Raw genomic sequence first — 67,484 nt, 5'->3', positions numbered from 1 at the left:
ATATAGTAACATTACTTTCCAATAAGCATTTGCAAGCAACAATATATTTGATTTTACTTTATTTAAAAAAAAAAATCTCTTCCCCTCCGCTCCTGCCTTTTGATACACTCAAAAAGTGTAAATACTTTTCAAGTCAAACTTCCCAAGTTTTTTTTTTTTTGCAATATACCACCGTAACTATAATAGTTATTATAATTAGGCCGGCTTAGCAGAATGAACACTATTATCTAAATATTATGAAATCTTTCAAAGTAAAAAATGTACAGAAATTCAGTTTTAGCTTCAGTAGTTGTCAAAAATTATAACTTAACATCGTCTAAAAAAAAAACATTTATTTTTTCAGAATGAACTGGGTAATGCGCAAATAACACAATATTCTTCCTGCCAAGCAAGTAAAAGCAATCCTACATTTTCCTGCTCCATATAATAAACAGAAAACAAGCCCAACTCCCAACAAAAAATTTGCAACTACTATTATTTAAAAATTTTCATGCCAATGCCAGTATCTCATATAGACAAACTATACAGAATGTTCCACATCTTAGTCAAGAGCGACATTATTTTTAAAACGATCTGCAGACACAAAAGATAGTTTTAATGTTATAATTTTGTGGTGGGGTTTTAAAAATAATGTCGCTCTTGACTAAGATGTGGAACATTCTGTATAGTTTGTCTATATGAGATACTGGCATTGGCATGAAAATTTTTAAATAATAGTAGTTGCAAATTTTTTGTTGGGAGCTGGGCTTGTTTTCTGTTTATTGTATGGAGCAGGAAAATGTAGGATTGCTTTTACTTGCTTGGCAGGAAGAATATTGTGTTATTTGCGCATTACCCAGTTCATTCTGAAAAAATAAATGTTTTTTTTTTAGACGATGTTAAGTTATAATTTTTGACAACTACTGAAGCTAAAACTGAATTTCTGTACATTTTTTACTTTGAAAGATTTCATAATATTTAGATAATAGTGTTCATTTTGCTAAGCCGGCCTAATTATAATAACTATTATAGTTACGGTGGTATATTGCAAAAAAAAAAAAAAAAAAAAAAAAACTTGGGAAGTTTGACTTGAAAAGTATTTACACTTTTTGAGTGTATCAAAAGGCAGGAGCGGAGGGGAAGAGATGTTTTTTTTTTTAAATAAAGTAAAATCAAATATATTGTTGCTTGCAAATGCTTATTGGAAAGTAATGTTACTATATACTCCTTTAGGCGCTAAGAAGAAAGGAAGGTCTTGAAAATTGACGAGGAGGCTTGTTAGCATTGCATTTGAAAAAACATTATTTGTTGTGCTGTCCCTCAGAAATTTGAGGTAGTTTACACCGAAATGCTACCTGAATCATTAAGTAAATATTAGAGCAGGGAAAGAACAGAGTTTTACTTATATGAAAGATACGGAAACACGTATTTAAACGGTGTTAAGGCCATTTTGACGGGTCAAAGAAAGACTGTTTATATTTGGAAATTAATTCATTTTTGTGACTAATAGGACTCGATTTTTTTTTAAAATGAAAGAAATGAGAAATTAGGATAAGACCTAATCTAATGATTATTAGATTTATGCGCTCTTCTAGGGAAGATGCATGGCAAACCTTTGAAATGTGGGTGTGGAGAATACCGAGAATACGGGTGAAAGGTTTTAATTAGCAGTAGTCATGCACTTGCCTTGCTTTTCTGAACGTTGTCTGCGCCTGATTCTTTATTAAAGAATTCTTTCATTATATAGAGAATAAAACCACATATACTTATTTTGATTGCACTTGCTTTGCTGATTTTAGACTATTTTACACTTTTGGTAACTAAACTAAACTCCAGTAATACGTTATTATTATTATTCTAAGTATCCTTAGTATAAAGTAACAATAGGGCGAGAAAAATATGGAAGCGGGTAATTATGTATCTATAGAACGCAAAACGGTGTAAACAAATGTGTCAATGATTCCATTTGTGCTGCATTGACTTGTACGAAATGTGAGTATGGAGAAAATAGAATACTTTGATTATAAGGAAACGTTACGAAATGTTGGATTCTTGTTTTACTATATCAACCGAACGAAAATTTGCTTATAAGGTAATGTTACTGCACACTCAAGTTAATCGTACTATCATAGCGTGAAACGAAGAAGCATAACAACAGAAATATTTTTGTAATACCGATAATACGTAAAGAGATGAAGGTGACTTACATTAATTTCAATAAGCTTATTGATACTACAAATTTTGGATTTTGCTTAAGGAACAAATTTCCCTTGACATGATATCCAAGCGTTGTTCTTTATGAATTTGATTTTTTTTATTGGTATTACATAATGTGTTTGTCTGACTTTAACTTTGGCATTACTATTCTTTGGCTTCTAACTAAACTTAATCTAAAGTATGACCTGATTCGATGTGCATGTTTATTGCCCTTCCAACTTTACTTTTTAACTTTTCTTAATTAGTACTGTAGGTTTAAATGATTTCTTAATTTAACATAACCTATCATTACTGATAAAGTAATATAGCTATCATTTATTGTCTTCTTCCTATGAACTGAAATTTTCCTTATGTGATTTCTTACCTTCAAGTCTTCATTTTCTGTTACCCACTAATGTTTTCTGATTTTATTTCCTAATGTGAACTAAAACTTAATTTATTGTATTTGCGATTTGCCTTGGTTCCCCAACTGAAACTTTGCTTGAAGGGAATAATTTACATTTTCTAAGATCCTAATGTAAATGACTTAACACACGACCTACTTTCTTTCTTGTAATGTATATCTTTGCCTAACCAAAATTTCTCTATCTCTTCAATTACTTAGCTAGTTCTGTGTACTTATCTTTCTTTCATTTCTCTCTTCAGCTACTTAGTTAGATCTATGTGGTTACCTATCTTTCATTTTTTTCTCTTCAGCTACTTAGCTATATCTTGGTAGTTATGTATCTATATTTTTTCTGTTTGTCTTCTTTCTTTGCTCTTTGTGGTATACTATTAAAATTCTATTTCACCTTTTGCTATTTTAAAATATTTATTTTCAGTTTTTTGCATGCATTTCTTTCTATAGTTCACTTACATAATAATATCTTCTCTTGCTTGAGTTTGACGATCGTATGGAACCTAATGCTACTACAACTTAATTTACCTTAGCTTTGACAGCGTGCCTTCTAAGTAACTTTGTTTATATTTTGTATCTTTCAGTTAACTTATTTCTGCTTTTCTTTTTATTAGTACTATGTCTTTTTCAAAATTGATTTCAAGATGCTCTAACTTATTTCTGTGGTCTCCTCATTCGTAGTTCTTGGTAGATCTTTTCTGCTTGCTTTCCTTACTGATGTCGTGTTGCGACACATATTTGATGGCTTTTAGTATGATCTTGCCTAGATGATCTGAGTAATTTATTTTGAATTAATTTAAGTTTTCACTTCATTGATATTCCTGTCTTTGATTGTACGTTTCATTCTTCTTAATGTAACTTATTATTTTTAGTTCTGCGTACTACCTAATTTTTTCTTGTAAATACTACTAAGTAAAAGTTTCTAGGTTTTGTTATTTGTTAATTAATCAGTATGAAGTTATTAATAAGCTCATACATGATTTTCTTTCTCGGGATGTTCCTATCCTTTTCAAAACTTGTACTTAGTAAAAAAAACTGACCACAAATTGGTCTCTAGTTGTCGCTTATAATCAATAAAATTGTATTTACTTAAATACCGCAGCTAAGTCAAATCGAAATTTCCTATACTAAACATCACAGTCTGTGAGTAGCATTATATAGCGCACTGTAACTTTCGTTAGTTAATAATACAAATAATAAGTTTAAAATTGCAGACAGTAACAAGCAAAATAAATATGCAAACATACATACCAACAACTCGTGACACATACAAACAAAAAAAAGTCTTAAGTCATACATAAACATGGAAAACTTTAATCGTTCCCAGATCCATACAAATATCTACATAAAATTCCTTGTCATCAGACATTTAACTTTCAATATTTAGAGCAAAAAAAAAATACAATTTTGATATTAAAAGATAATAAAGTTGCGGTTAATACTAACCAAAATCCTTCATTATGTGTATAAAATCACCAATAAATTTTTTAAAAAAATGATTTCAGACAATTATTTATTTTAAAAAGCTAGTACAAAAAAGTTAAAGAAATAGTTGTCTTCAAACATAGATGTATTTTATAACCGACTTAATGCTAATTAGCAGTAGCGGATCGTAGTCTGTACAAGCACCGGTTGCAATGTTGCAATATCAAAGGTATGTAGGTACGCGCAAGTGTCCCCCCCCCCCAGCATTCTTGAGTCTTATCCAAAAAATATTCAGGAAATATGAAGAGGAAAGTCTTTTAAGCTCTATTTGTATGTTATTGATTAAATTATTTCTCTAATATTGATTTAATATATAAGCTATTTCCTTTTTTCAAACAACCACTATCAATGTACGTTTATATACTATTTATATACAAAACCTCTACACTCATGTTATTGAACACGAGATAAATCGAATATATAGTATGTGCTGTAAGCCATGAATGATGGCGTTAATCCGAAAAGAAGAAAAAAAGCAAGAAAATTGCATGCACGTAGTTAAACAAAATTATTAAATTATATAAACTATGCATTATTTTAGAATGGAAGGTCTTTCTTCCATCTTTTGGGCTTCAAATTTTTCTATGACTTTATTGAAATCTGAAATGCTGCTCGCCAAGTTTCTCTGAATAGAAAGCATCGCTACCGCAAATATTTTCCGCTTTATTTTCTTTAGGGTCCAGAAAAACCTCTCTCCTCCGACAATATGCATTTTGTTAGCATTTCTTTGTATAAATATACGGTACAAAAAGTCCATTTTCAGAAACCACGTATTTTCTCTGTAAAGAAGCATGAAATCTAAGATGTTTTCCTTCGAAAATGAAAAAAAAAAAAAGTAGTTTAACATTCCAGCAAATTAGGCTAAAGAAGACAGATGAGTATTGGAAGTGAATGATTTGATATTAATTTATGCTCTCCGCCGGAAATCGAACACAGAATCATGTGCACGAAAGACACAGAGCTAGGAATTAGACCAGTAGTAAGACATTTTCTTCTTCGAGACTCGATCGATCCCCCCAGAATAGGATTTTTAAAAAAATAAATCTTATCCCAAGAATTTTCACCTTTGTATTATAAATGTTAAATAAAATCTATTGACTTCGAACGACCGCCCCCCCCCCAAACTTTCAGCCTGGATCCGTCCCTGCTACCACCAGACTTATACGTATTTGTTCTTTGCGAGTTTATGTTTTGTGAATAACTTCTTTCTTCCAAGCGTCTGTATCTCGCTCACCCTGCTAGCGCTGCTAAGCGGAGGAATTCGTAACTATTACAGAAGCTGACCAGTTGCGGAAGAAAGGCAACCGCATGAGTCCAATACGGGAAGATAGAAGCGATGCAAGAATAAATCCACTTCCCCATGTTAAGAGATAGGAGCTCGCTGCCATATGCTCAATGTTACTGCTTCCAGTGGCAACGTTCGCTGCCACTGGAAATGTAAATCTCTCTCTTTCTTTCCGTTTTTTTGATTGACTTTTTTCAGAAATGCATCAATACTGTTTTGCGCTCAAGAGCAGAGGTTTATTTTTTACTAATACACTACTTTAATACTTAAAAATAATTTTAGTATTAAAAAAATATCCAGTTGCACAACCATGCAACATATAGTACCAGCCGTCACTGCTAATTAGAATAAAATGTAAACAAGATACATAAAATCAGTTTCATTATTTGCAACAAAAAAAGTAGTAGTACAAAATCAAATCATCGTACTTTCTGTTCATAAACAAGAAAACAGTAGCAATAGTTATTAAGTCTGTATTTCTCTTCTGTCATCATTTTATAAGTCCTCTCACACATCGGGATATTAAAAATAATCCTGCGTACCAAAATTTAACGAAAATATCAATAAAGTTTGTGTAAATCGTGTAAAATTTTACTATTCCACAAATATCCAAAAAAAAAAAATGAAAACGTAAAATTCTGATGGGTCAAATATATGTTAATTTAGAAGCATTTCAAAGTCATCATATTCGTAGGTTTTCTCGGAATTCTTCCATTTCCTTCCACTTTCTTTAATCCGTAATTATTATTTTTCGTAACAATTATCGTCTTTCCTATCTTCGGTGCCTAGTTGTGGAACGTTAAAGACAAAAGCTTTTAAGTTTTTTTCAAACAGAAAACACATTATATAGTATTCTTAGAAAATTGAATTCCAAAACTAGTTATATTGTTTAAAATATCTTTAAGTCAATTCCGTGGTAAAGTTCAATTTTTAAAAAAGTCTTGTTCACAAACTTTTGTGTCCAAAGTAACCTAAAACATGAAAATGCATTTTCAAAATATTATTCAAGTTTGATCTGCCGTATTCTATAAGGAAATCAAAGACAGAATCTAGAGCTGTATCATATTCACCAGGTTATGGCATATGCTGATGATATAAATCTAATAGGAAAACAATAGAAACAAATACAACAGTCTTATTGTACGCTTGCAGTAATATAAATATTAAACTAATTGCCAAAAAAGCTAAATACATAAAAGTACGCTACGCTGCATTCGTAATACTGCAAAATATCAATACACTAAAATATCCAGTAATAGTCTCGTCAAAGTAAATAGTTTCAAATATCTAAAATCAATAATAACAAATCATACCAAATAAATGGTAATTGAAACGCAATAATATATTTTTGGGGCACAAATTCAATCAAAGAATGCAAAAGCTTAAATATAAACAATACCTATGGCTTCTGTAATATATAAATAAAAAACATATTCGGTTACTCTCAAAAAAATACACTAAAGTTATTGAAACGAAATTCAAAGCCATACATTCAAATCCTAAAACGGTAATAAAAATAAACAAACTTCACAGCAGACACCTAAATAATGTATTACGTTTACCAAAACAATAATAAAGCCAAGTGTGTACGTGGCTAAGATATTCAAGTCATATATCCAAAATGGCAAAGAGTAAAACGCTTTTCAAAGGCAAAATTGAAAAATCAAATCGAAAAACAACCGTTAACAAGACCTATATGTAATTCATTGAACAATGTTAAAATAATTCTCCTACAAATAAAAATACAAAGTAAAAATAATCAAATACAATTGATAGCTGCAACCATAGTCAGTAAAAAATATTTGTAAACCTGTAAAATCCATATGGCTTTACGCTAGTTAATTAGTAAATATTTCCAAAGCTATAATAAGCAATCTGTACGATAGTTCTATTAGTAAAGATTGCTTCATTCATCAATAAAGGTTCAATACCATGCTAATTACAAATCAAAGTATTGTACAAATATTCTGCAACAATCATATAACGTAAATAAATCTTTTCAAGTGTATCCCTAAAACTGCAAAGAAAAAAAAAATGAAAATAACTAATGTTCAGTACTTCTGTAACTCAAAATTTTAATAATCGTTTCCATATATGGCAAGTCGTAACTTCTCAATCCTTCCACAACATAACATCAACATATTAATTACTACTATCAACATACGTCAAACGTATCATCACAAAAAAAAAATCAACCCTAACACCAAAGACATGCATGCCACATGTTCAAAAGACTACAATAAAATATATATACGTTGTAATATTCCAAATTTTAACTGGGAAATCCAAAGGTTGTGTTGAGTTAATTTTGGGGTTAACGTCCCGTTCAACAGCAAGGCTATATGAAACGTGCACCTACTAATTAATCCAAAATTCAAACCATATAAGTTCCCACCAAAAAGTCAAATCCATAGGGATTATATAGATATCTGTATTATATCTCTCATCAAAATTCCATTTTCAAACGTAAAGCAAATCAAATTTACAGTAAATTTCTTTCAGATCTACATAAAGTAATACCTAAAATAAAAAAATTAGTCAGTCATAGATATTACAGTCCTAAGTAAATCATCATTGAATACTACCCAAAGCGCGTTTCAGCAACTACACAATCAAGTTTCGTCATTTAATAACATCGTTAAACCATATATTCATAACTTTCTTCATTCTTCTGCTTATCTGTTTCCTTCTTTAAATATAATAAATATTATAAAATACTGCTGTTCAATACTTAAAGATATAAATAATAAAAGCTAACCAAAAAAAAAATCACGTTAGAACATAACATTTTAAAAGCTAGTCGTTACGTATCTACCAATATTTTTCAATCAAATCATTCCCTACTCCTCAATTCTAAAGCAAACTGGCTTAGTTCACAGAAGCTTTCAACTTACAATATACAACAATACACATGCAAATTTCAAGAAATTCTTCCATTTCCTCCCACATCCACAATAATTAAAACCTATCATACAAAGTCTACAAAATATATTTCCATAACAACCCATTTACAGTAAACAAAATTATAAATTTTATACAAAATTGATTACAAAAGTGTCCTTTTCCTCAGCTAATCTCACTTTATTTAAATATGTTAAATTATAATTTCCAATGCCTATAGTTCACGTGTATGTTCACTAATTAAAAAAATATAATTTCATAATCAAATTTGATTCTTGTTTTCCAAAACGCATAGCCTTATTTTACATGGAAATAATAATAATCTCAAATTAGTATTTCTACATCTTTATGTCATGTATTATGTTTTTTTTTTCTACCACCAAATGGCAATGTAAGTATCTTTATTTCCCAAGCAATAATACTGTTTTATGCTGCAGCTCATAAAGTAAATCAAAAAGAAAATCCTTACAACTGCAAAATTTTAAACGGCTAAGTTTTGTTCCTGCTATATGCCAAAATCAAATCCTACAAATATACGCACATAATTTCATTTCTATATGTTTTCTGTATTGTCGCTCTGCAACCAGTTATAGCTAGTCCTCACCACAAATACCATCATACAAATCCAAAACAAAACATAACAAACAAAATCTGTAACACTAAAGTACCAAATACTTCATTCAATAAAAATCACGGCACCAAACGCTATGCTCTGGTCTCTGTTCTGCTCAATTCCAAACATAAAACTAAAATATTTCAACTTCCTACATATATTCCTAAATAAATGTACTCTAAAATATTAGTCACTATATCAGATTTTCAAATCCCCTAACATTCCCTTCATTAGTTTCAAATATTTCACAATACACGCTACATCCTTCATCCATAATTTCTACAAATCTTATATATTTATAGTAAAAATAAAGGTTCCTCTCCTCACATTCTAAACAAATACATAAAATTATAATCACGTACGTTCACAAATCAAATTTGTTCCCCCACATAACATTGTCGCAAACGCTCTCGCCTTCATTACAAATGGTTCCGTATTCATTGCCGTTCAAAAAGTCAAACAGTCAGCCTAAGTAATTTTTTCCTGCGGTTTCCTCATTCACACCAAGTAAATGCCTAAATAATAGTTAGTATACAAATTCCAAGTCAGTTCCTTCGTTCTCCTATCCTTTTCTTTTCCCTTCCCTTTCATCAAATAATCTGCTCGCCAAAGGGCGTCATCTTTCATACGCTACAAGTTATCCAAACAAATACATAAAATTATAATCACATACATTCGCAAATAAAATTTGTGTCCCCACATAGCATTGTCACAAACTTTCTCACCTTCAGTACAAATGGTCCCATGTTCGATACCATTCAAAAAATTATAGCAGCTATTCTGCATAAAAATTTTCCTGAATTCTCCTCATTCACATCAAATAAATGCCGGAATAATACCTAGTATGCAGCTTCCAGGTCACTTCGATATTTCACCTAAGCATTTCCTTCCTTTCATCAAATAATTTGTTCGCCAAGGCATGTCATCCCTCATACGTTACAAGCTAACATTGTCATAAATGCCCCCAACACAAAATATATTCCTAACAAATCAAATTAAATTATTAATCATAGGATCTATTTCATTCCATTAAAAAAAATAATAAATGTAAATCCTCGCACGTAAAAATAGGACGCAATTTTCTTTCAAAAATTACAGCAAGATTTCTAAGATGTAGTTATAAAAAGTAAACTATAAAAAATATATTTCAATAGCGTAGCAATCAAATCAAAAAATGTTATTCCTATATTATTATTCAATGCCGTCAATAAAAACAACTGTGTCTAATGCCTAGCATTCAGTAACTCACTGTATCATACAGAGTGATAGCTAATTCAAAAGGTCAGTAATATAACGTACTTTCTTAAATGTGAGTAATATCGTATTTCTAAATGCAATATTATTCCTAAAATACTAAGTTTAATCAAATATATAGCGTTCAGTACGTTCTGTTCAAAACATAAAATGCAAATTCCATGAGCAATTCTGTCATCACACTCTATCTTAAAAAAAAAAAAAAAAAAAAAATCTTACTCCATATTTCGTTTCCAATATGTGTTAACACTGTATATTCCTGCAAGGCTAAATCCAACTTTAAAAAAATATGTCCAAATAAGAAATGTTTTCCGTAATATTTTGCAATAATAAAAAAATAACAACCCATTTACTGTGAAATATACATGTCCTGAATCGAATCTTGTTTTCGCAATAATGCAGTTACAATAAGCATTAATTCTCATAAGTAACTTAATCTGCACTGTGTATTTCTCTTGCAATCCAAAAAGTTTAAAAAAAAGCATATAAATGTATGTCTATACGTAAATAATGTTTCCTTTCTTCTACTCGCTAAATTGCAAATATCACTCTCCTCAATCCAGTATTAAATAACATCAGTGTTTAAAAATAACAAAATAAGTAATACCACAGTTACACCTGCCATTCTATATCATTCAACAATCAAACATAAAAAAATGGTTATTATATCTCCTGCACAATTTTTAATCAATAAGGCTTAACAAAACTGTAAATATATCTCTTCATTCTCTTTCATAGTTCATTTCATTCCAATCATATCAAATCTCGCTCACTTCATATACACATTCTCTTATACTCCTAAAAAACTGTAAAAATGTACAGCAGATGGCAGCACCAATCAGTAGTATTCTGCACAAATTAACTCAAGTACTTTAACAATTCTATATAATTTTCTGTTATCCATAAGCATATAATAATAATACAATTACAAGTGTCAAAGGATATGTATAAAGCATATATAATTTACACAAAAACAAACATTAAATTCAATTTCTCACAATTCTTATATTTGCCTATAGGATAGTAATACAAGCCTCAAAATTCATTAATCCACCAATACCGACTTTCCCGTAGAATCGACCCCCGTCACTATTGATAAACTTCTAGCTTTTACAACTCTAGCATTACAAAACATTCATCCATTTATCCGTCCACATATCTTACAACAAATTACTCATGCTGCCCGCATCATCTTCCACGCCTCCTTCAATGCGACCTATTCAAACACTGATGTCTATTTTCATACCACAAATCTTTCGTCCAACCAATAACTATTTCCACATACTACCTCTTATCATGGGTATTGTCTTTCTGTTCCTGAACATTCGATCATTATCCAAACACAAACTGCTCTTTGACACGCTCCTGTTGGAAGAAAATGTGAATGCCTTCCTTCTCAATGAAACTTTTTTAAAACCTACTGATACCATCCGCTTTCCCCGTTACAACATCCTTCGCTGTGATAGCCAGATTCTTGCTCAACGAGCTAACGGCGGAGCAGCCATTGGCTTCTACCATACTTTGCCCTTTCGGCGCCATACCTGTCCGCTTCCCAACCTTCCAGAACATGTTATCACAACTTTGTATTTCCCAAATATCGCAATCACTCTCATCACAGTTTATATCCGACCTGGACATCAGATCCCTCTTGCTTTTTTTCAACACATCTCAAATACTTATAAACATTATCTCATCATGGCAGACATTAATTTCCATAGTCGCACAGATAATGAACGTACTATGTTCTTACAGTTTCTTACATCACATACAACAGGAACTTTTCATGATCTACAAAAACCGTCTCGTCCTGTCTCTCAGACAACGCCTGACGTGGTCATTTCTTCAAACTCTATAACTTCCCACTGCACAGTCGAAGTTCTCGATCTAATTGGAAGCGATCACGCACCTCTCAAACTTACTTATCAAAACACGCACGCCCCTCAAATTGCCAACACACCACTTCCTCGATTAACACTTCGTTATGACAAAGCCGACTGGAACAAATATCGTGATCATATTTCCCAATCTCTTGCTAATCAAAACCCACCAGCTACGGAAGAGCAGTTGTACGAGAGCATTACTACAATCAGTTCTACCATTTCTCATGCATCAGAACTCTATATTCCCTGTTCAGCTTCTATTCCATACAAACCACAACTACCACCGCAATACTTAACTATGATTCGCCGCTCTCGGCAGCTCTATCGCGAATATGTTCGTACTCGTAACCCAGAAACCCTTCATCACCATCATCAACTGCAACGCACTGTTCGAAATTATCTCAAGGCATATAAACTGAGAAACTGGGTGAAAACTTGTAACAACCTCAATGACACTAGTCACCCTTCCAAATTCTGGAAACGCTTTAACGCTCTGTGCGGTAAATACACTAAACCTCACTATCCTCTACTCCATAATGACACACCAGTTCAGAGTGATCAGGAAAAAGCCAACGCTTTTGCAGACTACTTGCAGGAAATTTTCACACCCACACCACTTTCCGACATCCCCGCTCAGCATCCTGTTTCCCACCTACCTCTGAACTCTCCTCAGTTACAGCCCAATATATCACATACGCTTCCAAATCATCCACTTACAACACCCATTTCCACAGCTGAAATCATTACTGTTGTTAATCGCAAACGAAACTCTGCTCCAGGTTTTGACAATATAACGTACCGACACATTAAGGAAAGTCCTCCTATACTCCTGACACTTCTTGCCCTCATTTATACTTTCATTCTCCGTACCGGATTCTTTCCAATGGACTGGAAAACCTCTAAAACACTCATGTTCTTGAAGCCAAACAAGCCACCCACTGCCACATCTTCGTATAGACCTATTCAACTGACATCTACTTTTAGCAAAATTCTAGAACGCATCATCGTTAAAAGATTGCACCCGTATTTAGAATCAAAAAATATCCTTCCTATTCACCAAGCAGGTTTTCGCCCATCTTACTCTATCAATGATCAACTCCTTCGCCTCACCAGTCTCATCACAAATCATTATAACTCCGTTAAACCATCCTGCCTACTTCTGTTCGACCTTGAAAAAGCCTTTGATAAAGTCTGGCATCTGGCACTTCTTCACAAGCTTCTACATTTCAAGTTTCCCATTACATATATTCGCTTCATCTATCACTTTCTTGTATGTCGTCTTTCCTACGTCAGCATCAATAATCAACTTTCTCATCCTATCTTCCTTCTGTCAGGAGTACCCCAAGGTTCTGCTCTTTCACCGTTGTTATATATTATCTTTGTGGCCGATTTCCCCGTACTTCCTCCTGATGTATATTTATTTCAATATGCAGATGACACTGCTTTTTTGGCCTTAGGAAATACTATCCACCAGATCAATCACGCTCTCCAGGAAGCCATTAATCGGTTCACTAGTTGGTGTCGGAAGTGGAGTCTTACAATAAATGCCGCAAAAACACAGGCCATTACTTTCATACCACCCCGAAAACGCTCTAGGGTTCACCGCAACCCGTCACTGCTCTTCCTCACAGTTAATGACACTCGAATTGTTCCAACTCGAACCGTTACCTATTTGGGCATTCTTTACGATTCACACCTCACATGGAAACCTCACCTGAAGAAAGTAGCCGCCAAAGCTTATCAGCGCCTGAACCTCCTAAAGCGCCTAACTGGCACTACCTGGGGCCTACAAGCTAAAACAGTTCTTAACACATACAAAGCCTTCATGCGCCCAGTCCTTACCTACGGGTTTACCGCCTGGGTTTCCGCTCTTCCTACATACTACGAAAAGTTACGTGTCCTTGAGCGTCACGCATTCCGCATCGCACACCGTATCCAGTTACCCAGTCCAACCCGCGACTTATATAATCTCATCACATTCCCCGACATCACGTTTCATCTCGAATCCCTTCGTCAGAAGTTCATCACAGTCCGATATATTTCTCACCAGCCATTACTCCTCGATACAATGCACTATCATGCTCTTCATCCTGTTCGTCCTCGCTATGCCTACTCCCCACTCAGTCTGCTATTCACTCTCTACTGCTATACACTGCCACCTGCACACCCAGATTTACTGTTACTCGACGACTATCAAATTCATGCCCATCTACCTCACTTATTTCCCTCATTTTCAGCACAGTAAGTCCTTCTGTCTCTAACAGGGCTCCTTTTGTCCTCATCAGCCTAGAGCAGCCCCTAGGCAGAAGATAACTTCATCTGTCTTGCTAACATCTCCTGTGTTGTCCTGTGTATCGCACCTCACTCCATCACTCACCTTCATTATATTCTAAACCATAGCTGAACATATACTAATCCCTACACCATCAATATTTTATATTTATATTTCGAAGTTTGTTTTATGTGTATGCAAATATCTATATTTCTCCATATTACTTTCGATATATTTATATTTCTTTATTTTTCTATTTTTGTGATTACTTTCTTCATATTTTCATCTCTTTATTTAGGTTCCTTTCATTCTTAACATAACAACTCATCATTTACTTAATGTATAAATGTTTACCTTACCACAATTTTATGATTATGATCGCAAAGATCATAATGTCCAGGTTTGTGATAATAAATAAATAAATAATAATAAATATACCAAAATCACTTAGCCCATCAACCTGCTAATCCTTAAGCCCTATCCCATAAACTCCCCAACCTAGAAGAGGGTGTAGCCCTCTAAGAGGATGCTAGCCTCTGGCTAGCAAAAAAAAAAAAAAAAAAAAAATCATTAATCATACTTTCCCAGAGCTGTGCTCTGAAGCGTTGCTAGTTATATGGTAACGATTTTTGGAAAAACCTTCCTCTTCCTTATCCTGGGCCTCACTTTCTGTCTCTTTCTTACGAACCGTCTGTCAGACTTATCTAGCCAAGGGCAGCCGGATCCACAGATCGAGCCAGGGGAGTTGCCCCACCTGGACAACTATCCAAACGGGTTGTCCCACCTTACTCATACTTCACATCACATTTCACTACTTCATTGTTTCGGCTCACGGCTCTCCATTATGGCTGATCCTCCTGGTACTACTGGATCCTCGGTGGATGGACGTCATCACGGTCTTCCTCCTGTGTTTGCCATTCCCTCTGCTTCGGCTTCGAAAGTTGCCAAGCGGAAGGATTTGAGCAACAGACAGCGTACACAGTCAGGCAGTTCTACTGCGTCTACAACTTCTAACGTCTCCACGAGATCCAGATCACCACATAGTCAACAGCTCTATGCTGATTCCGTTAAACAGTCTCGACACCCAGCAAAGAAACAACATAGAGATAATGTCGCCGATACTTCTGACATGGAAGCCCAGCCGACAGACATTAGTCGTTTATCTGATCTTTCTTCATCCTCACCACCTCATCCGATACTTCACTCATTTTTGCTACAAAATTTTGATTCAAAGTATACTAACGAGAAATTCGTAACTATCAAACTCCGCAAGTATCTGCCGAGTGCTCCTTTGTCTCAAGTCATCAAAACACGTAACGGCATGATACTCAAATCACCGGATCCTAATTTCGCCATACTCATTCGAAATAAGGCCTCATTTGAGATCTTTGGCAAGCAGGCTACGATTACCTCCCTCAACTCCACCAAACGTAAACAAGCACCACCACCAAAGCGATCTCCACTTCTTTCAGTTGTTATTCGTGGAGTCGACCCCTCTTACACCGATGAGGAGGTTCAAGAAGAGCTTCAGTATGAAGGGCATACTATCCAAAAGGCTGTCCGAATTAGAAGCAATGCTGGTGCCACCTATATGGTGCGTATTCTTACATCCTCCCAAGACACTATTGACAATTTGCTCACCCATGGAGCATATATTTATAAACGGAAACATCGTGTTGAGCCCTCTAGGTCTTCTACACCTTTGCCGCTACGATGTGAAAAATGTCAGCAATATAATTCACATCATACATCAGCCTGTCCAAATCCGACCGTTTGCGGCTTTTGCTCTGGACCTCATCAGACTAGAGTTTGTCCTAATATGGCACAGCCTCCGAAATGTCCAACTTGCACTGATCAACACCCAGCTTATAGCTATAAGTGTAAAGGCAAACCTCCCGCTCAGGAGTCCCGCCCTGAACTCGTTGTTCCTCTGAAAACTGTCGAGTCATCTACTTCCACTGACAACTCAGTTAACGATCCCGTCACGGTTAGCAAACTTCTTGAATTTCTAGCCCTAACTCTACAAAATATTCATCCTTTTCAACGTCAGCACGTCCTTCAACAAATCATAGCTGCTGCGAAATCTACGTTTCATGTCTCATTATACGCCACTTATTCAAATAACTACGTTCACTTCCACACAACTCGACTCGAAACATCTGTGTAATCGTATTCATCATGGATATCGTTATTCTGTTTCTCAACATTCGCTCTCTTTTTAAGCACAAAGTGGTATTCGAAACACTCTTGCTAGAAGAAAACGTCACAGCTTTTCTCCTTAACGAAACCTTTCTTAAACCCACTTCATCTTGTTCTATTTCTCGGTACACTTTACTCCGCCACGACAGTCATATACCAGCCCTCAGAGCCAATGGTGGAGCTGCAATAGGTTTTCGACACACCCTCCCTTTTCGATCACACAAATGTCCTATCTTGCATCTTCCAGAATATGTAATCACCACATTATATTTTCGTAATATCGCTCTCACTCTTGCTACCATCTATGTGCGCCCCGGCCTCCCTATACCTCATGACTTCTTCTCACACATATCAAATACTTATAAACACTTCATTATTCTGGCCGATGTCAATTTTCATAGTCGTTCACACGCTGACCAAACTTCCTTTACTGACTTTATCACAGTCCATACTGCAGGCACTATTCTCAATCTTCCTCACTGTACTCGCCCTATCAGCAATACCACTCCCGATATAGCAATTGTTTCAAATACCATCATTAATCGTTGCACTATAGACGTTCTGGACTTAATCGGCAGTGATCATGCACCCATCAAGCTTATATATCATTCTGGTCTTACTCCTGCTCAATCCTTACCTTCATCACGCCTATCATTCCGTTATGACAAAGCAGACTGGCCTCAATATCGTTCCTATCTTGAAAATACCTTGATCGATTCCGAACCCCCTACCTCACCAGACGAACTTACACAACAGGTAGCTCTCATAACCACTTCAATTCAACAGGCATCTGCACTTTATATCCCTCAATCTGAATCTATCCCATATCGTCCAAAACTACCACCACAATATCTAGCCTTAGTCCGTCGATCACGTCAGTCTTACCGCGAATTTCTTCGCACCAGAAATCCAGAAGCTCTCAGACTTCATCACCAACTTCAACGCACGGTCCGCAACTATGTTTCTGCCTACAAATTGCGCCAGTGGGTTAAAACTTGTAATCACCTATCCGATACAACTCATCCTACTCGCTACTGGAAACGGTTCAATGCCCTCTGTGGCAAACACTCGAAAACTCCATATCCGATTCTTTTAAACAATACGCCATTGCATTCTGACACCGAAAAAGCCAATGCCTTTGCGGACTATCTCCAAACTATTTTCACACCCTCCGAATCAGATACCATAGGCACCAATCATCCAGTAGATCAAGTTGATCTTAACTGTCCTTCACTTCAACCTCATGTCTCACACACACTTCCCAATCATGTTCTTACCACTCCCATCACAGTATCAGAAATCACCTCTGTCATCCAGCACAAACGCAATACCTCACCAGGCTTCGACTCCATCACTTATCGGCATATTAAGGAATGCCCCGCTACACTACTCACTCTTCTGGCATTCATTTATACGTTCATATTACGCACAGGTTATTTCCCTACAGACTGGAAAGTATCCAAGACCCTCATGTTTCCCAAACCAGCTAAACCACCATCCGATGTTTCTTCTTACCGACCTATTCAGTTAACATCTACTTTCAGCAAAATATTCGAGCGCATTCTTGTGAAACGCCTACACCCATATTTCCTAGACCGTCAACTGCTACCGACTCATCAAGCTGGTTTCCGTCCCTCTTTCTCTATTAACGATCAGTTACTTCGTCTCACAACCCTCATAACAAATCATTACAACTCTATTCAACCATCTTGTCTTGTCCTTTTCGATCTTGAAAAAGCTTTCGACAAGGTTTGGCATATAGCGTTAATTTATAAACTCATTAAATTTCAAATTCCGATGGCATACATTCGCATCATTTATCATTTTCTCGTCTGCCGCATCTCTTACATTGCCATTAACGAACAGCTATCTCATCCAATTTTCCTTATGTGCGGTGTTCCTCAAGGTTCTGCTCTTTCCCCATTATTGTACATCCTGTTTGTTGCCGACCTTCCACATCTTCCTACCGACGTCCATCTGTTTCAATATGCAGATGATACAGCCTTTCTTGCTCTTGGGAAAACTATTCAGCATATCAACCTCTCACTCCAAATAGCCATCGATCGTTTCACCCACTGGTGTTCTAAATGGAGACTCAAAATTAACGCCACAAAAACTCAAGCTATTGTATTCATACCACCCCGTAAACGCACTAGAGTCCACCGGAATCCATCTCTTCTGTCACTTCATGTGCATAATACGCCCATCATTCCCACACGCACCGTTACATACTTAGGCATCATTTTCGACCATCATTTAACTTGGAAGCCTCATCTTACTCATGTTAAAACTAAAGCCTATAACCGCCTAAACCTCCTCAAACGACTCACCGGTACAACCTGGGGACTCAAAGCACACGTTATTCTCAACACGTACAAAGCTTTCCTTCGACCCATTCTCACGTATGGTTTTCCGGCATGGATCTTCGCTCCTTCCTCATACTACCAGAAACTATCCATTTTAGAAAGACATGCATTCCGCATTGCCTTCCGCATTTCTCTCCCCAGCCCTACCCGTGATTTATATTCCTTAATATCATTTCCTATACTCAGCTACCATCTTGAAAGTCTCCGCTTAAAATTCATCACTCAACGCTACACTCATCACCATCCTCTTCTGTTTGAAACTATGCACCATCTTGCACTTCACTCATCACCTGCACGCTACCACCATACTCCACTTCATCTTCTCTTTACACTATATTGTTACACAGTCCCACCAGACCATCTCGATCTCCAGATCCTCGAAGACTATCGTTTGCATGTCCATCTTCCTCATCTTTTTCCATCCTATGCACAGTGATTCCATTTCACTAACAGGGTTCACCACGTCTCCATTAGCCTAGAGCTACCCCTAGGCAGAAGATAACCTCATTCGTCTTTCTAACAAACTTATGTTGTGTTGTGGCGTCAAGTGCAATTCACCTCATCTCTCATTTTCATCGAGCCTTATTTTTCTCTTCCTTTGCTTTTGTCTCTTGTATTAAATTTCTCACACTCATTATATAGTATTTTCTACTCTAACTGATTATGAATATGTTTTCTATCCTGTCAATGTGTATGTGATTGTGATTATATATGAATGTGTTTTTACATCTATTTCTATATTATAAACCCTGTTGTATTTTTGCTCATGTTTATACCTTGTTTCTGTTCCAGAAAAACCGCAAATATGTTTATGATCGTAAAGATCATAAAGACCTTTCCAACAGTATGATGAAGATAATAATAAAGCTTAATAAATAAATAACACAGCCCATAGCCCAACAACCTATCCTTCACTACCTTAGTGATCCTCTCAACTCCCTTCCCTAAAAGAGGGTGTAGCCCTCTTAAAGGTTTGCTAGCCCATGGCTAGCCTTAAAAAAAAAAAAAATTCATTAATCCCGAAGAAAGGGCATAACCCTTTGACCGGCTTAACCCTTAAAAAAAAAAAAATTCATTAATGCATACTTAACCAAGAAGCCTAGCCTCTCTTGTGTCTCTTACGGTGTCAGCGAGGACCAAGTATTGCAACACGTACTTGCGAGCATAACACAATTAGAACACTTAGAGGATTGACGAAAGTTTTCACTTTCGGAGGGCGCTTGCTTTTTGAATCTCATCTATCATCATCCTTCTTTTCGTTTGCATCTTCATTTGCGCTTCGGCCCCAGGCTTCCTGCCTATTATGGCGGATCTTAGCAATGCTTCCGGCTCATCGCATCTCGGTCAACAAACTCCAGCTAATATAGGGCCAAACGGTCGGCAGAAGACTCAACCCCGGATTGTTACCGGAACGGTGCGGTCAGGACTTACTACCACTGTTTCTGCTACTTACGCTGACTGCATTACTAAAGGGCAGCGCATTCGCTCTCGATCTCTCTCGGATGGGGAGCAATCCATAGATCCGAAGAAACAGCGAGTTACATCTCTTATTGATCCAAGTATGAGCAATAACATGGATTGGGCATCATCTAATTCCGTCAATAACTCACACTCACATCACCAACCAGAACCAATATATAACTTCCTGCTGACAGATTATGACCAAAAGTATAACACCGTTAGAGCAGTTTTTCAGCAGTTGATTAAATATGTGCCTCGTCCTGAGATACGCGAAATCGTTAAAACTCGCAGAGGCATTATACTAAAATCTACCAACTCAAATTTTGTAACGCATGTGCGAAACAAAGCCACATTTGAGATCTTTGGACCAAAGGCTAAAATCTCCGCACTAACTCCAAGTGCACGTAAAACTCCTCCTCCTCCTAGGCGATTGCCAATGCTATCCGTTGTTATACGAGGAGTTGAACCAGATCTCACCGATGAGGAAATCTATGAGGAATTACATCAGGAAGGTTTTCCTGTAAAGCGGTGTATCCGGATAAAGAACGCTAACGGTGCAACATATCTTGTACGGGTTCTCACCGATCAGCCACAGTTGATAGACCAGCTTTTGTCCACTGGAGCTTACATTTACCGAAGACGTTACAAAGTAGAACCTTCTCGCACACCTCCTCCTCTTCCGTTAAGATGCGAGAGATGTCAACTGTATAATGCACATCCCACATCCGAGTGTACTAATGATAATAAGTGTGGCTATTGTTCATTACAACATGCTACGAAGGATTGCCCCAATCAAAAGGCGCCACCACAGTGTAGTGCGTGTCCTGAAAAGCATCCAACATATAGTTACAGATGTAAAGCTAAGCCACAACCGGAACCATCTAAACCAGAACTTGTTGCACCCATAAGGTCTGCTGACCGTCCCACTCCACCTGCAAACTCTTTACTTCATCCTGTTACTGTTGAAGATCTGCTCCGATTCCTCACGATTAGTCTACAGAACATTCATCCGTTTCTTCGCACTCACATTCTCAACCAAATCATCCATGCAGCTAAACTTCTGTTTAACCTTCAGCTCCATGCAACCTATTCTGGACCAACTGTTCATTTTCAAATCCAACCTCTCGAAGTTTACGTTTAATATGGCAGGTTCCATTTGCAATATTTTTTGTATTTTTGTAATGGCGTATAGCTTCTTATTTATGAACATACGCTCACTATTGACACATCAAGTACTATTCACGCAGTTATTACAGGAAGAACACATCTCAGCCTTCGCACTCAACGAAACTTACCTGGCTCCTTATCTACAGTGTTACATACCAAAATATAACTTACTACGTCATGATGCTCCGTCCGGACCCCGTCTATACGGCGGTACAGCTATCGGCATTAGCACTCGTCTACCATACCGAACTGTTACCATGCCTCAAACTTTTAATCTGCCTGAATACAATGTAACTACTCTCTACCTACGGGGTCACACAGTCACATTTGCCACAATCTATGTTCGGCCAGGAAAGATTATAAACTATGATTTCTTTCGTTTCATTGATACGCAATCCCGGCATTATATTATCATGGCAGACTTGAATTTCCATAGTAGAACACATCGCGACAAACAGCAATTTCTTGATTTTATACAAACTTCCACTACAGGAGAATTTCACATCTTGCCACAACCTACGAGGCCAGCTAGCAACACAACGCCTGACGTAGTAATAACCTCGTCTTCTCTTTCTAATCTTATTAACATTACTGTACTAGATTCCATCGGCAGCGATCATGTTCCTGTTAAACTAGAACTGCAATGTACAGTGAAGTCGTCAAATCACTTACCAGCTAGAAAAATTTATCTATATCATAAGGCTAATTGGGATCAATACCGATCCACAATAGACGACGCCATTAGCACACTCACCATACCTACCTCGCAGAATAGTCTTGATCATGTTATCACTGACCTTACTGCAGCAATTCAAGGAGCTGCGGAACATTCTATTCCGTCTACTCATGTACAACCGCATAAACCTATTTTGCCCCCAAGATATCTTGCACTAATTTCTGCTTCACGTCGAGCTTATCGTGAATATAGAACCAGTGGCAACTTGGAGGCACTGCGCTTACACCGCCAATATCTCCGAATAACACACAACTACATTGTAGCATACAAGAAAAGACAGTGGATTTTAACGTGTAATACTCTTACTGCAGAAACTCATCCCAGCAAATATTGGCGTAAATTCAACCAACTTACTGGCAAAACGTCTCGTACACCCTATCCTCTTATTCACAACCAACAAGCTCTTAATAATGACATCGACAAGGCTAATATTTTTGCTGCATTTTTTCAAGAAGTCTTCACTCCTCTTTCTGGAGGGCACACACCGCACCGCCTTCAAACTTCGATCAATCGTCACGCCGATCCGACCGCTCCTCATCTACAGCCTTCTGACCACCATACTCTGGAACCTAATAATCCACTTACTCAGGCTATAGACCCAGATGACATCAGGGCTATTTTAGCAACCAAACGCAGTACGGCACCTGGATTCGACTCCATCACATATGCTCTCATCAAACAAGCACCTCCTTCTTTCATTCTGATTCTAAGCCATATTTATACTTTTATTCTGCGCACTGGCTTCTTTCCGCTCGATTGGAAGTATTCTAAAGTTCTTTTATTTCCTAAGCCTAAGAAACCACCATCCGACGTACAGTCGTATCGCCCGATCCATTTAACAAGTTGTCTCTGCAAATTATTAGAACGTATACTCGTTCGTCGGCTCCACGACCACCTCCTCATGCACAATCTTCTGCCGATCCATCAAGCCGGGTTCCGACCGCACTTCAGTACACTCGATCAGCTCTTAAGACTCGCCACTGCTATTTATAACCAATACAACAAGGGATTTCCTTCTTGTTTAGTTACGTTTGATTTGGAAAAGGCATTTGATAAGGTCTGGCATCCTGGCTTGATATATAAATTACACAACTATATACTGCCCATATCTTACATACGATTAATCAATACTTTCTTGACAGGACGTCTTGCATATATTTCTATTAACAACGCTTTATCACACCCCATATTCTTACATTCTGGCGTACCTCAAGGTTCTTCTCTGTCTCTATTGTTATATCTACTGTACGTTGCTGATCTCAGACTGACTCCTCACGTCCAAGTTTACCAATTCGCCGATGACACAGCATTTCTCACAACAGCTCGCACTATCCAGCGTATTAATAGACTCATGCAACCAGCTATCGACACATTTGTCCGTTGGTGTCAGGTCTGGAGACTGAGTATTAACTCAGCGAAAACACAATCTGTAGTCTTTCTACCACCACGTAGACGATCCAGAGTGTTTCGCAATCCGAATTTATTAAATATTCACGTGGACGACACGCCAGTTCCTTTCACATCATCTCTTACTTACCTTGGGGTGATATTTGACTCAAAGCTTACGTGGACTCCGCATCTTAAGAAAATTGTTACTCAAGCTAAGAACAGACTAAATCTACTTAAACGATTAGTTGGCACCAGCTGGGGTTTACGACCACCTACTGTCCTCCACACTTACAAAGCTTTTATGAGGACTACTTTAACCTATGGCCATACAGCTTGGGCCGCAGCTCCCGACAAATTTTATAAACAATTGTCTATAATGGAACGGCATGCTTTTAGATTGGCCTATCGAATTCACTTACCAAGCCCAACCAGACTTCTCTACGATCTCATAGACTTTCCACCACTGCTCACCCATCTAGAACAGCTTCGCATTCGTTACATCACGAAACGCTTTGATTTACGACACCCCATGCTTCAGGATATACTACGATATGACCGAGACAATGATGCACCGCCACGATACGTCGACACTCCGCTCCAACACTATCTTACACTGTATCACTTGCAAATGGATCCTGCCAATCGAGACCCAGAAGACTTTGCTATATATCATCCACGCCATTTGTCATCTTCCATCTATCCATCATATGCACAGTAATAACCAACTAACATGGGCCTCCTCTGTCTCCATCAGTTCCTGAATAGCCCCAGGAACAGAAGATAACAGCATCCGTTCACTAACAGAACCTAGTGTTGTGGCGTCCAGTACAATTCATCCTCATTTTCATCATCATTTCTAAATATTATTTCGTTGAGTTGTAATTCCTGTTACTGTTTTTCTTATTTGTTATTATATTCATGCACTTAGCCTTCATGCACTGACAGTTTGTTATTTTCTTGTTTCATATTTCTAATAGCCTCCATGCACATATTACCTTTGTTATTATTATTAGGTTTTGTGTCACCTATTTCAACTAATCTCTATTGTATATATGTTAATTACTTAAAATAATGAATGAATAAAGGAAAACCCCTTAGACCAACCACAATTTCTGTAGCCTCAACATTCCTAATACAACACTTCCCCGAAGAAAGGGCGCAACCCTTTAACCGGGTAGACGACAAAAAAAAATTCATTAATGCATACCCACCCGAGGCATAGTCCTCAATCCTGGTTGCCACAGTGTTGCCAGGCGGTGTGTACTTTCTGCGAGACTGAGCTAGTGAAGCGCAGAAAGTATCTACGCTTGACTGTGTGACGTGTCAGCCCACCTAAGTTAGTATCCGAACGGCTAACTTTCTACCTAAAAACCTACACCCATCCAAAGATGCACAAGGGACTTCCCCCGTGTGTCAACTCTTCCAACCAACCTTCTAAAGAGGTTAAGGGGGGACCAAACCAGTACTCCAATGTCATACGCTCCAAACAGCCCAGACCAACATCACCACAGGACACTACCATTCCAACCGCTACCATCAAAAAAGCTAAGACCACCGACCAACTGCTTCATCAAGCTCCAACACCCATGGATACCGCATCTCCAAATCCATCCACCTCTGCTACTGCCAACAATACACCAACAACTCCAACCTCTGTTCACAACTTCCTCCTGACCGGCTATGACCCAAAATATAAATCCGAGAGAGAAATCTTCCTCCAAATCTCAAAGTACGTACCTAGGGCCGAACTTCACCAAATTATCAAAACCAACAATGGCTTCATTCTGAAATCACAAAATCCTAATTTCCACATCCACGTACGCAATAAGGCCACATTTGAAATATTTGGACCCAAAGCAAACCTGAAACCCTTAAATCCTAGCTCTCCAAAGTCTCCTCCACCTCCCAGAAGGCCTCCACTCCTATCTGTCGTTATACGCGGCGTCGATCCCGACATCTCCGATGATGAAATTCATGACGAGCTTCGTCAAGAAGGACTCGAAGTGAAGAAATGTCTTCGCATCAAAAACGACCGAGGACCTACCTACCTAGTCCGTATCCTAACAAACCAACAAGATGTCATCGATCATCTTCTTGCCAACGGCGCCTATATCTATAGACGCCGACATAAAGTCGAACCTTCCAAAACTCCAGCCCCACTACCTGTACGCTGCGAAAACTGCCAGATTTACAACGACCACACCACCTCATCCTGCATCAACCAAACCAAATGTGGCTATTGCGCGCAAAACCATCCAACAAAGAACTGTCCCAACCTCAAAGACCCACCAGAATGTAACACCTGTGGAGAAAAACACCCCACCTACAGTTACCGCTGTCAAGGTAAACCTGCTCCCGACCCAGCCAAACCCGAATTAGTGGTACCACTCCGCCCTATAGACACTCCCACTCCTCCTAGTAACTCTCTGAAAGACCCCGTGACAGTCGAAGACCTTCTCCGCTTCATGACTGTTGCACTCCAAAACATCAATCCTTTCCAGAGGGACCACATTCTCACCCAAATCATCCTCTGCGCCAAAAGCATGTACAACCTCCAGCTGCATGCCACCTACAGCGGCCCGAATGTACACTTTGAAATCCATTCTACCGAGACATCCTAAATGATGGCAAGACCTCAAGCTCTCTCAACATACAACTTCCTATTCCTCAACATCCGATCTCTACCTACTCACCAAATCATGTATACCCAGCTACTGCAGGAACACAACATAACTGCCTTCGCCCTAAATGAAACCTACTTGGCTCCCCAGATATCGTGCTACATACCAAAATACAACATAAACAGACACGATGGCCCTCACAGAAACAGAATCCATGGCGGAACATTGATAGGCATTAAAAACTACATACCACACCGAAAAATCATTCTTTCTCCCCAACTATCTCTACCAGAATACAACATAGAAATATTATATCTAAAACACCGTACTATCGCAATAGGAACAATTTACATCCGCCCTGGACACCAGATCCGCACTGATTTCTTCTCACACATTGATAGGAACAATAGACATTACATAATCATGGCTGACATTAACTTTCACAGCAGAACCCAAGCCGATAAACAGGACTTCCTTACCTTTATAGACCAACAAACCAATGGAGAATTCCATGTACTACCAAAACCCACCAGACCAATTAGCAATACATCTCCTGACATAGTTATAACCTCCTCAACGCTTTCTCAACATACAACCCTCGAGGTCCTGGACTCAATTGGCAGCGACCACGTTCCTATAAAAGTTACCCTTGAATTTCCTAACCACCTTCCCCTGATAACTCCAACCAAGAGAAAAATATACGCCTACCACCATGCTGACTGGAACTCATACCGACAACAAATAGACCACTCCATTGCAAATATTGCACCTCCTACTAATTCCGAAGAACTTTCACAAACCGTCCAATCTATCACAGATATCCTTCAAACAGCAGCAGATCAACATATTCCAATTCAAAATATCACTCCTCATAAACCCAAACTACCCCCAAATTACCTACCCCTAGTCACAGCCTCTCGCCGTGCCTACAGAGAATACCTATTGACCCGAAACCTTGAAGCCCTTCGCCTCCACCGACAATACCTACGAATAGCCCATAATTACATAATAGCCTACAAACGCAGACAATGGATACTCACATGCAACAAACTCTCCACAGAAGCTCACCCCACTAAATACTGGAAGCGCTTCAACCAACTTACAGGCAAAAATAACCATTCACCATATCCTATCATTGTTAATAACCAAGCTCCAACCACAGACACCGAGAAAGCTAACATATTCGCAGATCACCTGCAAGATATATTTACACCCCTTCCTGGACGCACCTTACCTCGCAATCTATCCCGAATCATCAACCAAAGATCCGATCCACACTCACCTACTCTAACCCCGAGCAATTATCAAACCGCCAATGAACAAGATCCTCTCACAGCTCCTATATTACCAAATGAAATTCATAACATCATTACCCGAAAGAAAAACACCGCACCAGGACTCGACTCCATATCCTACCGCCATATCAAAGAATCACCCCCTTCCATGTACTCTCTCCTCTGCGCAATATATAACTTCATGCTCAGAACTGGATACTTTCCAACTGAGTGGAAAGTCTCGAAAGTTCTAGTATTCCTGAAACCAAAAAAGCCTCCCCAAGACCCCCAATCCTATCGACCCATCCAACTCACATCCACATTCAGCAAAATACTGGAACGCATTCTGGTCCGACGCTTACATACCCATCTATCCATACACAATCTCTTGCCACGAGAACAAGCCGGCTTCCGTCCCAACTACAGCATCCTAGATCAGCTCTTACGTCTTAGCACAGCAATTTACAACCAGTTTAACCAATCAAAACCCTCATGCCTTGTAACCTTCGACCTAGAAAAAGCGTTCGACAAAGTCTGGCACGCCGGACTGATTCACAAACTCCACAATTTCTTCCTACCACACAACTACATTCGGCTCATACATTCCTTCCTAACCGACAGAATAGCATATGTTACAATCAATGAAGCCTTCTCACACCCTATTTTTCTCCACTGTGGAGTCCCGCAAGGCTCTGCACTATCATCTCTCCTTTACATACTGTATGCTGCCGATCTCCCGGAATTCTCAAATAACCTAAACCTTTTCCAATTCGCAGACGACACAGCCTTTCTCGCAACAGCAAACTCCATTCAACAGATAAACAAAACACTACAGACCAGCATCGATACCTTTGCCCGGTGGTGCGCCACTTGGCGCCTAAAGATAAATCCTACCAAAACCCAAGCCTTAGTATTCCTACCCCCTAAGACACGTAGCAAGATCCGGAGAAATCCCCGACTCCTAGATATCACCATCGATGATACACCAATCCCTCCAACAAACACACTCACCTATCTTGGGATCACCTACGACTCAAAGCTAACCTGGAATCCACACCTGCAAACCATTACCTCAAAAGCCCGAAACCGACTAAACCTTTTAAAGCGATTGTGTGGCACAACCTGGGGACTCAATGCACATATAACCACCAACACCTACAAAGCCTTCTTAAGACCTGTTCTCACCTATGGTCATACTGCATGGACCTCAGCAAACCACAAGTTCTACCAGAAACTAGCCATCCTAGAAAGGCACGCACTCCGCCTCGCATACCGAATAAGCCTGCCCAGCCCAACGAGAGAGCTTTACGACCGGATAGATTTCCCTCCCATCCTGTTACACCTTGAAACCCTTCGCCAAAAATACATCAACAATAGAACCGAAACCGCCCATCCCATGATCCTAGACATCATCCAATATGATGCAAACCACGACGCGCCGCCAATCCATCAGGATTCACCTCTCCAACATTACATGACTTTACGCCATCTTTCCCAAGATCCCGCTACCATAGACCCCGAAATTCTAAACATCTATAGACCTCAAGAACTATCATCCGACATCTACCCGTCTTATGCATGAATCTATACCAGGATACCGAACACCCAAAATTTCCTACACCAAAAGGTCGAGCAGGCACATGTCTGCTGTGGCCGGCCATTCTGACTAAGGTTTTCCAGGGTTTCCCTTAGTCACACCAGGCAAATGCCGGAATGGTACCGAACATAGGCCCTGGCCGAAAGAACCTTCCAAATCCTTGCCCATATTCCAAAATAAAATGATAAAAAAATATAAAAAATAAAAATAGAAAAAAAATGATTAAAGAAAACTATCCAAACCCCTCAACAAATAATTCATCCTCTCCTGATAATCCTTACTCCTCTAACCCGAAGAAAGGGCGTTACCCTTTAAACGGGATGACGACCAAAAAAAAATCATTAATGAAACAGCCATCACCACACGTCTACACCTCTCTCACTGCTTTTCGCATTATATAAATATACCGTACCTCCAAATCATCCGGACTATAACATCATCAGTATCCTCAGCACATCACACGTACCGGCCCATATCTCACCTTCATATCATGCACAGTAAACCCGCTTGTCAATAACAGGACCTCCTCACGTATAATAAAATAAATAAATAAATAATTAAATAAAACTTATGGCGGTTTAATACAGTTCATAAATGTCTCTTTGCCCAACTGAAAATATTTCTTTTACCGACACAAATATGTTAAATCTCTTTCCCTAATAGAGGGTGTAGCCCTCGCAATGGGTGCTAGCTACACCATAGCTAGCTAACTTAAAAAAAAATCATTAATGAATACTTAGCTGGTTTCCAGCTTTCTCACTAGAGGCACTCCTGTAGTGTCAAGTCTAGGCTGAGAATATTACGCGTTTGTGGACGCAAGCGTGGCAGTTCTCAGTTTTTGGGCGAGAGAGTGAGAGAGATCAAGGGTTTCACCCGAGTGGAGGCTGCACTACCGTACACATTAGTGTACTAATTTTTGGAAGCTTTTGCTTCATCATTCATCACTCATCACATCATCTGTACTGCAATAGACATCTGCTACACTTACATACACAGCGTTCTGGAAATCATCTTGTCCGGCTACTATGGCCAGTGGACAACATCCTGGTCTTCCGCCTGCAGTTCCTACAGCTTCCACTGTCTCTACGAAGGTAGAGAAGCGCAAAAGTTACAAGGACGCTTTTATCACTTCAGATCACGATCGCGGATTAGTGGGTAATCCTATCAACGGCGACCCAGCAACTAATCCAAAATCTCCTTCTCTCAAAAAGCATCACGATGACAATATCAGCATCGCCAGTTCAGACGACAGCTCTCGCCTAATGATTGTTGAAGGCATTCAACAATTTCCTCAGAAACCACAGACAGAAATTCATAACTTTCTACTCCAGGATTATGATCCGAAATTCCGGAACACCAAACTTCTACTCCAGCAACTTCTCAAATATCGACCTCGTTCAGAAATCACACAGATCATTCAAACTCAAAACGGATACATTATTAAATCGCCATTACCTAACTTCGCAACAACAGTCAGAGACAAACATAGTTTTGAGATATTTGGGAAAACAGCAAAACTCACAAAACTGAACGACAACCGTAAGAAACAAATGCCACCACCCAGACGAACTCCTGTTCTATCTGTAGTCATCCGCGGTGTTGATCCGTCTTACAGTGACGAAGAAATCGAAGAGGAACTACACCACGAGGGATACACCTTCAAAAAATGCATTCGCATTAGAAATAATCAAGGAGCTACTTATATGGTCAGGGTACTGACAGAGTCGCAGGAAACTATTGACGACCTGCTTGAACACGGAGCATTCATATACAAGCAAAGACATAGAGTGGAACCATCCAAAACATCGCCTCCTCTTCCCATACGCTGCGATCGATGCCAGGAATACACTCATCCTACGCCTAAATGCGTAAATCCGTTTAAATGTGGCTACTGCGGTGGCCCTCATCCAACCCGCTCTTGTCCAAATATGCAACGGCCGCCTGAGTGTTCAACTTGTCATGAACGTCATCCAGCTTATAGCTATAAATGCAAAGCCAAACCTACTCCAGAAGAAGCCAAACCTGAACTAGTAGTTCCACTTAGAATACATGACGCACAGAATCAAACTTCCGAACCCAGCACATCTGATCAACCAATTACTATTAAACAGCTTCTTGCCTTCATTACTCTTACTCTACAAAACATCCATCCGTTTGCACGTCCATTAGTTCTACAACACGTCCAGTATGCTGCTCAATCAGTCTTCCATCTTCAGTTCCAAGCGACTTACAATGGTCCAACTGCCTACTTTCATACTTTCCCATCTTCACAAACCTTCTAAATATCATCTCAGTATGGACATTATGGGTATTATTTTTCTGTTTGCTAACATACGCTCTCTCTGCACCCACAAAATACTATTTGAACAACTGTTACTCGAAGAGAAAGTCGATGCTTTTCTCCTTAACGAAACACATCTGACTCCCAAAATGAAATGCAAATTACCAGGATATACGATCATTCGCAAGGACAACACTTTACCAGCACGTCGGGCAAATGGCGGGGTAGCTGTTGGGTTTTCACCGCACATCCCATATCGTATCCACACTCCAGCAATTCAGAACCTTCCAGAAAATCTAGTAATCACTCTTTACCACAAATCCGATTATATTACAGTGGCCACTATCTACGTCCGCCCAGGGCATCCAATTCCTCTGTCATTTTTTCAATACATATCGAACACTTTTCAGCGTTACATCATTCTAGCCGATATCAATTTCCATAGTCGTTCCAATAGGGACCAAACTCATTTTTTGAATTTCATTCTCACCAATACGACGGGCACTTTTCATCACCTACCTAAACCAACCAGACCTGAATCAAATACCACACCCGATATCGCTATCACGTCTGCCTCTGTAACGCCACGCTCCACTATAGATGTCCTTGATCCTTTCGGGAGTGACCATGTGCCCATAAAACTCAGTATCAAATGCCGTACCCCCCGACCTCTCGACGCACCCCCACCTCGCATGATTCCTCGATATGACAAAGCGGACTGGGAGAAATATCGAACATACCTCACTGAACATCTCGAAGGCCTAAATCCTCCTACAACAGAGTCAGAGTTATATCAATCATTAGAGACTATCACCAATCATATCAATGAAGCATCTGCACAATATATACCACAAGCTCAATATGCACCACACAAACCTAAACTTCCACCACAATATCTTGCCATGGTAAAACGATCACGTCAGTTCTTCCGTGAATATACTCGCACAGGAAATCGAGAGGCACTTAGACATCACAGAGCACTCCAGCGCACTGTTCACAATTATGTTAAAGCCTTTAAATTAAGACAATGGATCAAAACTTGCAATTCTCTCTCCGAAACCTCTCATCCTACTCGATATTGGAAACGGCTAAACGCTCTTTCTGGCAAATATACCAAAACTTCATACCCGATCATCATCAATGACTCGCCTTTAGACTCTGATCTGGACAAAGCAAACGCCTTCGCCACTTATCTCCAAGATATCTTTACACCGCTCACTCCCGAACATCCAGTTCGCAATCACCCAGTGGATCACTTCGACTTTTCTTCACCTCATCTTCAGCCAAACAGTACTCACCCGCTTAATACATCACGTCCTCTTACAAAGCCCATCACTCCAGAAGATATTAGCACAGCTATTGCACGAAAACGAAACACCGCACCTGGCACTGATAACATCTCATATCGACATATCAAGGAAAGTCCATACGCAGTATTATATATTCTTTCTCTCATCTTTACATTCATCCTCCGCACTGGCTATATACCATTACAGTGGAAAACTTCAAAGGTACTGATGTTTCTCAAACCCAACAAACCCGCCGACTGTGTCTCCTCATATCGACCTATCCAATTGACTCCAGTCTTCAGCAAAATCTTAGAGAAGATTCTAGTATACCGTCTTCATACACATCTTTCCAGATATAATTTATTACCATCACATCAAGCAGGTTTTCGTCCAAATTTCAGTATTAATGATCAGTTATTCCGCCTTCTCAATTACATCACAAATCACTATAATACTTCCTGGCCATCTTGTTTAACTCTCTTTGATCTTGAAAAAGCTTTTGACAAGGTTTGGCACCATGGCCTTGTTTATAAACTTCTCAACTTTCGTCTTCCTCTTACTTACATCAGATTCATATATAATTTCCTGTTCTGTCGCCTAGCATATGTTACCATTAATCATACCTTCTCTCATCCAATATTTCTTCATTCTGGTGTACCGCAAGGATCGTCTCTTTCTCCATTATTGTATCTTCTCTATGTAGCCGACTTTCCAACTCTGCCCGATAATATACACTTTTTTCAATACGCAGATGACACCGCCTTCTTAGCGCTGGGCAAAACCATCCATCAACTAAATACTTCTATGCAATCCGCCATAGATTCATTTGTCCAATGGTGTAAAGTGTGGCGCTTAAAGATCAACGCTCTCAAGACACAAACTATAGTTTTCCTACACCCTAAAAAGCGCACAAAAGTACAGAGAAATCCCAAGCTCCTTCATCTCACAGTCAGTGATACACGTCTTCCACTCAGCAAAACAGTAACATATTTAGGACTTGTCTTAGACACACATCTCACCTGGAAGGCCCATTTGCAGCACATCACCACCAAAGCTTACAATCGTCTTAATTTACTCAAACGTCTTACAGGCACTACTTGGGGTCTCAGTCCAAAAACTGTACTCAATACCTATAAAGTATTTCTACGTCCGGTCATCACATATGCTCATCTAGCCTGGATTGCCGCACCACTCTCCTTCTACAATAAATTGAAGATATTGGAACGACATGCACTGCGCATTGCTTACAGAATCAAACTACCCAGTCCGACATACGAACTCTATCAACGCATGACCTTTCCACATATTCTTTTCCATCTTGAGTCTCTCCGTCTTAAGTACAACACCACTCGTCTTGAGGATCGCCACCCACTCCTCATCGATACAATGACAGCACACATCGACTTTCCACTTCGTGCCCATCTTCTCCATACACCATTGGCGCTGCTTTTTACCCTCTATCACTACACTCTTCCTCCGAATCACCATCATCTCCTCTTAGCCGCAGAATTGAAGGCCGACGTCATCCCACCCTTCATATGTCCATCATTCGCACAGTAACTCCTTTGTAACTAATCTGGGCTCCCGCTGTCTTTTCATCAATGCTTGGAGTAGCCCCCAAGCGAGAAGAATAACATGCATCTGTCCACTAACATAACCCTGTATTGTGTATGCTGTGTATCGCACTTCATCACATCATGCTCATCACCTCCATCATCACTTCATGATTGTGATCCAAAGATCACAATGTCCCTCCGAAAAGTGAGATAATAAATAAATAAATAATAAATGCAATCCACAATCTTCCTTCATTGTTTCACCATTTCCTTTCTCTTTATCCTTCACCATCCACATATCAGTATACAAATATCACATAGACCAACTCCCACTGTTCTTTCTATCAGTTCCCATGCATCTACCTTCCCATAGAGGGCGTAACCCTCGCACGGGTGGCTAGCCGCGGCTAGCAAAAAAAAAAAAAATCATTAATGTTCCGTCATTCATCTTTCGTGTTGAAAGTTGCATGCAGTAAACGCTGCCCGTTTTTTTTCCCGCTATTAATTTCGTGGCGCTACATTCGTTCAGTCATATATACAGGACGTTTCAATAAAACCATTCCAATAGGTAAGTATGTACATAATGTAAATTAAAAGGTAATTAGTTATTCTATAAGTTAATTAGTTTAAAATTCAATAAAATATTAGTTGTTCCCCATTAACAAGGTACAAGGTAAATTCGTAATTAGTCTAATAAAAGTACAAGTAAAATTCATAATTAGGTAAAAGTCTCATTCTGCAACACAATATGTAAATCATAAAAAAAAATAATCGTAATTAGGGATTCGTCTCATTGTGCGGAACATTATATCATACGTAAATAACAATTACATATGTACATCACATAAAAAAATAATTCATATTATCATTAATATCCCATACTCTTTTATAAGTTCAATTACATACATCGTACTCGTTCATAAGTTCAATTGCAAAATACTCATTGCGCTAGGTACACTCTAATTACGCTAAGTACACGTTTCGTGAGGTTTTTACGGGTTACCTACTCAAGCGACCCCTTGAGTTCCAAGGCTGTCCTCGGAGGGTTTTTACCTTTTGATTCTTGCGAAAAAAGATGGAGGGCCTTATGCAGAATTGCTCTGAAGCGTGATTAGTGCCATACTAAAGAGTTCGACTAATATATGTTTCCTACAGTAGTCAGGCCTTTAGTATAACTCTACTCATACGTCAAAACGACTTGCATAAGGCCCGGAAGGTTTAGAGGAAATGCAAAATATTGCCAGCTGTGAGCTAACACTCAGGGATATTAGCAAGTTTGAACTAACGATAGATTGAGTAAAGATTATTGGAGTAATATATTGTCAGAAAAGAAATTTGTCATCTCATCACTTGAAAAATAAAAAAAAATTCTTCCGTCGTATAAAAAATTTTGACATGCGCGGTCCTCTTTTTGATCCACTAGTGTACCAACACAAATATTTCTTTTGTCCAATTAGTGTATGAGAGTGATGTTTTAGACAATTATTGTCCGATGTTGTTTGGTAACATTGGTAAAAAGATGTACACATAGCTAAAATGAAAGAAATAAGAAATTTCAATGAAGAAATAGCAGAAGAAATTAAGTCAGGAGGGAGAGAAGCAGGGAAAAGATTTTGTAGATAGGTCAGACAAACACAAAACGAAACGAAAAAAGACATTCTTAGAAATGAAAAGGGACAAATGCTGAAATATAAGACGGAAATTGAGACGTACTTAACAAATTGGGCGATGAAGCAAAATTATGAAGAACAGATAAATGAAACAAATAAATTTGCAAAAATAAGTAATAAGAGTGTAGAAGAAAAAAGTCAGAAATTAACATATGATATTGAAAATATGAAAATAGAGAAGGCTAGGAAAAAGCTAAGAAGAGGAAAAGCAACAGGAACAAATGAGGTGTCAAATGAGATGTTAATAAACCTAGATAATAAATTTTTGGAAAGTTTAAAGGATATTATGAGTAATATACTTGAATCAAGAACCATTCCTCCAACTTGGAAGCAAACAAAGATTAAGTTAATATATAAAGGAAAAGGAAAAGATAAACATGACATAAAAAATATAGACCAATAGCTTTTACCAGCTGCGTACATAAGTTCTTCGCAATTATTCTAAGAGCCAGCGTTGCCAACATGTACGATAATTATTGAATCATACGATAATTTTGACCCTTGTACGATGTACGATAGCTGCTGTACGATAATAGAAAAATGTATGATAGTTAAAAAAAATCCTGGTAAGAACTAAAGATAATTCTGGAGGTATTTGAAATTTAGAAAAAAAAAGAATTTATTGCGTGAGAAAGAGTATGAATACGAGATATGACAAAATTACACAAAACATTTAAAAGGCGACCAAGGTCTCAAGGAGATAAATAATGTAGGTAGGTTAAACTTAATCGGGTAATAATACAAATATTTTTACGTTACACTATTAGCTACTTAGACTGTATAAGATGAAACATATTGTAAAATTGATTCAAAACACCACTACTTTACAGCGGACCGTGATCTCTTCTGTAATCAAATCGTGTACCACTAGCACGTACACAGAAAACCAATCAAAAAGGGGTAATTACTAGCTACTTAATGTACAGTAAATAAGTTTTCTCAGGTAAACATAAAAAGTGTTGAAGAAAAATTAGATTTTTTTCGATACACTGGTAAAGAATTAAGCTTCAATCACGTTTCTGTGCAGATTGTGAAATATAGTTTTACCTCTAAATGTTCATGTTATCAATAGGCCTATGTTCTCGTTAATAATAATAATAATAATAAAGCTTGTGTGGAAACTTGAAACAAAAGATACGATAATCTTACGACAGAAACGATAATTTTAAGTGCTGTGTACGATAATATCTTCTGATTACGTTGGCAACGCTGTAAGAGACAGATTAATGACCTGGCTAGAGAAAAACAAAATATTAAGCGAGTTGCAAAATGGATTCAGAACAGATAGAAGAACAACAGATAACATCTACATTATGACACAACTGATAGAAATATGCAGAGAAAGAAAAGATTTCATAATAGCATTTATTGATATTGAAAAGGCATATGATACAGTCAAGAGAAGATATTATGGGAAGTAATGGAAAACTTAGGAATATCAAAGAAATTTATTATGCTTCTTAAGGAACTAAATAAGGATAACAAATACAGATATGAAATGGGAAACATATAATCAAAATGAATAGACAGTAGCAAAGGTTTGAAACAAGGATGTCCTCTATCACTAGTTCTATTCCTGATATACATGCATGAAGTGGAAGAAGCATTGATCAATACAAACAGAGGGATAGAATTAAGATTGCAAGGAAAAGAAAAAGTAAAGCCCGTCTCACACGGATCTGAACTAAGGCCTCAATCCAGGCTACAACTTAACAGTGTTGCTTAACTCAAACTTCCATACAATTTCTTTTATCCTGAGGTGATGTAGGGGCCTCAGACGATCCTTAAAACTAGGTAGGTTTTACCACCAGAGCGTCTCGTGGTCGGTGTGTTAAACAGACAAAAACACTTGAAGAATATGTTACGCACAGAGCAATCAACTGTCGTAATTGTAAATATTATTGTTTATCTATTTCAGAATATGAGTTCATCCGAAGATGAAATAGCCGTAGCAATGATATCTACTCCGTGTTGACTCAAAATCCGCCCTCCCCTCCCCCCCAAGAAAACGAGAGAGAATGAGTAAAGAGGAGCTGCTGGTCAAGGAGTGAATTCTTCGCCCCAATAATGCACAGTAAAGCACCGTATTTTCAATGGTGAATAATGAACTACATACAGAAGATTCTCGTTCCTACAAAAAAAATCTACAGAGTGGAGTATTCAGAATTCCACACGCTATTGAAATTAGTAACTCCGAAAATTCGGCAGCGAGATACGAACAAGAGGGAGTCTTATCAGCTGAAAAAAGGTCTGTAGATCCTTGAATCCACCAGATTGAAGAACTGAAAATCAAATGACTTATCCATATATGTAAATGAGTAGTTATCAGGCGCGGAAAGCTAAAATAAAGAAAAAGCAATTTTCTAGTATAGGTACTGAGTGTATCCGCTCAGCTCACTACTCACAAAAATGCCCACAAAACCCATAAAGAAAGTTACACCGCGCCGGGAGCTCCTCTCATGCACTACACCCGAACTATCTGTATTGTGCCAGCATTGTAGAACTGTTCCGTAAAATTGCACGACGGACACACAACATTGATGAAAATTAACTCTCATTGTTTCTGTTTCTGGTGCTGCTTTACTTTTCGCGTACCATACCTGAATTTTATGTTTATATGTGTAGAATTACTAGTGTAAAATTATTACAAATTCTTTACGACGGATAAAATAAGTGAGTCCATATGAAAGATGCCTGTATAAAAACTATTTTCCACCGGCGGTGAATTTTTGCAGAAGTGTACAGAAGTTGTATTTTGTTTACAAGTAGAACGCTACTAGTATGATACCATGACAATTGCTATTGAAACCGTATCACTGCCAAAACCCATTTGTTTCCACTACCCTCGCTTATGCGGATACCCACCTTCACTGACGCACCCCCTCGCTAACACTCGGGTCCCCCAGCTTCGGTTAGATAGCATTCGTGCTTTTTAGTGGCGACCTAGCGCAGGTTGTTTTGTGTTTTGGGGGCTGTAGTTTTTATGTATCGTCCGGACGCTGTATTTATAGGCAAATAGTAAAAGAATTATAATTTTTCAACAATTGCTTATGATACTCCCTTGAATTTTAACTATGCATTGTGGATATTTTCATGTCGCCCAGCACAAACAATAAGAAGGAAATTAGTAAAGAAATTCTAATTTTTGAACAATTATTTCGAGTGGTGCGCCAAAAGTAAACCTGCACGCTTTTTTAAAACGTTGCACAACATACTTAAATAAGCTATTTTTATTCTTTTAAAAGATTTAATTACATTTGTTCACACTTGTTCTATTCGGGCAGACACTACTTACTTCACTGCATACCTTCTCTAAGGTCTTTGCTTCTTGCAGTTTTTTTTTAATAATATAAATCGTGCTGCATATTATCTAAAAATTCATATTTTTCATATGATTCTATTCATATTATTAATATTTCTCTTGTCCAAGCATCATTGTTTTGAAATAACAGCGAGAAATAAAGTTGAATGTCTTCAGGAGCTACTCTTTTCTGATTGGTAGTTGTATGGAAGTCCAGAAGAAAATAGAAACTGCTTCTATTCCTTCCAAGTCAGGATCCAAATAAAGACAGCAGAAAATTTCAACCTGACCTAAGGGCAAGTTACCTCTCACACGATCGTTAAGTAAGGTCGTGAGTTTTAGATCGTGAATCGTAGCCTTACTTCAGTCCCGTCTGAGACAGGCTTAAGAAAAATCCCTGGCACTCTATTTGCAGACGATGTAGCATTGATGAATAATAATATTGAAGACATTAAGGAAATGTTGGAAACAGTAGTTAGGAAAGGAGAAGAAATTGGTTTAAAAATAAATGAAGAAAAAAGCAAGTTCATGGTTTTTAGTGGAGACATAGAGGATCAAAATGTACAATATAGGAAACATAGTAATAAACAGGACTGAAAAAATAGAATTGTTAGGAATTACACTTGAAGAAGGAGAACAATACTTACTTGAACACGAGAAAAAACTGAAAAATAAACTACAAAAATATACAGCAATTATAAAAAATAAAGCAATGTGGTCATACAACAGATATGAGGTGTCAAGAATACTATGGAAACAAGTAGAAGTACCGGCTCTAACATATGCAAATGAAGCAATAACTTTAACGGATAAAACCAGGAATATTTTACAGCAAGCACAAAATCAAATAGGGAGGTTTGCCCAAGGAGCAAATAAATTAAGTACAACTGTAACAATAACAGGAGAGATAGGGTGGAGTGATTTTGAAAAAAGAAATGAGTAAAATAAAATATTTTGGAAGATTAAAATTTATGGAAGAAACAAGATTGGTAAAAGTTGTGCATGAAGCCACTAAACATATGTCAAAAGGAAAGAACACAAAATGGTTTAGGAGAGTTAGGAAATTAGAAAGAAAATATGATCAAACTACCCGCTGGCACATAGAAGAGAATTATAAAAATTGGGAAAATAATACCGAAAAAACAATTAAAGAGAAGGCGCAGGAAAAGCGGTATGAAAAAGTATTCAAGAAGAGCAGTTTGAAAGAAATATACACATATAAAAAGCGTTATGAGAAAATAAATTATATGGACAATGATTTATGGAGCATTTTACTTTCCAAAGCCAGGTCGGGGAGCCTTGAAACAGGGGTAAGATTGAAAAAATTTAAAGTGAACGAAAAAGTTCAACTTTGTTTTAAAGAAGATGAAACACTAGAACACTTAATGTTAAAATGTGAATTAACCCTAAAAAATAAGGGGATAAGGAAATGGAACGATGGAATGGAAAAGGAAGGGAATTTGGTTAAATTTGCTTGGAGGCTAGGCTTTAATGTAATTGAAAAGGAACTAAGTTAGAAAGAAATGGAAGAACCCAAAGATCTTCTTGAATTTTGGTGGAAGAAGAAAATGGAAAATGTTAAATGAAAAAAGAGCAATACATGTTTTTTTAAAGTTTTTTTTTTAAATTCTTTTCAGGAACTAAATTTCCGAAGGGAAGGAAGGAAAATACCTTGAACCTTGAAGCAATAGCAAACAAATGAGTAAAGAATAATATACAAATCTTAGTTGTCGCTTGTCGGATGTTAAAGTGAATAATTGAAAGGATATGCCTATAAAATATATAGGAAGGACTACTGATTTTAAAGGCAAATCGTTATGGGAAATCTTAGGAAATATGAAAAATTATGGAGTTGGAAGAATTGTTGTAAGGAGCATGTTCGAGCGCTATCCTGAACCAAGTTACATGAAAATTGTGAAAGTCCAGACGTTAGACAACCCACCAGATGCCTCTTATGATGTATGTAATTGAAGATTCATAGCTATATATTTTAATCCCAAACACATAATTAAATAGTATTAATTTTCTACAGTTGTTTGTAGTGATCTTTTTAAATTTGACTTGTATTTGTTAAATAATGTTTGTTTTCACATGATTGGGGGTAGGGGCACTGTGGCTCAGTCGTAGAGCGCATATCTATAGAACGTGGGGTCTGGTTCGATCCCGGCCTAAAGAGTGTGGTGGTGAACATCATACTCGCTGGTTATCTGTGGGCACTCCCGTTCCCAGTCACTTTCTCATCCACCAATTGTTCCATCATTATTCACTTGCTTTAATCAAATTCTCGCCTAAAGGATATAACGTGGGTTGTTAGGCTCAAAGATTTTTTTCACATTGTTTTATTGGAGTGTACAAGGGCAAATACGGTATTACTGAGTTGTTCAGTTTTTTCTGAGTGCAGGTTGTAAATAGGTTCGATATCACATAAGTCACTAACAATTGTTTTCGTCATATGAAGTATTTTACGGTTAAAAAGGGTGAGTGCGTATGAAAGAGTGGATTCATTCGAGCATACGGTTCTACCAAGTAGAAAATTTATAGCTAAAATGCGATGTGAAACATTTTTGGTGAAGGAATAGTATGTATGTAGGGCTTAAGTAATTATTGTCAGTGCACAGCATATTGAAATGAATTTTGAGTATTCTATATGTAAGTGTGCTCTTTCACTACACTCGTTTATGCATCGCTGAGGTGCGTGGTCCCTACGGACGCACCGCGTAGCTGCCGCTCGGGCCCTCCTGCTGCGCTTCTAACCTGACTCGATTACATAGCATTTGTGTTTTAGTGGCCACCTAGCACAAGTTGGTTCGTGTATTATACTTGTAGTTTTTATGCTATACATCCACACTGTATTTGTATTGAGCTCTCCTGAAGTTATTCTGCAAGTAGTAATGGAGATTATCATTTAGTGCATGCTCTGCTAAAGCAAATACAAAGCTCTAACCTAACCTGAAAATGTAAGAGTTGTATCAAAAATTTGGTAGAACCGTCTGCTCGAGTAATGCCAAGTAGTATACTGAATCGTGCAGGTTTAATTTTGGCGCACCACTCAAAATAATACTTGAAAATTTTTAATTGTTTCACTGGTTTCCTTTTTATTGTCTTCTAAATGATTTGCCCTGCGCGATATGAAAATATCTTATAGATAAAAATTCAAGGGGGTCATCAGAATAAGTGTTGAAAAATTATAATTGTTTTCCGATTTTCGCATAAGTACGGCCTCCGAATGTTTGACATAAAAATTACAGTGTAAAAACATGAACAAACTTTTGCTACGTGGCGAGTGAAAGGCAAGTGACATCTAACCAAGTCAGGCAGAGCGAAGCTGCTGGCCCAGTGTGGTAATACATCCGAAAAGAGGAGGCGCGTTATCGATGGTGGGTATATGCGTTAGCGAGGGTACTGAAAACCGATTTAAAAAAAAAAAAAATTTGGCAATGATACGCGTTTCAATAGCAGTTGTCATGGTTTCATGCTAGTAGCGTGCCAGTTGTAAACATAAAATATAGGTTCTGTACACTGTGCAGAAGTAAATCACTGTGAAAAATATTATCTAATACAGTTATCTTTCATAATGCACTCGCTTATTTTATCCGTCGGAAAGCACTTGTAATTATTTTACACTAGTAATCCTACGCTTGTAACCTAAAATACAGCTGTATTACTACGTATTTAATATAATCGCAAAAGTTTGTTGTTTATAAATGTGTTGTTTTCATGTAATGTACCTGTTCATGAATTTTACCTGTAAATCTTCCAAAATGTTGTGTGCTAAAAGTAAAACAGCACCTATTACTGCACTGTTGGATGAGTTTTTTACGATGTAGGAAACCAATATTTCATGTTTACAGTTAGAATATTTCAAGTGTGAAACCATTGCAGAGGCTGTAGTAGGGTTAAAATGAACGAGTGCATATCAAAGACTACTGTATAAGATACTAAGTCTCATCGCTGGCGCATTTCTGCACGATGTAGAAGAAGTATATTTTATGTTTACAAGTATAGAGTTACAAGTCCATGAGAATTGGTTGATAACTTTAATTTTTCTTATGTAATTGTAATTCAACCGTATCTCTTTAAAATCTTGGCTACAACGTATGGTCAGAATAACGTTTCACTTTATACTGACATTTACGTACATTATAAGTGCGGGTTATCCAATTCTTCTTTCATTTAAGATTATGGGCTGTAGCTTTCCTCTCACGCTTCCTCAATCGTCCTCGCCGTCTTGTTCTTTTTCAGAAAATAATATTTATATAATGTTGACAGTTTAAGCAAACATACATGTTTACCAAGTTTGAAGAATACCTCAGATGGTGAGTGAAATTTTTGAAAAGTATTGGTTGAGTTGACATGACGCGCGATGGCCCGTTTCACAAAAGGGTCAGTTTTGTATAAAAATTGACAGTTTGTTTCGGAAACCAAATTTACTATCCAATCTTCATATATACTAACCATACGTCAGTAAAACTTGGCAGACATATAACATTTTCGGTATTCGTGTAGCAAAATATAATCTCAGAGTATAAGTTATTTTCGTTCTCATAATAAATGGATGTTACTTTTCAGAGAATGGACTGGATAGCGCAGTGATCAGCGCATTGGCAAGATAAACCTAAGATCTGGGTTCGATATCCATTTCTTGTCGCTTTCTTTTTCTTCAATTTTTAATTCTAATTGAATTCCCACCTATAGGAAATATGCTGTAGTAGAAAATACGTTCACTTGTCAATGTCCATCAGAATTAAAAATAGAATGAATTCAGCTTCTAACTTAAGCTTTCACATACTAGGTCAAAGGTTAGGAAGACTGAGTAAAGGTCTGGTAGGTTGTATTTTAAGTTCGTGCATTATAGAGAGTCAAAACTTGTAAAAGCTAGTAGAACACAATAATATGATTGAACTACAGCGTGCGGTGTATTTAAAAAGTAGGGAATATTATAGTGAGTGATTATAAGATGCGTTTTCTGTAACGTCTATCCTGCTCTGTGACAGATTCAATGTAAATCCAGCAGTATTGCGTTACTGCAGATAAAGGTTTTGCGTTCATATACATTTTCACGATGGATGCATGTGGAAGAGTTTACGCTTCCTATGTTAGCATCCACAAATTATTCAAATCTTAAAGTAGACTGTGTGCAGGGATGTACGCAGGGGGGGACCCCCGAAATCCCTATTTTTCTGTAAATTTAGTGTAATTTTAGGAGTAATTTTACAAATTTTAATATAATTTATCCTCATATTGAATTTAAATTGTCTCGAAGTAAGTTTCTGTACACGTCCCTAGCCAGGGTTGGCAAAAACCATGATTGTTATTGAATTTTTTTTTTTTGGTTTAAACCCGGATTTTTTTGTTTAAACCAGGTTTTCTTGATTTAAATAATTTGCTCTATGTATTTATATCACATATGGACAGAAATAAGTTTGTTTCGCCTTAGTGTTATTATACAACAACCGGGTTATGCTGGAAAGGGTTACATAATCTTAAAGCGAAATCCAAACCGCTTCTCGGCTTACATCCGAGAGAAATTGTCCTCTATTTGAACTCGAAACCGGGATTAACTCACGAAGGAATCCTGATAAAAATACGTTGTACTGATCCTTACATAATTGTCAAGAGCCATTTCAGAACAACAAAATAAATAAATAAATAAAATAAAATAAACAGTTGCACAAGTGAAACCATTATACAGAATTACATATGGACAGTTTCAAAATATTGCAGAGTACAGAAGAACTAATTTAGTCCAAGTTAGTTTACTACGACTTTTATTAGTCCAAGTTAAAGAAGTACGACGACTTAATTTGCATATCAGTAAGAAAAGTTAATAAAGATACGAATTATTTGAGTCCACTTTGGTTCTGACCCATTTATACATAAATAGATACCAAAAGTACTTCTGAATAAATGCCTGTCGTGGTGCCCCTCCCCCCCCCCAAAAAAAAAAGTACGGCACTTCGATGTATTTTACCAACAGTAAACATTATTAAAACGAAGCAATATTTAGAATTTTTCTTTGATTGCAGTTGCATAACAATAATAACTATTAAAAAAATCACAAAAGAAACATTCATAAACTTATAAAAAGAAGAAGTTGCTTTTGTAGCATAATCTCTTTGAGTACTGAATTTAGGTCTGAATATAATATGAATAATATACGGGAGTGAAACGTGATAACCAACAAATGTGTGTTCATCAAGATTTTACGAACATTTACACTTTTAGGAACATTTTTCGTTTTTTTGATTTAAACCAGTTTTTTTTTTTTTTTTTTTTGTGTGTGTGTGTGTGTAGAAAACCAGCTGGTGTAAACCATGATTTAAACCACCTTGGTTTAAACCAGCCAACCCTGTCCCTAGTTATATAAATAGTAAAACAATAATTAATTTAATTATGTCTCAAAGATAACCACCAAAAGTGAAACGAAAACACTGGAGAAACAGGGTTGGCTGGTTTAAACCTTGTTTTAAACCAGCTGTTTAAAAAAAAAAAAAAGAAAAAAAAAACTTTAAATCGTGTGAACTTTGTGGTGACGTTTCCACATATCAAACTATTCGCATTACGTTTATCTACTTTTCACCTTTTAATCAAGGGGTCCCGTGTTCAATTCTCGGTCGAACCACAACCCATTTTTCAAGTGTAAACCAAGTAGCGATTCGAGGTGTCCCTTTAAGCGAAAGTCTTCTCCGTGATAACCTTGGTATTTCATAAGGATGTTAAGTCTAAACATACGAAATGAAACCAAATTATATATTTCTACTTGAATGAATGCCTGTTGTTCTATAAAGAAGCCAAGGTTGCTTAAATATATTGATAGAAATTGGCAAAATTTATCAATTGCCTACGTAGCTTCCAACATCAACTTGGATTTGACTTTACTTTTATTGAATGATATCTACATACCAAATTTGTAATTTAATACCTCAGTTTAAGCGTAGTGATTATGATACGTTGACCTTAAAATTTTACATACAAATACATTTAAAGTAATAACAGGATTTTCCCAATGGCGAAGGCGGGAGTTTCCCGATTTATATATAATTCTGGTATAATGTTTTTATTTGTGTAACTGTTTATCTTTTTGTCCTTTTGAAATGACTCTTGAAAATTATATTAACAAATAGGCCTATGCAAATATCAGTACAACGTATTTTTTTATCAGGAATCCTTCGTGAGTGAATCGGCAATCGTATTTGTGACCAAATAGTCCAGGTTTCGTGTCCAAATGGACAATTTCTCTTGGATGGAAGTCGGGAATCGGTTTGGATTCCGCTTTAAGCTTATGTGACCCCTTCCAGCATAACCTTGTTGTTGCATAATAACACCAAGGCAAAACAAACTAATTTCTGTTCATATCTAATATAAATACATAGAGTAAATTATTTAAACAAACAAACAAAAAAAAAAAAAAAAAAAAGGTTTAAACCAAAAAGACCGGGTTTAAACCAAAAAACCTGTTTTTTTGGTTTTTTCATTTAACCTCGTAACATAAACATTTAAAATCGTCATGACATAATATTGTTCCTTCTACTTTAATAATAAAACAATAAATACATAATTGAAGAATAAGTGCGGGTTATGCTACACTTTTTACATTTAACCTTTAGACGCCTGTCAGGTATTTTAACAGAATCGTAGACTCTAACGTTGAGTGCTCTGGTGACCCCCTGATTGTCACAGAGTCATGATTCGTACACCGTTGGAAAGCTTATAAACCACAAATTCCAACAAGCTCGTGCAGTTTGGTAATGGTGATCACTTCTGTGTATTATCAGTGTAGCTTTTGTTTGTTTGTATGCCCTTTCTAGATGCAGCTTGTCGAAAATAAAGGTAAGTTCTTGTTATTGATCAAGATGGGAAGAAGCCCAGTAATCACATCTCTGCTCATATAGTGATAGGGTATATACCTTCTTTGGAGTGGAAAAGGAAAAATGTATACGGACTTAAATTTTCACTGCGTTTATATATACGAGGGCTATATAGAAAGTAACTCACGTTTTGGAATAAAAAGAAGCCAAATGAAAGTAGACATTTTTTATTATATACGGTTTGAAGTGATACTCGTATCCTACTTTTCGACAAAATCTTTGAATTTTACATCCCACGGTTATGCCGGCTAGAATAAAGGAGACGGTGATGAGGAGAAATGAATGAAATGGTGGAATGAGGGAAGTGGGAGGAAACAGGAGAACCCCGAGGAAACCCACGCACACACGATGTTTGTCCACCACAAAGCTCACATGGCGCGAGCTGGGATCGTACCAGGGACCCCATGCACCTGAGGTAAACGCTCTACATTTGAGCCACTGCGGCCCCTACTTTTCGACAAGTTGCCGTACAAGTTTAGACAGTTACCATAGCCATGAATAAGCTTACAGAATCCATTGTCAAACAAAGTTACCGCCTGTGACTTCAACCATTCCTGCACGCCAACCTGAAGATCTGCGACATCATTGAAGCACTGCATTGCTAGCCAGGTCTTCATGTGGAGAAACAAGTGGTAGTCACTTGGTGCGAGATCCGGGCTATATGGCAGATGGCCGAAAACCTCTCAATGAATGGCTTGAGTCCACTTGCCATTCTTATGAGCAGCAAGACTTTATCACTCAATTTTCCTCGGTGTTTGTTTTCAATTGCTCTTCGCAACTTCTGCATTGTTTCACAATATTTTTCGGCGATAATTGTTGCACCACGTTCCAAAAAGTTGACTAGCAGTAATACACCTTCCCTATCCCAAAACACATAGCCGTAAGTTTTCTTGCAGACATGGTTTGCAAGCATTTTCGTTTTTGTGTGTGCGTGTGTGAGAAAGTAAGAGAGTAAGTGAGTGAGAATTATGAGTCCCCACTTCATGGTACAACAGTATGTTGTATATTTTACTTGTAAATCATTATTTACTTGTAATTAAGAGCCATAATGCATTTTAAATATGTACTAGACTGATTCTGTTTATTAGAAGAAGAGAAAGAAAAAGAAATAATAATGTTAATATATAAAGAAATTCAAAGGTTTTGTCGTCGTCATGACAACATGAGAATAAATAGATTTATTCAGTTGACTAGGTAGACATCTTGAAGAAAAGTGTGTAGAGGTAAATTGTACACTTCTTATTTATATTTATTAAACTAAGTATATAAAAGATAAATTGATGTACTTTAATGGCTCAACAATAATTAAGGAAAAACCGTTCTAATGGACTGTTTTTTTGTCTCACAATTAACGTACTTAACCCAGGTCTTGTCCCCCAGTAGCGATACAACCACTAAAGGAATCGTCGTCTTTGCTGTAGGCCTCAAGTAATTTCAAGGCGACTTCATCCTCTGAGTTTTGTATTCCTTTGTCAAAAGTTTCGGAACTTATCTTGCACGAAATTTACGGTGGCTTTACTTTATAACTTCATGTAATAAGTTCCATGAAATGTACGGAAAGTCAAACGAGAGCTCTGTTATCGTAAAAGGACGATTTTCACGTCAGCAGAAGTGAGATTTGTGTATAACGAAACAATGTTTCTTTAATTAGTGTTAATCAGCTACATAAGAAACCGGATAGTGCTCATGAACAAGGGCATATAGATACAAGGTAAATTTTATGGACGGATACTGGAAGTAAGAAAAGTAATGATATTTGGAAGAAGTTAATCAACGGGATGTAGTTACATAGATATTTAGTTTTGTGAAAAATATGCTGAGGAAGGCAGTAACGTTTTGCCAAAACTTTCTCAGTTGGATAATTTTGAATGCTTTTGGAGTGAGTACTTTTTAATAAATATTAAATATTGAATATGAATCCTTTTGAATCAAGTAACTTGTTGTATCGACATGTTTATGGACTCATATCCTGATAAAGCTACGAGTGTAGTGTACGATTTCACGAGAACCATCTTCGTTCCGTAATTTGTATGTATTTATGTTGCAGAATTTTGACGTTAATTTTCAGGATCACCGAGAAATCAAATCAAATCTATTATAATGAAAACATTATAGCGATGTTTCTTAAAAGGTATTTACTCCAAAAGTATCCAGAATTACGTAATTGTGAATGTTTCGACACACTTAGTTTAGAGTTAATCTTTTCTTCGACTAATTACGTTATTAGTGGAGTGAATAAAACATCGGTGAATCAGGTGAAACTGAGAAACAATGTTTCTTTAATTAGTGTTAATCAGCTACATAAGAAACCGGATAGTGCTCATGAACAAGGGCATATAGATACAAGGTAAATTTTATGGACGGATACTGGAAGTAAGAAAAGTAATGATATTTGGAAGAAGTTAATCAACGGGATGTAGTTACATAGATATTTAGTTTTGTGAAAAATATGCTGAGGAAGGCAGTAACGTTTTGCCAAAACTTTCTCAGTTGGATAATTTTGAATGCTTTTGGAGTGAGTACTTTTTAATAAATATTAAATATTGAATATGAATCCTTTTGAATCAAGTAACTTGTTGTATCGACATGTTTATGCAAAATTGTCAGAAGTGACAAAATAGTAACATTTAAATAAGCAATGGCATTACAATAATAAATTCCATTTTCGGGATTGAAATAATAACAAAGTGTACAGGTTCATCGAAGATAAATTTATGTTATTCTGTGAAGTCTTCTTAAAAATCTCGGAGTAAGAGTTTATCAAAATATTTTGTACTAGCAGCGTTCACCCCGCTTCGCTGCGGTCACCCCGGAACGCAATAAACCTTGTTAATTAGATAATTTTTACTTTTTCGCTTTCAAGTGATATGATAAAAACCATAGTAGATTCCAGTAAATGTTAACATTATATCGCCTGTCATTTATGTTAACCCGCCGAGTCACATGGTCATGCGGGTTGCATATAAATACGTTTATTTTTACCTATGATGAACTAATAACAAAGGATTTGTACGTATGGACACTTGAATGGTCAATTATCTCAAGACACTGGTAATTAAAAATTAAAGTGATATGATAAAAACCATCTAGGGTCCAAATCCTAATAACCCCCCAAAAATGAAAGAAATTGGTTCAGCCGTATTAGCGTGATGAGTTCACAAAGGATTTGTGCGTTCTCTTTTATATATATAGATTTAAAAGTCAAATAAAACGCGTCTACAAATGCGCAGCGTAGTTTCAGTCCTATGTAAGATAGAAAAAGCAGTAACAAATTAAGATCTCTTTTAAAATTATAGATGGGAGTATTAATAATTAATTGTCAAACTCGTTATCATGAATAGTTCATGTAACGAAGTTGTCATTGAAATACAATTTGTTTCTAGCCGTCATGTATGTTTTATTTAAATAAAATACATTTTGTTTCAAAAACAATGATTCATCAACGCAGCTGTTAAACTAATTTAAGTTTAGTTGGTAATTCTGAAGACCAGATCTATCTCATGTTCTGAAACAAAACGCATTTGGAGGGCATGCTGGCTAAGTGATAGAGTGCTTACCTGTGGTACGTGGGGTCCCTGGTTTGATTCCCGGCCAATTAAGTTTGTGGTGGACAAAATCATGTCCGTGCGTTTTTTCGGGTACTGCCGTTTCCTTCCACATTCTCATTCCATCATCATTCACTTGCCTTTATCATCATCTCCCTTAGCCTAAAGGTCATAATCGTAGGACGTTCACCAGAGAAGTTTCATTTCATTTCATTTTCACTTGCAACAAGTATTCATTTTTTAAAAGAAAAAGTTATTGAAACATTTTCCTGAAGAGATACATCATTTTGTCATTAACTCATACTAAATCCATTTACATTTGAAAATAATAAAATTACTCTTTAATACAAACAGTATCACGCACATTTTTGTATTTATTGATTTGAAACTAAACTGTTAAGAAAGGACCTTGTGACTGTTTTTGGTAGAAAAATTTAGAATTAATTCGAAAATTGGGTGCAGACTTTTAGATTTTGGGAACAGCTCCTTTGTTTAGAAAAAAAAAGGTCAAACATTGCGAAATTCATTACGGTGAAGAGTATAATAACATTTGCAAAATTTTATAGTGGTGTATATGGGAAGTCATCACTCATTGCCGGTTTTTTAGGTATCGTAAGTTCAAAGCTTTTAGGTATCTGACTCCAACGTATGATGTACACTAGTATTCTCTGTAAATAATAGTTGCAAACCAGAGTGGTGACCTTTCTCGTTTGTGCACAGATGACAGTGTAAAAAGTGAAAATCATGCCATTTTCTGTGAGACTAACCTTCACTACAGAAATGTTTCAGTACCTTACGTCCATGTCAGACGGCTGATTCCAATGTATAATGTACATTCATATCCTCTGCAAATAATGGTTGCAAACAAAATGGTAACCTTTCTTGTTTGCGCTTACACAACTTTGCGAAAAAGTAAAAATAATTGGGCTTTATACATGTATGAGATCACTCACTAGCGACTTTTTCTAGCAACTTTCAGTTCATGCCAGGAATCTGCGTATTACATATATACCGGGTTATGCGAAAACGAACTAAGCACCAAAATTTGAAAATACATATAAATGCGACACTTGGTTCCTGATACGCATTAGAATGTTATGCACATTCAAAAAGAGCGGAAAATATCAACATCTCTTCAAAAAAGATAAAATTTCGCTTATGATGGCGGCTACATTAATGTTGGACATTGGTTTTTATAAATAATTTTCTTACAAAAATATGAAAGTAGCGCGTAGTTCGTTTTCGCGTACGTATGGTATATTAACTGGAAATGAATGCTACTGATTTTGAAAGCAACAAAATGTAGTCGGAATTCAGTGTTTGGGGTTATTTCAGTTATAAGGTTTAATTGATGAAGCCACATTCTTTCCAGAATTGGCTTAAGTTGATATAATGCAAATGCAAACCTAAATATTCTTGTGAAATGAGCAAACTGAAATGGTAAGGTAGCAAATGTTAACGTTGCCATTTCACACCAGGACATAATTTTTTTGTTTGTTTGTTTGTTTGTTTGTCCTCAAAACTTTTATTAATCAACGGATCTGCATTCATTATCTCTGAACTCACGGGGCATGAACATGAACATGTGCAAAATAGAAATTATTACTGTAAAAGGTGAAAACTCTTCTGTGATAGCACGAATCAAAATAATGTAATTGCGTTCAAAGAAATTGGGAATACAGAACAGGACTAAAGTAAATATTGCATTTCTGATTTCTAACTTGAAATCCTATAATTAAGCGGTGTTTCAGCATTCTCAATCGAATCCCATTTGGCTGAAATTGACTTACGTAATTAATTACAAGTCTCAATTGATATAAAAAAAAAGTACCAAATGATAAAAAGAATTATACAGGGTGATTATGAAAATTTTATGCACCATTCGTTGTGGCAGTGTCCGGTGTATGCAAGCAATATGATAATCGGAAAACGACCAAAATACCTCAACGCTTTAGAGCAAAAAGAATGGAAGTTCTGACTTAAAACATTAAAGCGCCTGATAACATCAGTATATGACAGAAACATTTTCACGTTCGTATGACAGATGTAACTACGAGACGCGTTGACTAAGGCTGTCGAGATAAGCAGTTAAGACCGATTTCTCACAGAAATCTAGCGTCGGTATTGTTGAGTGTTGTGAGTTGAATTGTCTACCATGTTAAACACTTTCAAACAACGTGTGCTTTTAGTAAAAATGTGCTGGAAAACTGATTTCATCATTGCCAAGCAAAAAACATAGTAGATGGAGTATGCTGTACATGCATCTAAATGGGACACAATATTGGAGTGAAAGAGATAAACATGGATCGCGACGTGAAGGTGCTGTTGCTGATGTCGCGGCACGTCGTATGAGGTCACAAACATACAAACAAACACAAAAAGGGTCTCGGCCGTTTATCCGAGGAGACGTGATACAACCAGTGTTCCTCTCAGGAAAAAATGTTCCGGAGGGGCACATATTGTTTTCACATGGAACTGTTCTATTTATTATTATATCCCATACGTTTATTTTGGTCTCCTCGGGGGAGGGCAGTGCCCCCCAAAAACATATCTGGAAGAAACACGGATACAGCTAGTCTACGTGCCAGAAAGCTGCCAAGGCAGACGATTACAATCTTACAAAGTAATTGCTGTTCACGAATTGCGTTACCCAGATAGAGATAAACCGGTTGCCTACTGTCAATTGTTCCTTCAGTTCGTTACGCGTATCCCAAACATTTTTCAAATCATGGGTTACACACAAAGCATGGTTGTCTGGCTACTTGAACTCTCAGAAAATTCACATCAGCTAATTGAGGTACCGCCCCATTCCCGCAAAATTAAAGTGTAGTGTGCTGTGTTGGCAATACGAATAGTGGAATCCATTTTTTTTTTTTCGAAGAGACAGTGAATACAGTTCGTTATATGGACATTTTAAATGAATTTGTCTACAGCTGGACGACATTGAACTACCAGAAATTATCATCACCGCAATGGCGTCAAATGCCACATGACTCATAAAAGTTTGTCCCTGATTAGCAGTTACTTTAATGATCGGATCGTTTTTACGAACTTGTATGTTTCGAGGCCTCCTGATCATACATCCCCAGATTACTTCCTATGGGATTATCTAAGGATCGTGAAATGAAATCTTTGATTTTTACGTCCCACGCGTATGTCAGTTAGGCTGAAGAATACGTTGGCAGAAATGAAAGAAATGGTGGAATGAAAAAAAAGGAAATAAGGGAGAACCCCGAGAAAACCCACGCACACGGTGTTTGTCCATCACGAAGTTTACTTGGCGCGACCTGGGATCGAACCAAGGACTCCATGCACCAGAGGTGATTGTTCTGCCACTGAGCCACCGCAGCCCTATCTGAAGGGTCGTGTATACCGTGACAACCCACAAATACTGGAACACTTGCGAGCTAATATCAGAAGAGAAATTGCAAGCATCACCCAGGATACATTGTCTGCTACTGCAGCGAACATGGAGCGATGGTTTCGATTGTGCCTAATGGAAGATGGAAGTCATTTCCAATATCTGCTTTAAAGTTAAATGCTTATCATCCTTCCTGCACAATATTTACATTCGTCTTGCGTCTATTGCAACAAACCTCATTAAAATTGGACACTTTTTTTTACAAGTGTTGTGACCGAATGAAAGCCACCTGTTCTTGAAAAAAAAATCGACCCTATAGAACTGATGAAATAACAGCGTACAATTGAGATTTGGCCTTAATATCTTAATCAAGGACAGGTTCGTTGCTTTTACTGAGGGTGGTGTCAATGTAAAGATCGTTTAAGTAAGCGGCAAGAAAGAAAGAAAAAAAACGTACCTATCAATCGGCAAATACCCAAGCACAGAGCCAACATGGAAATAACACCCAAGAACACTTTTTTTTTTTCAATGTTACTTGTGCGCAAACGAGAACTGTCACCATTCTGGTTTTTGTAAATTTATTTGCAGAGATCATTGCACATCGTGCGTTGAAATCAGCGCCCTGGCATGAACATAAGATACGTAAAAAGAGGTAGGTAATTTCCGTAGTGAGAAATAGTGTAATAGAAAATAGCACGATTTTCACTTTTTTAATGTCATTTATGAACAAACGAGGGAGATCACCATTGTGGTTTACAACTATTATTTGCAGAGGAGATCAGTTTACATCATATGTTGGAATCAGCCTCCTGGCCTGATCATTAGTTAACTATAATGTTTCGGCAGTGAGTAACGGCTTCGCTTGTACCCCATTATAAAATTTGCAGTGTGTTTGCACTCTTCAACATGGATTCGTTTTACAATCTTGAAATTTCTATTTTTTCGACGAAGTTGTCCCCAAACCTAAATGACTCCCCTCAATTTTCGAATCATGTCCAAATTTCATTTCCCTTTAAAAGCCATCAAGGAATCCTTTCAAGTATGTCCATGCTATTTATTAGTCCTTTCTTTACTTTTTTTCAGAATAGACGATTTGTTCGTGTGTGGGTAGAAAGAGTATTCCGAGGCAGGAAGGAGCCACATATCACAGAAATTTGTTCAGTTTCCTATAAAGATGATTACAGACTGATACCAAAGGAGGAGGAGGCTGCCTATTGCAGATCACATTTAGTAAAGGAAATTCAAAAGGAAAGAATATTGCCTCGGACAATACAGTTTCCTCCATTACTTAAGGTAACTGATACGAGTTTAAAATACTGGGTTCATTAAAAATAAAAGTATATACACTTTGAACTATCATAGATAATTTAATTTCCTACTTACAAGGTTAAATTTCTGGAAAAAGTAAGGCCACAGTCCAATTTGAAAAATATACTTTCTGGTCAAACTGGGTATTCCAAATGGTGGTTAAAGTAAATATTCAAAATGGTAAGCCTTCAGCATCGTTACATTTCTGAGTACAGGGCATACCTGCTTCCATACTTCATACCAAAGTGCCCAATGGAATTTTTACGCACACCGTTTCAATCTTATCTCAATGTGTGTCCAGGTTACATGGTTTACGACTGTACTCCTCATCTTTTACTGTGCCCCATAAAAAGAAGTTGAACGGCGTAAGGTCTGGAGGGTGTAAGAAACTCGATTGGCTCTCTGCACCCTATCCATTGGCTTGACATATTGGTCCAGATATACTCGCATATTCCTGTGATAGTGCGACAAGGCGCTGTCTTGCTGGTAATAAAGCTTGTCATTATTGTACCTAACTAAATGATAGAAAAAACCGAATTAACAAACTTTGTTAGGTACTTTTTTTCTTTTTTTTTTTCAGTTATAATACTGTCAAAACAGAAAGGCCCAATGAGTCCACTATAAGACAAGCCACACCACACGTTTACGCCAGGTAAATTGGGAACCTATTTCAGCAGTAATGTAAGGATTATCTTCAGCCCAGTACACAATCATACTTATTGGCAGTTCCGTTAAGTTTGAATTATGCTACATCCGACTAAACAATGTTATCAATAAATCCCAGTTCACGTGTAACCATCTCCTGAACCTGTTCACAAAATTGTATCCTGCGATATGCATCGTCGTCACTTAGCTGTTGCACAGACTTGGAATGTACATACATATGATATTTTTTTTCAGTAAGTGTAACACACTATTAACACTCACAGCGTTCTCATGTAACTTTCGCCTTGAAGATTTTTATGAATGCTGAAACAATTCCAGCACCGCAGCTAAGGATTTCTTACTTGTAGCCGTATGCACGTCACACACTGTTCTATGAACCTTGAATTTTTTAGTAAATGTGTAATTGTTATCCTTGAAGATGGATCAGTCCCATAACCACGTCTGCACTGTCTCTGAACCGCATCAACATTCTCAAACTTGCAGCACCACTTAATGACCTGCTTCCGCTTTTCAAGCCTCAAATGTCCTCCGCCATGTTGCTCTTAATCTCTTACTGTTAATTGGGTTCCTCAGCTAGACCGATGATTAAGGTCACTTTTAAGGAAACTTAGCATTACTTTTTCCTAGAAATTCAACCTTGACAGTTCAAAGTGTATATATATATATATATATATATATATATATATATATATATATATATATATATATATATATATATATAGACAGGGTGTCACAAAAAGATCGGGACGGTGGAATATCTCTAGAAATACATATCATATCATGAAATGCAAAAACACGTGGCAAATATATTTTTAAATTATATTTCAGGGTGGAACAATGAATTAACCCGGGTGCCCCCTAAGGTGGGCAGAGGGGGCAACTTGAAAAGCTTAAATGAAACCCCGCAGTTTTTAGTGCAGATTCAGATGCTACACACAAAAATACTTAACTTTTACTGGGAACGTTTTTGTGTATTCTTCAAAGATGGCACTGTAATCGTAAAACATTGCTTTAGTGAGTAATGCAGCAGAAAGATCGGGATAGGAAAATATCTGGAGAAATACACGTCCAAGCATGAAAAAACAAAATACGTACAAATATCTGCAACATTTGTTTGCTCGATAGATGGCACTGTAATCGCAAAATCTCTGTTTTATCAAGGAACGCAAGAAAAATGTCGGGACAGTGGAATATCTCGAGAAATACGCATCTGGGCATGAAATGAAACAAAAATATATGGGTCTGATATTTTTGATCCCTAAAGTGTGTGTGTGTGTGTGTGTGTGTGAGTGTGCAAATGAATGAACTTGGTCAACCCCTAGAGGGGGTGGGGATGGGGGGCACTTGGAAATGTGACATGGGAACCTCCAATTGTTACTGTAGATTCAGATGCTGTACACAAAATCGACGTAACTTTTATCGGAAAAGTTGTTTTGTGTTCTTGACAGATGACAAAGTAATATCAAAAAGCTGTTTTATCGGTTCAAAATCTTGTCGTCGCGAATTCTGTCAAGGAATTTGAAGCTTAAAATATATAAAACAATAATCATGCCAGTTGTTCTGTATGGTTGCGAAACATGGTCGCTTACTCTGAGGGAAGAACATAGACTGAAAGTATTTGAGAACAAGATCCTGAGACGAATATTCGGACCCAAGAGGAACGAGAATGGGGAATGGCGGAAACTTCACCACGAGGAACTACATAATTTATACGGTTTACCCAACATTGTTAGGGTTGTCAAGTCTAGGAGGCTTAGGTGAGCGGGTCATGTAGCTAGAATGGAAGAAAGTAGAAACTTTCAAAGTCTTAACTGGAAGACCAATCGGAAAACGACCATTAGGAAGGCCTAGGCGCAGATGGGAGGACAATATTAAGATGGATCTCGCAGAGATAGAAATACAAAGTAGAAACTGGATCCAATTGGCTAAGGATAGAAGTCAGTGGAGAACTTTTGTGAACGCGGCATTGAACCTCCGGGTTCCATAGGCCATAGAGTGAGTTAGTTTTATTGAGCAACGCATGAAATGTACTTTCGAGCAAGAGATACAAATACTGTATGTATACCTGCCGAACGTTTATTTGAATTGTTTTATTGCTACAGTTACTGTTACTACAAGCTGTAAGTATGAGCGTTGACAAATAGGGAATTATGGGGCATTTACTCCCTCTGGAATTTAAATTGCCCCTGATTTTGTTAAATTACCCCTACATGTGAGGACTAATTGTGCACAATTACCTTTTTAATGGTAGTTTCACCCCCCTGCCCTGTCTTCTGAAACATCGTGCTTCCCTTTCCTCGGAAAAGCCTGCAGGCGCCCATGACTGTAATCGCAACAACTAAATATTTCTTTCAAAGTGCACAGAAATGTTGGAGTTTAAAAACGCACGCAATATTTCAAATTGAACGTTGTGCCCCCAAGAATGAGAACAACATTATGCTAAAATAGTTCTCCGCGAAACGGAGGCATTAAAATCAAATCAAACAAGCATGGAATTACCCTAAAGCAACGTTGGTCATCGACGTGTATGTCAAATAAGTCATCGAAATAGAGCTGGTAATTGTGTTTGTAGTTGCTGTTTAGTTCCTTGCGCAGTAGCCTCTGCATGCCTGCTTCGAGTTACTTTTGCATGGAAGACACCGCACAACAGTTTTCATCAGTGCAAAATTAGTGATTTACTCCGTAGTGGCCTGTTACGGCTGAGAGACAGTAGCGAGTAGTGTGGAATGAGTGAGAATCGAAATCCTGCCAGAGACTTCCTTATCACGAAGTCTTATTGTGAATCCAATTCGAGGTTTTCATTGTGAGTGAATGTCTTGTAAATTAAGAGCACTTTAGTGGAGAATTCAAAGTCAAATTGTGTTGATCTCGAAGTGCTGGACAGATATTAACTACTTGACGACAAGAAACTCTTTTTGAGCACGACAGAATAATTATTTTGATGATGCGCGAATGGGGTGATCGCCAAAGATCGTATGCTGAAGTTAGGGCGCTATTTAACCAAACATTTTGCGGTCCAAACGATCTCATTTCAAAGTCGACTGTCGAGCACACCGTGCGATGCTCGCATTATCCTTAATTGAAAATCCTCACCTGAGCACCCGTAAAGGTGTTCAACAACATGATATCAGTCCCATGGCTGTCCACAGAACTTTGAAGGCAATCAAGTTCCACCCGTACGAAATGTATCTGACACATGAGTTAAATGAAGATGACTTCGACCGTCGTATGGAATTTTGTGAACAGATGAGGCGCATTGATGACGATCCTAACTTTCTCGCTAGAATTGTTTTTTCAGACGAAGCCACTTCCGAATTAACCAGTCACGTTAACAGACATAACTGTAGATTTTGGGCTGACAGCGATCCTCATTGGTCGGTTGAAGCACATATCCGATACCCTCAAAAATTGAACGTCTGGGAGGGAGTGATGATAAACACCTCCATAGTTGGACCATTTTTCATTGACGGAAATTTGAATGCTGGGAAGTATGAAGATATGCTGCGGAACGACGTACTTCCAGCAGTTAGAGACGTTGTAGCTTATAACTTAGCCGAAACGTGGTTCCAGCAAGAGGGTGCGGGCTCGCACTATGGTGTAAATAAATGTTAGGCAATTTCTGAATGAGCAATTCCCCCCAAAGGTGGATTGGCAGAAGAGGTGAAATTGAGTGGCTAGCTCGTTCTCCTGATTTTTCGCCACTGGACTATTTTCTCTGGGGATATTTGAAGAATCGTGTGTACGGAAGGAAGCCTACCAACTTAGATGAACTTTGGCAAAGCATTATTGACGAAATTGCACTTATTGAACCCAATGTCATTAGAGCTGCTGTAGATGGATTCTATCATCGAATAGGGCATTGTCAAATCGAACAAGGTGCGCAATTTGAGCACTTACTATAGCACACTGGTTACTGACGAATATCATAGGCACCAACAAGCTCCCAGACGGTCAGAGGCGAGGTGATGCACCGACAGAATAGGCCCAGGAGGGTATATACAGCTCCTCAGCTACGTTCACAGCTGTTCCTGCGTAACACTACTAGAAGTTAATTTATCGCCTGTTGCTATATTTGATGTACACATTAGGCCTTTCCACTTCAATATGAATGTTTAATTTTAAACTTTAGTTGTTTCTCTGATTATTTCCTGCTAAGGTGACTAGAATAAAATAGTTTCGATAACAATTCGGCATGTCTTTTTGTATCTTTTGATCGGAAGCGCATTTCGTGCATTACAGCGATAAAACATAGTTTTGCCACTACAGTGTCATCTCTCAAGAACACAAAAGAACTTTTCAGATAAAAGTTGTATGTTTGTGTGCTTTCCATCTGAATCTGCGGGATCCTATTTCAAATTTCCAAGTTGCCCCTTCTGTCTCACTAAGATGTATCCAGGTGTTTTCATTTGCACACACACACTTAAGGGATCAAACATATTAGACCCATATATTTTTGTTTCATTTCATGCCCAGATGCGTATTTCTCGAGATATTCCACTGTCCCGACATTCCTGTTGCGTTGCTCGATAAAACAGATTTTGCGATTACAGCGCCATCTATCGAGCAAACAAACAAATATGTTGCAGATAAAAGTTACGTCTTTTTGTATGTAGCATCTGAATCTGCACTAAAACCTGCGGGGTCCCATTTAAACTTTTCAAGTTGCCCCCCTCTGCCCTCTTAGGGGGCACCAAGGAGCATTGATTTGCACACAGTTAAATAGAAATCGAATAAATATTTGACACGTATTTTGTTTTTTCATTCTCGAATGTGTATTTCTCGAGATATTTTCCTGTCCCGATCTTTCTGCTGCGTTACTCAATAAAACAGATTTTTCGCGATTACAGTGCCATCTGTCAAGAATACACAAAAATGTTTCCAGTAAAAGTTACGTATTTTTGTGTGTAGCATTTGAATCTGCACTAAAAACTGGGGGGTCCCATTTACACTTTTCAAGTTGAGAGTTCAAGAGAGAGAGAGAGAGAGAGAGATACAGGGTCAGGGTGTTAATGAACTATACCGACAAACTGTAAGAGGTGATTCCTCACATCAAAATAAGAGAAAAAGTTCATATGCACCTTTGGCGAAAAGTGCATAGTTTCAGAGCTAGGGCTGTCCAAAATCGCGAAAAAGCCAAATTTCAAGAGGTCCTATTTCGAATTCGAGAAACTGTGAATGGTGGTCCTTATCAGCGTAAAGGAAGTCACGCATGCGCATTCCAAAAATGCATATTTTATTAATATTCAATGGGTGTACAGAGTATTCCATGCAGGATAAAATTCCCAGACATGCCATTAACCGAATTTTGAGATATGTTCTGACTTTATGATTGGTCCAAAGTAGGCAAACGATAAGCCTTAATATCAGTGAATACGGAATCCTTTGGTGCGATGTCGGAAGTGTTAAGGATCGTCAGCAGCACGGTCTCTCATACTCGTGAAAACGCATGTTGCAATGTTTTCTTTGACTCTTATAAATGAAGAAAACTTGAAATTTACCGTGAGGAAATACATCGCATCACACGTTATTCCGAACACAAAAAAACATGGAGCTACCGGTTCCTATCACTTTTGACTTCCCTCCAAAGCACTGGATGTCGATAATTGTCATGGCTTACCTCCTGCCACTTAGGACCCTCCTTGAAATCAGGGTATATCTGAGGACTCTATTGAGAGCATATCTGAGAATTACAGCCTATAGAGAATACCTGTACACCTATTAAAAATTGACGAAATATGCACTTTTGGATTGCATATGCGTGGCTTCCTTTACACTGATGATGACCGTCATCCACAGTTTTTGGAATTCGAAATAGGACCTCTCGAAATCTGGCTTTTTCGAGATTTTGGACAGCCCTAGCTCTGAAACATGCACTTTTCGCCATAGGTCCATATGAACTTTTTCTCTTATTTTGATGTGAGGAATCAGATCTTACAGTTTGTCGGTATAGTTCATTAACACCCTGTATATAGATGTAGATAGATACATACATACATACTTGTAGCACCCGGTATTTATTTAATAACTTCTATTTTAAATGACAAAACATGATTGCTTTGCCTCACAGTCAACTGTTATGCATTTATGTTTGCAGGGAAAACAAATATTATACAGCATGTTAATGGACTATACCGACATACTGTTAGAGATGGCTGCTCACATCAAAATACGAACCGTAGAGTAGCGGTTTATATCACCGTAAAGGAAGTCACACGTGTGCCATCTAAAAATGCATATTTTAGCATGTGCAGTGAGTGCACAAGGGTTTCCCCACAGGGCATAGTTCCCAGACATACTCCCAACGTAATTCCCAGATATGCTTGAACTTAAAAATAGGCAAAAAGTAAGCCTTAACGGCAGTGAACATGGAATGCGGCGGCGGGAAGTCGCAAGTGTTAAGGACCACTAGCTCTTCGATTTCTTGTGTTCGGAATAACGCATACTGTGATTCAATTTTTCATGCATTTAGACGGCCGAAACTATACACTTTCCCCCACACGCCAATATGATTTTTTTTTTTTGGTAAATTTTCATCTGAGGAATCTCTCTCTAGCAGGGTTGTTTTGTTTAAAACAAATGATTAAAACTTGTTTTAAATAATTGATTTTGTTTAAAACAAATTTTATATACATATTAAACATTGTTTTAAACACGTGTTTTTTTAAGACTTGTTTTAAACATATGTTTATTTTTATTTTATTTTTGCAAAAAAATCTGCCAGAGAAAGAAAATGGTCAAAAAGTGCCTCCAGGCCCGTAGCCAGGGAGGGGCTAGAGGGGGCATAGTCCTCTCTGAAACACACGCTGAAGAAAATTTTCAAACTGACACAAACTAGTGAAATTCGTGCTATTATAATTACCAAATTAAATTCAACTTTGCGAATTCTACCACATATGTGTAAAATTATATGTTTCTTTGCTAGATGCACCAAAATCTTCAACTGCCTTTACCCATTTCAAGAATTTGAAACCATGCCATGTTATTGCAACCACGACAAGCATCCAAGAATACCAGGTGCACTTCCAAACAACAGTATCATAGTCTACAACGTTAGTCTCTCTTATTTTGGAAGGTAGAAAATTGAGTACAAACGTTCAATAAAACATATACTTCTATTTTGTATTGATATAATCTAAAGTTGCTGTAATATAATTTTGTTCTAATGTTTAAAAATAAATACTTCCATTTTAATTAATTTGAAACAAAGTACATCGCAAATAGCTCGTATTAAGCACACAAAGTGAAACAAAAGATTACGTTCGATTATACATATATAATATTCTCTTTTTAAGTTTTTCTATTAATAAATGCAAGTGCTTTGGTCTCAGTATTTTTTATCGCATCATTCTTAGGAGTTAATACAAACAAAAAAAACTGCATTAAAGGCTTACGAGAAATTAATAATTTGTAAAACAATACTAAAAAATAGCCCTTACCACTGGTCTAGAGAATAGAGTGCGCGTCTGGATGTGATCCCGGGGTTTGATACCCGTGGAATTCTTGAAATCAAGAGCAATGTGGTGATTCTTATTCCACTTTAAACTGCAAGCTTCGCGTTTTTTATAACCTCGGTACTGAATAAAAAGATGCTAAATTTTAACTAACAAACAAACAAGTTGGCCTTCTACAAGATGAGAATGTGAAGAAAAATAGTGTATTTTTTTTTTATTTAGATAGAAACAAATGAATTTTAATGAACATATAATGATGCCATTATTCAATAAAAGTTAATTGGAGTGTTTTGTTGTGACAAAAAAGTCTATGTCAAAATATTCTGTTTATAATATTTTGTTTTCTGCAAATGAAACAATCCTGATTAAGGGGACGTGTGCTTACTCCAACATTCAGTTAATTAGCTTTTGTTTAGTGTAAATGCGACGTACAATGACGTTCCTCATCTACATATCGCAGGCATTTGTTGACACAGTACATGTTGGTTCTCAGTTTCCATACATACATACTTTAGAGAAAGAAAGAATCCGAAATGAAAGAAAGAAAAACTATGTGACAAGGTGCAATCTAGAGTTTTATATGATTGCCGCTGGAGAGGGGCGTCCGTTTAGAGGTAATCCGCCCCCTACCCTGAATTTCAGATGTTGGGAACGTAATGCAGATTTCATGAGCAAAGTCCACAGAAAAAAATTGAAGTCCTTATACCGAACAAATACGGACTTTGATCACCATATCTATTGACCGTCAGGAACTATAGGCCTAAATTGCTCTCTTGTATATTTTTTGGCCTAGGATTTCAAAGGTTTCACTACTTTCGAGTTTTGGGCCTACTGAAAATTCTGGAAATTGGGCCTAAGCAACTTTCCAGTTTTGATTATCTGTATTTCTTCCGCATTTATTTGGTGTAAGGACCCCAAACTTGTTCTGTTGGACTTTGCTTATTAAAAGTTTCTAAAACTGCCTTACTGTCCCCAAAATCTGAGATTCATGGTAGGTTGCCCTCTTGCCCCACTGACGCCCCTGTCTAGTGGCAGTCATATGAAACTATCCCACGCCCTTTCACGTGGATTTAGATTCATTTATTTCGGACTCTTGACTGCGAAGATACTACGTATTGAAATAGAATTCATTTGCTGAGCAAAACCGAACCTTATTGAAAATGGACTTGGATCCATTGTGCTCTGAACGCCCCAAATATTACTTTTCTTCAATAAATTATTGACTTGAGTAAAAACAACCAATTAACAGAAAATATTCTAAAGTTAACACAACGTGAAGTGTGCTTCAAATATTACTTTTCGAAAATTTATTATTTTAAAATAATTTTATTAGCATCAGTGTCCTGAAATAGTAATCAAATTTTGCAACTGAAATCTCATCCGCCTCCACGAAACGTGAGTTTAGCCCCTAAGGGCATAACTAGGAAATGTTCAGAAACAGTAACCCCAAAATGACTTGTCTTAGGGCTAAATAGCCGCACAAGCTTATTTCTGGTAAAATTCTATCCTTAAAACATGTAAAATGACTCCCTTTGCATTTGAAATTTCGAATTGCAATCAAAGATGGCTGCAATGATACTTGCCATCGCACCACTTTCAAGTTTTATCATCCTCCCTCAACCCGTTCTCAACACACAAGGGTGCTGAGGACTTTTATTTCACTATGTATATCGATAGATTGTGTGAAATCTCCATAGTAAATAGATTTTAAAATCTACCTAAACTTGTTACAACCAAATAAGTACTTATGAGAGGCACTGGCAAGATGTAATAAAAAGGGGTCGTGATATGAAATAAATTGAGAATTACTAATCTATACTGAAATATTCTGTACCCAACACAGTGTAGTCTTAACCGGGTTAAAATAAATGAAAAAGTCGGTTGCAAGCAGTGGTGCTATTCAGCAGGTTCCGACCGGTTCGCTAGAACCGATTGTTAAATATTTCGAGTTCGCAGAACCGTTTGTTATAACCAGACATAATAGTAAATTTTACACAGTTATACCCAGGAACAGTAAATTTTAATTTAATTTTGTTTTTAAAAATTCTCACAGCTAAAGGGTTAAACAAATGATTCCGTAGAACAAAGTATAAGCGGTTTATTTCTTAATCTCAAAAGCTCAGATGTCAAGAATAAAAACTGGGATCACATGAGTGTAGTGATGAGAGTGACTTACGTATATTTGAAACGCATACATGTTATCAACACTTGCTGATCTATTGCTACATTAAGGTCTTTCCAATACTTTTTGACAACCATCTATGTTGGGTAATTTGTTTCCTAGATATTTGCAGTAGTACCTAATTTCGTCACACCACCTTGTAGTAGAATTCTGTGTAGGTCACTTCTTGTCACTTGTGGTATCCAGTAAAAAAATTACTTTTGTCTACCTTGTACGGTTTGTTTCCTAAGAGAGTTATATCTATTTATCTACCTATCCATCTCCTCTCTCTCTCTCTCTCTCTCTCTCTCTCTCTCTCTCTCTCTCTATATATATATATATATATATATATATATATATATATATATATATATATATACACCTGGTATATAAATGATATGTATGTATATATACAGAACCGGTTGTTAAAATATGGAATAACATCACTGGTTGCTAGTAAAGGGCAAGAAATCTTAACAAATAAATTACTACACGATTTTGATATATATGTTTAAAATCATGTTTTAAACTGTTCAAAATGTTTAAAACCTGTCGTTTTTCGTGTTTTAAAACGTGTTTAAAACATTTTAAATATCTTTTCCATGTTTTAAACACATGTTTTGTTCTTTTTTTTAAAAAAAAAAAAATTTTTTTCAACCCTGCTTTCTAGCTTGTTGGTATAGTTTATTTAACACCCTGTATACATACAATGGAGTCTGATTATTAAAATGTACAGCTACTTCTAACATCACGCCAGATCAGCTAATGAAATAAGGCACTGCCAAGCTTACGTTCCCTACGTATACGTATGAGGCATATGTAGGCCGCTTCCAAAACAAACACCAGCTTTGGTGTGGAAAGGATGTGGTTTTCCGATTTTAAAAGGGCAGATTGTGGTTTTGAGATCACGGTACCAGTTTTCTGAGACTGCTAAATATGTGATATGTTCACGTTCGTGTGTACTTCGGGATTGAACAAATAGAATTTAGCGGAGAGGAGATCCAACTGTAGGGAGTGTCATGAGTCATTGTGTATGCCGAGAATGCAAATAGTCTTGGCAGGTTGCGAATATGGAACGCCCAATGTAACTGAACTCTTCCCTTAATAGGTTCGAAACTAGAATAACTACTTGTCACTCATGATGTTCCCTTACATCACCCTTTATTTGGAGGACAACGATGTAAGCAAGTTTGATATAATAAAATTCTGATTGTATGAGAGTTAAGATCATGGAAGGCTGCGCAGAGAATAGGAAAGCATACTGTTTATCGACAAATCATGTCTTACTTTTAGCTGTTTTAATATAAACTTTAGCTCTACTATACTCTAGACAAAATGTGTACGTTGTTTTATTCTACTTCATATAGTTTCTCTTTCTGTACATTTTACATTACTTAGTTTTCTCCGAAACTAATTATAAATATTTATGTGTATTTCTAGGAAATGATATTGAGAGAACGAGCAGAGAAAGGAATTACAGATAATGAGGAACCAGTTCTGCGTATGAATTATAGAGCAAATCGGGTCAGCAAGGCAAGAATAGCTAAAGAAGGAGAAACTCCAAATGTTCAAGTATCATCAGGAGTTGGAATTCCTGCTAGTCCCGGATTGTACGAAAACGTGTTGCAATAGAAATGTGGTCTTGTAAACTTGTAATGTACAAACAGTGTATGTTAATTAAATAATAGTGTTTCGTTTGTAATTTCGGGTTTTATTTAAAATTACACTATCACGAAATTGAAGTTACGGAAGTAGATATAGTAGTTATTTCATGAATTAAACTAGAGTTCAGTTTACGTTGATAGTAAAATGAAATCTGATCACAGATGATGAAGTACAGCGCGATGTTCTCACTTTCAATCTACATATGGATGAAAATTCGATTAACCTTACCTCATAGCTCATACTAACTGGTATTAAAATACTTTGATACT

The 67,484-nt window shown here is 37.3% G+C and overlaps 1 protein-coding gene across 1 annotated transcript; it reads left to right on the top strand.

The window, feature by feature from the left end:
- Nucleotides 1–40,879: 40,879 nt before the first annotated feature.
- Nucleotides 40,880–67,252, top strand: mRpS34 (mitochondrial ribosomal protein S34). The gene is made up of 3 exons (XM_081733927.1): nt 40,880–41,149; nt 55,048–55,257; nt 66,991–67,252. Exons 1-3 carry the CDS (start codon nt 40,958–40,960, stop codon nt 67,180–67,182), a joined length of 594 nt encoding a protein of 197 aa, XP_081590053.1. The 5' UTR covers nt 40,880–40,957; the 3' UTR covers nt 67,183–67,252.
- The last annotated feature ends 232 nt before the right edge of the window (nt 67,253–67,484 follow it).

The sequence above is a fragment of the Thermobia domestica genome, chromosome 12, assembly GCF_964235325.1.
Source record: "Thermobia domestica chromosome 12, izTheDome1.hap1.1, whole genome shotgun sequence".
NCBI classification, from domain to species: Eukaryota; Metazoa; Arthropoda; class Insecta; order Zygentoma; family Lepismatidae; genus Thermobia; species Thermobia domestica.
This window is presented reverse-complemented; position numbering and strand designations above follow the sequence as displayed.

What these genes read in the sequence shown, in the direction of transcription:
- mRpS34 (XM_081733927.1), top strand. Translation starts at nt 40,958, where the DNA reads ATGCCTATAAAATATATAGGAAGGACTACTGATTTTAAAGGCAAATCG. An exon ending in CACCAGATGCCTCTTATGAT is followed by an intron (nt 41,150 to 55,047) that starts GTATGTAATTGA and finishes ACTTTTTTTCAG; the next exon opens with AATAGACGATTTGTTCGTGT. An exon ending in AGTTTCCTCCATTACTTAAG is followed by an intron (nt 55,258 to 66,990) that starts GTAACTGATACG and finishes GTGTATTTCTAG; the next exon opens with GAAATGATATTGAGAGAACG.